Source organism: Pipistrellus kuhlii, unplaced genomic scaffold (assembly GCF_014108245.1).
Source record: "Pipistrellus kuhlii isolate mPipKuh1 unplaced genomic scaffold, mPipKuh1.p scaffold_m20_p_9, whole genome shotgun sequence".
In the NCBI taxonomy this organism is placed as follows: Eukaryota; Metazoa; Chordata; class Mammalia; order Chiroptera; family Vespertilionidae; genus Pipistrellus; species Pipistrellus kuhlii.
Window position 1 is genome coordinate 45688964 of NW_023425595.1, and position 72089 is coordinate 45761052.

General features: G+C 38.9%; 3 protein-coding genes and 1 pseudogene across 3 annotated transcripts; 2 read left to right on the top strand and 2 right to left on the bottom strand.

The window, feature by feature from the left end:
• The first annotated feature begins 744 nt into the window (after positions 1-744).
• Positions 745-5633, top strand: LOC118713754 (annotated as a pseudogene).
• A 20244-nt stretch (positions 5634-25877) lies between these two features.
• On the bottom strand, positions 25878-36588 carry LOC118712539 (putative tripartite motif-containing protein 49B). The gene is made up of 8 exons (XM_045578150.1): positions 36169-36588; positions 35785-35880; positions 33159-33389; positions 32445-32467; positions 31423-31520; positions 29808-29897; positions 28222-28247; positions 25878-25925 (listed from the first exon to the last, which is right to left on the bottom strand). The coding sequence occupies exons 1-8, from the start codon at positions 36586-36588 to the stop codon at positions 25878-25880; spliced, it is 1032 nt and encodes a 343-aa protein (XP_045434106.1).
• A 14322-nt stretch (positions 36589-50910) lies between these two features.
• LOC118713755 (upstream-binding factor 1-like protein 1) lies at positions 50911-56281 on the bottom strand. The gene is made up of 2 exons (XM_036428650.1): positions 56248-56281; positions 50911-52112 (listed from the first exon to the last, which is right to left on the bottom strand). Exons 1-2 carry the CDS (start codon positions 56279-56281, stop codon positions 50911-50913), a joined length of 1236 nt encoding a protein of 411 aa, XP_036284543.1.
• A 7505-nt stretch (positions 56282-63786) lies between these two features.
• On the top strand, positions 63787-69781 carry LOC118713756 (tripartite motif-containing protein 43-like). Its single transcript, XM_036428651.1, has 6 exons — positions 63787-64216; positions 64850-64945; positions 65813-66043; positions 67016-67038; positions 67544-67641; positions 69255-69781. The coding sequence occupies exons 1-6, from the start codon at positions 63806-63808 to the stop codon at positions 69779-69781; spliced, it is 1386 nt and encodes a 461-aa protein (XP_036284544.1). The 5' UTR covers positions 63787-63805.
• Positions 69782-72089: the final 2308 nt, after the last annotated feature.

The window sequence follows — 72089 nt, forward strand, 5'->3', positions numbered from 1 at the left end:
GTGCTGTTACATGGTGCTGTCCCTTACAAGGACTTGTCCAAGAATCACTTGCAGTACTATTCCCTGGATTATGATTATGTCACACAGAATTTTAAAATTCCATAATCTTGGCGATCGCTCATTACTACCTAAATAATAAATAACTAGCCTGGCTGGTGTGACTGAGTGGTTGAGCTTTGACCCATGAACCAATAGGTCAGGGTTTGATTCCAGGTCATGGCACCTGCCTGGCATTAAGGTTTGATCCCTGATAGAGGGCTTATAAGAAGCAGCTGATCAAAGATTCTCTTTTATCATTGATGTGTCTATTTCTCTAGCTCTCTCTTTCTTCCTTGCTCTGAAATTAATAAGAAAACATATTCACAAAAATAAATATAGTAAGTCATCATAGGATATCAAATGAGAAAGGACTCTCAGGTTCAGTTATCTGCTCTTTGTTTTCTTCTTCAGTTGTACAAACATTCCTCTTCCTTATTTGAGCTGTTATGATTTTTTTTTCTGCATGAATTCATCTTTCTACTGACCTATAATCTCCTATTCTTGGAGATTTGTCTTACCATTGAAAACTGGTGTGGGGAAGGGGAATTGAGAAGTTACTATGGTATCTAGCAAAACTTATTTATGATGGTTTAATTACTATATTTATTGATTTATTATTTATTTTATAAATTTATTTTATTGATTTAAAAGAGAGAAAGGAAAAGGGTGAAAGAGCTAGAAACACTTCTATAATAAAAGAGAATCATGGATGGGTTGTGTCCTACAAGCCCCTTACTGAGGACCAAGACAGCATGTCAGGTCTGTGGCCCAACCATGAATCAACTGTGACCATGGGAATCCTGCCCACAGAATATTGATTTTTTCTGAAAAATGAAACTTCTTCCTCTATATGCTTCCATAGATGACATGCAACATGTTGAAAATGTTTGAGATAATTTTCCCAGAATTAATTTTGGGATCATTGCTTAATTTACAATCCTATTCATTGGGTAAGAGGGCATGTACTTCGCCTCTTTCTAGGAAATGTGGGGCTTTGATGGATTTAGCATTTGTTTTTCATAAATTTTAAAAGGTGAGTTTTATTTAGATTTCATGTTTCAATTTTCCAGGAAAGTTAGATTACTTTCATTTCACCTATTTATAAAAATCATACCTAAATTCCCAAACATTTTAACATTTAGGGAAACAAATTACATGGTAGGGGAATCAGTGATTTGTTAAATTGTGATTAGTGCCAACAAAATACAGGTAACATGACACCTCAAACATAATTTTCTACAGCATCTATAAGATGGTGAATATAGTTAATAATACTATATTTGAAAGTTTCATTTACATTCTGTTAGGATGAAAGAGGGCCAAATGATGTTTTTCTGTGTGTTGTAAACCAATCAGCCATCTTACTACTATCTGTAATCTATTTAGGCCAAGCTGGTTACTTCCTTTTGAAGACATAATCCAATGTAAGCAAATGGGTGTGGCCTTACCTGGGTGGGATCATATAAAAGGCACATCTGTGCAGAGGCCACTTCACTTCTTCCCCAGGGTAGACTGACTGAAGTTAGAGCTGCCAGTTGAGCACAGAGATTTCCTATTGGCACCAATAGCGACAGAACTTCCACAGGTGATCATTCTTAGGACACACTGGTGAGTATAGAATTTAGAGTAAATTTCTTTTTGTTTTCCTTTGGAATAAATATCTTCATGCCTTCTTTCTCTTATTACAAATATTTCAATTTACCTGTTGGAGTGCTTTCAAGTTCTCTAAGTAGACAAATAGATTTCCTTGATAATTGAAATGAAATCAATATCTATGATTAGAGCAATTTTAATATATGGATATTTGTTGTGTAAGCTATCTGATTAGTTTTTATTTTAGTTCCATATTGCTACTAGATGTTTTAGTTCTCAAAAAACATTTCTCTAATTTTATGCAATTATGAAAATCATAAACCACCTAAAATATTCAACATAATATATGTACTGTATGTTAGTGTCTTCATACATCTTAACCTAAAAAGTAAATGTGTTCAATTAGTTAGAAAAACCGTGCATAAGTCCTGTTTGCTATATATTTGTTTAAGGCTCATGTGGTCAGTTTCTGATTTTTTTACCTTATCAGGCACATTTTTATATTTAAGTACATTTTTATTGATTTCAGAGAAGAGAGAGGGAGAGAGAAATAGAAAGATCAATGATGAGACAGATACATTTGTTGGCTGCCTCCTGCATGCCCACCACTGGGAATCAAGCCCACAACCCAATCATGTGTTCTGACCTTTTAGTTCCAAGGTTAATGCTCATCCACTGAGCCATGCGGGCCTGGCTAATTAGTGTTCCAAAGGGAAAGGGGGAAATAATCCCAGTGGGGAAAAGAACCAACCAATCAAAACCAGCAAGCGAAAACCAAACCAAATCTATTAGGCCCTTTTGGTCCTGAACCTTATTCCTGTAGGCTTCCTGAGCAGGAATGAGAAATTTAAACAGCCATCCCAGAGATGAGAGGATTTAAAGTTCTAGACCAGAGGGAAAGACTAAAATAGCAACGAAGGGAAGGACCTATATTCAAATACAGTACCATTCAAAATAAAGTCAGTTGTAGGAGCAGGAATGGAAATAGAATCTGGTTAAAAATCTATGCCAAGGATGTGAGAAGTAAATAGATTATTCCTGGAAATTCCAAAGGAAATTAATCTAATCAATGAAGTTACTATCTGTATTCCACACTATAGCAATCTAATTAGGGTGGAGATTCAGGGATCCCTTTATCACTGTGTCTCAAAAGCCGGATTCATTCTGTTTGCAGGCTTTTGAAGTTGGTTGGAAAACTCAGAAGGTTATAGCTGGTTTTGGATACAAGAACCCAGAGAAGTCAAAACTCCTGACCCAACTGTGTGAGTTTTCCTATGAGATCGATTATACAATCTTAAGGTGAGCACACCCTTGTAAGTATATGAGTTCTCACTTCTTTCCTTAATATATATAAATAAATGCATATATAGTAATTTAATTTGTCTGTAGGCTTAAGATTCTCTTAAGAAAACACAATTTGGCCGAAACAGATTTGGCTCAGGGGATCAGGGGTCCTCAAACTTTTTAAAGTGGGGGCCAGATCACGGTCCCTCAGAGAGCTGGAGGGCCGGACTATATGAACTACTAATTCCTACTGTAACACCTCGGCTGCGCTCACTGCCCAAAAAACCTGGCGGGCCGGATCAGACTCCTCTTCGGGCCGCATGTGGCCCGCGGGCCATAGTTTGAAGACGCCTGATAGATCATCTGCCTGCGGACTGAAGAGTCCCGGGTTCGATTCTGGTCAAGAGCATGTACCTTGGTTGTGGGCACATTCCCACTGGATGGTGTGCAAGAGGCAGCTGGTCGATGTTTCTCTCTCAACGATGTTTCTAACTTTCTATCCCTCTCCCTTCCTCTCTGTAAAAAATCAATAGAATATATTTAAAAAAAGAAAGAAAGAAAGAAAAGAAAAAGAAAAAGAAAACACAATTTGGCTAGTTAACAATAATTATGTAATTACTTTTAGTTTATTCTTGAGTTAGAGAATTTTAACCTGTTATTGTTTAGACATTTACACGATTATTTTTTAAGTTATGTTCCTTGAGCATACAAATTGTGATATCTAGAAGAAAAGTTCTATATTTCAGGTATGAAACCTAAAGTTTAATTGTAAAACCTTGTTGTAACACAATAAAAGTGACAGATGCTTAAGGATGAAGAAAAGTTAACTGAATAAAATTGTAAATATTTCATAATTCTTATTCACTCCTTGACATTTGAGAAGAGAACCAATATGATTCATTAGAAATCATTCAATGCTCCTGCACTCCAGATAATCTATAAATTCGCCATTTACTCCAAGTTCAAGGTTCACTCATAGAAAAGGGCTCTAGGGGAATGTAAGTCTCCTCAGCCTGTTTCATTTTATGTAAAGTCTGTACCTTCTGTCACAGACCCCTGAGCTGCACGTAGAAGGTGACCACACTCAAGGCAGTAGAGAGCAACAGTCCTCTGCCTTTTCCACATTTCTCTTTTCATTTTAAATATTTTCTTCTTCCCAGGGCTTTTCTCTTACACTGAGCCTTGAGGAGCCAGTTGTTCCGTTGAACAAAGTCCTGGTGAGATTTGGCAAAAGGCAGGCTAGAATGAAAAGTGATGTGACTATTTTGAAAAGTGCAAATATAGCCTACAGAAGGTAAACATAAATTTAGCTTCCGAGGTAAGCACTTTTTTATTTATTTTGTTAAGGCCATTTAATTGTATGAGGGGCATATCCCAAGTGAGGTTTGATTTTTCTCATTCACTCTCCGATTTCTCCTCAGAGATACAGAACACGCACCGCAAAACTTCCAAGATAGCTCACCTGCTAACTCTTCAGCGTGAAGACTTTTAAGGTTTTGCTGTGGTGTTTGCATAACCCACACCTTGTAAGTGGCCCAAAGTCCTAGAAATGGCATCGAATAAAGGCCGAGACCAATGGCCTGAGGAAGACATTGTGAAGTTACTGGACCGCCTGAAGAAGAATCTGCCATCCAATGACAAACGCACATTCAAAACAACCCAGTCACGTATGGACTGGCGAAAAGTAGCTTTTAAAGGTTATTCTGGAGAAATGTGCAAACTCAAGTGGTTAGACATTTCTAGGAAGATAAGAAAGTATCGGACTTTGACAGAATTAGTCCGGGAAGCTAAGAAACATGTTAAAAATTCCAAAAAAAGCAAAAAACTCAAGAAATATCCAGACATGCCCAAGAAGCCCCTGGGTCCTTACATTCGCTTCTTCATGGAGAATCGGCTTGAGTATTCCCAAATGCACCCCAAACTCAGGAATCATGAACTGACTAAGGTCATGTCTAAGAAATACAAGGAGCTCCCAGAGGCGATGAAGCTGAAATATACTAAAGATTTTCTGAAGGAGAAACAGGAGTTTCAAGAGAAACTGGCTCAGTTCAGGAAAGACCACTCTGAGCCTGAGCAGAACTCTGAGAGCCCAAGCAGAGACCTCAAGAAGTTTCAGAGAAATAGGAAAAAAGTGAAGTCTTCCCCCAAAACCTATTTTTCTAAGTTTAAATTTCGTGGAGAGCCTGAGAAGCCCCCCATGAATGCATACCACAAGTTCCACCAGGATGTGTGGTCCAGTGAGGAGCTGCAAGGCCTGCCCCCGATGCAGCGCATGGTGGAGATTTGCAGACTCTGGCAGCGTGTCCCAGTGGACCAGAGGGAGCATTATAAGCAGCAGACTGAGAAGCTGCAGAAACAGTACAAGGTGGACCTGAAGCACTGGCTCAAAAGTCTGTCTCCTGAAGAGTATGCTGCCTAGAGAGAGAAGCGCTGGGAAGCGTAAGATAAAAATGCGTAGAGGCCCAGACCCCAAGATCATCAAGACAGAAGTGCAGTCTCCATCAGCAAGGACTCTGCAAGAAGGGCTTGCACGGAACCAGGGGCTGGCTCCCAGGATGGCATCTTCAGAGACATATGGGGACCATTCTCGTGCCTCACGGGGTTCTAAAGAAAAGAAGGAGCATGAGGCAAAGGCAGAAAGCAGCTCCTCAGACTCCAGCAGTAGCAATGAAGACGACAGCAGCTGCCAGCTCATCTTCCTCAGGGGACGCCTCTGACTCAGACTCCAACTGAGCTTTGTTCATTCCTAGACGGTGCGACAGAGAACTTCCCAACTGAGGTCTTTGGCATCTGGGTAAACTGAAGGGCTCTTCCCCCTGTCCCTTTTTATTGCTTTGCTTATTCCTTTCTCCCACTCCTCCTCAGTACAGAGTAGCACAGGTTGGGAAGCAGGGAATTGGGACAGTACTCTCAATATCAGGTCCACACACCTGGGAAGAGAGGTTCCTGCTGGGAGAAGAAAAATATGTCGACCCATTACTGGGTCCCCCTACACCATCAGCACCCCTCCCCCTAGGAGCCCTCAGTAATGAATGAACTTGAACAGACAGTGAGGTGATTGTGCAACTGTGAGGAGCACACTACACTAGAATGCATATTACTGAAGGAAGAAGTCTTGCTTTCCTCATTTTCTGTCTTCCAGAGGTCATCTGGGGCGACCATGAGCCTGTGACTCCTATATTCTCTGCAAGAGCTGTAGCTCTGGGCTCTTACACTGCATCTGGTGTGAGAAAGGAGTTGGCCATTCTTAATGTGAGAGTGGGCAGCATCCTGTAGCAGGCAATATTTATACATGCATATTTCATGCTGACATTTCTATGAGACTTTCTTACTAATTTTAAATAAAATTATATTTCCTAAGCTTGCCTTTTCATTTGAAAAAGGGCCTGCATGAAATAAATGTTTTATAACTTGGGATATTGCTGCTCCAAGTAGTGTCTGCATTTGTTCTTGGCAAAACCTAAATTCCTTCCTGTTGCTCCAGGTTCAAGTGAATCTTCTATTTAGCTTTCAGGGTTGATGGATGGGTGAGTGGATGTATGAATGAAGGGATAGATAGATAGATAGATAGATAGATAGATAGATAGACAGATAGATAACAGATAGATACCTGATAGCCCTGGCTGCTCTCCTCAGTTGGAGGTGAGCAGGCTAACAAGGGGGGCAATGGTGGTGAGCTGGATGGCAGAGGTGACAGTTATGAGTGATCAGTGTCTGCACTCCAAAGGGTCTTGAGTTCAATTCCTGATCATGAGAACCTACCTGGGTTGCAGTTTGATCCCTTCCCCAAGATGATGTGTGCTTGAGAGTCACCCAACTGATTTGTCTTTCACATAGTTTTTCTCTCTCAAAAAATCAATGCAAAAAAATATTCTTGAGTGAGGAATAACAACCAAATAAGGTATATGGATAGATACATAGATAGATACATAGAAAGATACAGACAGGTAAATATGCACTATTCTATTTTACTGGTCTGCCTGTGAATTATTGTCACAGTACCACATTGCTTTGATTATTTGGTTTACTGATATGTTTGAAAATCTATTTAACGTGAGATAAATTAGGTTCTTTCTCCCTGTACTAGTATATTTCTGGCTATTTCCATTTTGTGTTCTCATAAATATAAGCATGATAAAAATAATTGTATCATTTTCATATGAAAGCCATTAAGGTTTGAACAGTTAGATAATTACATATCTTAGTGAATTATTATTCAGTATTTTAATAAATAAAGGATACATTCTAGAAAATAATGGCAGCTTTAACATATTTATACCTCTAATTCTTTCTCTTTCTAAAAGTGCTGGAATACTCAGAACAATGTTAAGTAATAGCAGTCATATGTGCCTGTCTTATTTCTGACTTTCAAACTTATATTTAAAGGATTTGCAATTATTGAAATTATGCTGATCAATATTACATTTAAAATAAACTATATAACCTGTTCAGAAAATGCATATGTATCTATATTATAGTTTTCACTGAATAATGTGTATTTCTATTTAACATATCACTTTTATCATGGATCAATAATATTATCCTTATAAACATTTGTATCAGGAATTGGGTTATTGTATGACCTAATATTAAATACTCATCATATTCCAGAAATAAACCTGCTTTTTTATTCCATATTGAAAAGATGACTAAAGGTTAGGCAGACTTTCCAGCCATTCCTTTGCTGGGAATGTGACATTTACACAAAGCTTCTGGGTATATTCACTACATTCACTAACTCTTTTCCATAAAGTAGGTTTGAATTGTTGTCCCCACAGTAATGAAACCTGCCTGGGGGCAGCAGGCTGAGGGAAACTAGAAACATCTTCTATAATAATAAAAGGGGAATATGCTATTTAGACTGCCAGACCTTCCAGATGAATTTCTGGACAAAAAAAATAAAATAAAAATGGCGGGGTTAGGGAAGAGATAGTAAGAGGCAATCAGGCCAGGAAAGGAGGGCAGTTGGGGATGACCAGGCCTGTGTGGGGCACAGTCGGGTTGAATAGCCAGTGGCAGGAGGTGAATGTCCCACATTTGGGCTCGTTTGTAGTGAATTTCTTTCACATCTCATGTGGTTCAGGGTTCAGATTCAGAGTTTGGGCTCTGAAGGAGGCCACACATAAATGAAAGAGATTAGAAAAGATTAATTTGGGGATATTGAGGGCCAGGTGGGAGCCTACCTCTTAAGACTATGGGATCCACACATAGCTTTAGGCAGGCAATTCCAATAATAGCCAATCAGCAAGGATTTACATAAGATTAAAAGGTGGAGGTTGCTTTAGCTATCATTGTCTCAACTAGACAGTGGGAGGTTGGCTCTGACCTTTCAGAGCTTCAAGGTTGACCAGCCTTCTGGGTTCCTTGTCTTCACTTCTCTGCTTGTGAAGTCAATAGGTGGCTTCCAACAGGGGGGTAGCTGGAGGTGAGCAGGATGGCAAGTAGAGGCTGTTAAGGATTAGCAGGCCAACGGGGGGTGGCTGTTGGAGGTGAGCAATCAGGGATGGGGGCAGCTGGGGCAAAAAGGCTGGTTGTGGGGCAGTGGAAGTGAATAGGCCAGCAGGGGGCAGTTAGGGACAAGCAGGCTGGAAAGGGGGACCATTGAGGGTGAATAGGACAGTGGGGGGTGGGGCAGTTAGGGATGAGCATGCCAGCAAGGGGGGCAATTGGGAGTGAGCTGAATCATAGGAGTGGCAGCTGAGAGAGAGCAGGCCTGCAGGAGGGTGCAGTTCGGAGTGATCAGACCAGAAGCAGGTGCAGTTGGGGGCGATCAGGCTTGCAGGCAGAGTGGTTAGGAGCAATCAGGCAGGCAGGCAGGCAGGTGAGCAGTTAGGAGCCAGAGGTTCTGGGTCATGAGAGGGATGTCTTCTAGTTTAGGCATAATCCCTATGTGCCTAAACCAGCAGTTGGATATCCACTGAGTGGTCACAGATTGGAGAGGGTAAGGCCTAGCTAGGGGACACCCCAGCCCCCCCCCCCCCCCCCCATGTACAAATTCCATACACTGGGCCACTATTATTACAATAGACCTGAGGGATTTTTCCCTCTCTCTTTCCTAGAAAATGAAAAGAAAATGTATTTATGGGAAAGGATCCAGGGAAAGAAATCACTTAGAACAGTTCCAGATACCTAGCCTTGGCTCCTTAGTACCTAGTCTTTTTCACTTTCCATAAAATTGGAGAGAAAGTGAATGTTAACTGTCAGGAAACCATCTGAGGGCCATGATGTGCATGGTGTCTGACAGTCCAGAGGAAGGTGGCTATCCCTTGGGCTGTGATGCTTGAACTGAGTCACAAGGAGCTAGCAAGATCAGGAGGGAAAATGGGGTTGTAGAGTGATTTGGCTCATGCACTTATCCACGTATTGATTGGCTCTCATTTATCAGGCATTCCTTTTCTTCAAGGACCATGAACCCTGGTTTCCTGAATGGGTCTCTTACTCTGCTCTGCTGCTTTCCCATGTTCTCATTTTAGTCTGGCATGACCTCATTTTACATCTATATCGCCTCTGAAATTCAGTTCACAACATAAAGATCTCATGGGCATCTTCAGTACAATTTTCCTCTGAAACAGCATTCTCTGTGTCAGAACCAGAAATCATCCCAAATCCAAAACCTGCTCCTTCCTTGATCATCCTCTCCGCATTGATCCCATCCATCACTACTTGCCCCAATACTTTTCGTTGTACCTTCAGTGATGTTCCCTCCTCATCTCCACAAGGCGACCCACCCTCTCCACACACAAGCAGAAATGGAAATGTGAGTCTCAGGAGGGGTTTCATAGGGCCTGCCAAGCTCTAAGAGAAATTTCCTAAGTTATCCTGGCTAGTTAAATTTGCTTTAGGCTTTGCTTGGTGCTAAACACAGAATGAGTTCATAAAGAGTGAATGAAAAAGTATAATTCTACAGTTGATGATTATAAATTTGTAAACAATTAAAAGACAAAAGGGAAGCTGGAACCAGTTTGGCTCAATGGATAGAGCGTCGGCTTGGGGACTGAAGGGTCCCGGGTTCGATTCCGGTCAAGGGCATGTACCTTGGTTATGGGCATATCCCCAGTAGGGGGTGTGCAAGAGGCAGATGATCGATGACTCTCTCTCATTGATGTTTCGAACTCTATCTCTCTCCCTTCCACTCTGTACAAAAAAAAATCAATAAAATACATTTTTTTTAAAAAGGGAAATATTTTTAATTAACCTTAGTCTAGAGCAGTTGTAGGTTAATAGCAAATTGCATGGCAAGTACAAAGTTTTCCCATATACCTACTCTTCCCACTCATGCATAACCTCCCCTATTGTCAACATCTCCCACCAGCATGGCATGTATGTGTGTTACAGCCAGTGAACACACATTGACATAACATTATCACCCAAAGTCCATGTATTCAAGGTTGGTGTAGAAAAATATTTTTTCAAAGTAACCTAGATTTTTATTTCAACTCATTACATTACTGTCACTTATTTTTTCCTTTTATCCAATTTATTGGGGTCACAGTTGTTAATAAAATTATACAGGTTTCAAATGTACAATTCCACAACAAATATTATCTGTATACTGAATTGTATGTTCAGAATTCTATAGGAAAAAATTTTGTGAAAAATATTTTTATTTATCACGTCAAGACTTTGAATGTTGTATCTTATCTATATACATAAAGCAGTCACTAATTTTTTTTTTGTTTCTTCTTATTAAAATTAATATTAAAGCAGATTTTTATTAAAAGAACAGAAGCAATCTAGCACATTATCTAGCTTTCAAAGAAAGACTAATACTCTTATGGTCTGTAGATTTCTTTCTTTTCAGTTTCAGTGGGAGGCTAATTGTAAACACATGCATTTATTCTCAAAATCCCTGGAAATTTTTCAATTTCCTAGGAATGACATGGTATGCTTATTTGGAAAATTCTTTAGCAGATGTGTCATTTGTCTTCCCTTTTGACATTAAATTTACAAAACTAGGTTTAAGACATGTTTCATTCTACTTCAAATCAGCAGATCCCAGAACTCATTTTTTGCCACGAGGTGGCGGTACAGCTTATAACCTAGGCTAGATGGTGAGATTCATATAGTCAATTAGGGCTCTGCTTGTGAATTGACAGAATGCATTTTTTAATTCATTCAGCACCTCCTGTTTGGGAAGCCACATCTCCTTGCATAGGATACAGAGATGAACGATATAGTCTCTAACTTCATTACACTCCCAGTCTAGAGGCAAAGACTGACTAATGTAATCAGTAAGAAGAAGCATTGTTTGGTCACAAAAAATACAAACACTGGAGTTGGACAAATAGACATTAAAAGTCTGAAGTTGCTATTATAGTAAGAATACATTGGTTAAAATCATTTCCTCTTTATCATCTCTTTCCCCATCTACTACTATACATTCATAAACTGGTAATAAAATTACAGTGAGGCCTGATAACAGTAGAGAGTAGCTTCATGTTTGTACAATGCTTGGCTCACAGTAGATTTATAGATAAAATGTTAGGTTGATTCTTTTGGAGCTGCTATAGCAAAATATCATAGACTGGGTAGCCTATAAACAACAGAAATTTAGCTTTCACTCTTCTAGAGGCTGGAAGTCTCATTTCCTGCCTCTGTGTCATGTGTGAAAATTAATATCCTGTTAATTTAAGAATGTTTTTAACCACAATTTGATTATAATTTAATGTATAGGGTATGCTTTTGTAATTAGTTCACTTATTTTGGACAAATTTTACAACATGTGGAAAAAAACACTGTAGTGATTTCACCACTAAAAAATATTACGTCTACAACTCTAGTCTACATACTTAAATCCAAGTGGCACCATTCTTAAACAGTTGTACCAGGAATGATGAGCAAAAGGTCACACTGCATTCCATGCTGCATTAATGGGTTCTATTGTCACTGGCTGGATTTCTAGCAGTTTCAAAGTGGCTGACCCATTTTCCACATGCACGTAGCCATCCCCCATCCGTGAGCATTTGTTTCTCCTGGTGACTGGTGAATACATGCCTTTGAGAGCTATTCACTATAAATTTAAAATTACACTCTCTCACAATATTTTTCTGTCTCTATCTCTCATCCCACCCCCATCTGTCCCTCTTCCACTCTAATAAAATAAGAAAATACTCAAAATCTTCTTTTAAAAATATTAAGAGGCAAAGGAACAGGGATCAAATGGCCCAATATCTCAACAGCAATCCTCCAGGCTGGAAAACAGGCATGAATTCAAATTTCTGAGGGTACAGAATTTTCAAGCAAAAGTCAATGCCTAGCCAAGTTATGAAAGAACTGTGTGTGGCATAGATAATGTTTTCAGACATGCATGGTCTTTGGCTTTCATATGCCTTTTTCACAAAGTTCCGAAAAGAACAAGAGAGAGAAGAAAACAAAACCCAGAAAACAGAAGTTGTAATGGAGGGGATAAATGAAAGTACCCTCAGATTTCTCTGTGAAGGAAAATTTCATAGGCAAGATCTGTGCCCCAGGCAGAGAGAACCACAGAACCCAGAGGAGCCAGGGAACAGGCCCTGAGGGGATAATGAGCTCTGCCACATCACCTGATGTGTTTGAATAGATGAAGAGTGTGAGGTAAATTGCTTATGAGTACCTGAAGGAAATCAATAAAAGTGTTCTAATTCACAAGTATAGTGCATCTATAGACTGATAAAATGGGATGAGGGTTAAGTGTTTGAAGGCTGAGAGAAGAAGCCACATGAGAAAATTCAAAGCCTATCTTCCCTGGTAAGAGGTAAATGGGTAATGCATAAAACTGATCAGGTGAAAGCAGTTTAATCTGCTTAACAGAATCAAAGGTGGGTCAAGCATATAAGTGGAATAGGGAACCCACATTTTTCTTTTCTTTTTGCATGGCACACTTTTCAAATTTTATTGTACTTTTTACATGACCATTGAATGCTGCTGGGCTCTGTGTCCACAGCTTTGGATTGTGGGGCCAGGAAGAGTGAAGCTGTGATGAAAGCCCAAGGAAACCAGCAAATGATGACCTAGTTGCAAAAACACCTTCAGGACTGGAACTGGCCTTGTTTGCTCTCAGCCACTGGTCCTTGACTGACTGTCCATGGGTCACAGGCAGGAGGCCTGGCTGGTGGCTGCAGCTCACATCCACAGTCCAGGGAGAAACAGTGGATCATACAAGCCCAGTGGCACAATTTCAGGTCTTTAAACCACTTCTCTACACCGCCTCCTGCATGTGTCCCTCACGCAAGGGACCTACTGTTTTTCATTATCAATTGTTCCAGTAATATGTGATATTTTATCAAGTATACACCTGTTACTTTCACAAAAGGAAAAGCTATGAAATTGTCCTTATCATGACCAGCATCGACAATAAAACACTAAGACTTGGATTATGCCATTTATTATTTTAACTTTCATGTTTACTGATTGGAGATGTAGTCAAGTAAAAATTCAAATGTTTGCAGGTCTTGATATGAGACTGGTTTTAAATGATGATGGGTTAAGAGGAATCAATGACATTCTCTACTTCAAGTTTAAGGACTGGATGAAAGAAATACCACAAGATGAAATGGGAAATATATTTAAAGGAGTACATCAAGTTAAGTGACAAGGCTCAGAGCACCAGATGCAGGAACTGTCCTCAGTAGAAGCACTAGCTCAACTATACTTTCTCCTTTAAATTCCTCTCCTTCTCTAGAGCTTTAGTCACTTTTCTTGATTAAGAATGATTTATTGCCAGGACCGGTTTGGCTCAGTGGATAGAGCGTCGGCCTGCGGACTGAAAGGTCCTGGGTTCGATTCCGGGCAAGGGCATGTACCTTGGGTACACTGGGGGGTGTGCAGGAGGCAGCTGATCAATGATCTCTCTCATTGATGTTTCTAACTCTCTATCCCTCTCTCTTCATCTCTGTGAAAAATCAATAAAATATATTTAAAAAAAAAAAGAATGATTTATTTACTTAAAACATATACTAAATGATCCTGAAGTACTTATGACAGACTTACCCAATTTTTACTAAACTGCATTTTTGCCTAAAGTAATTTTGAGTCTTTGGAGAATCACCTCAAAATCACTACCAGATCCCAAGATGCTGATCCTGGTACAGGTAGAATTCAGGAGAGGAAACCAGAACAACCCATACCATCCTTCCCAAGTTTCTTCTGCAGAAGCAGGGCCTAGAACAATAGGGCTCTAGATAGGGGTTTCCTCTTGAACTTTGTCTGGTTCTCACTCCAGGGCACATAAATGCCTTCATAACCTGGGAACCTGGCTGGTAAGTATCTGGGAGCTCTCTGGATTGGGCCTCGGAAACATCTATCAACTGCCTCTTGCACACCCCACTGGGAATGTACCCACAACCAAGGTATATGCCCTTGATTGGAATTGAACCTAGGACCACCTGGTGTGCAGGCCGATGCTTTATCCAATGAACCAAACCGCTTTTGGCCAGGGTTCTAAATATTACCGGAAAATGGTGAAGAAATTATCAAAAGAATGTTCTATTTAATAACATAAATGTAACATACTCATACCTCTAGATTCCAGGATTGCCTAACTTGTCCCAAGTCTAATCCCCTCCTCCAGAAAGGTAATCATATGCTGGAGATTAATATGCCCCGATTATAATTTCTTTAAATTAATATGTATAAAATCACATAGTATATACCTTTCAGTGTGTACTTTCTTTTCTTGAAAAGTATGTTAGTGAGCCCGGCTAGAGTGACTTAATAGTTGAGTGTCAACCTCTACAGCAGGAGGTTACAGTACAATTCCCAGTCATGGCACATCCCAAGGTTGCAGGTTTGATCTCCAGTCAGAGGCATGTAGGAGTATGAGGCAGCCAATAAATGATTCTCTCATTATTGATGCTTCAATCACTCTCTCCATCTCCTTTCCTCTATGAAATCAATAACAATATACTTAAAATTAAAGAATTAAAGAAAAAGTATTTGGCAAGGTCTATGCACTCCCTTGTGTGTAGCACTTGCTTTTACTATTTTGTCTCAGGGTATTTCACTCTAGGATTATACCACCACTTGGTCATTCTACTGGAGAAATGTCTAATTGGGCATTCAGCCCATTTTTGTTGGATTGTTTCTCTTCCTTTTGTTGACTTGTATGAGTACTAATTTAAAATATATATTTTATTGATTTTTTACAGAGATGAAGAGAGGGGGATAGAGAGTTAGAAACATCCATGAAAGAGAATCATCCATCAGCTGCCTCTTGCACACCTCCAACTGGGGATGTGCCTGCAACCCAGGTACGTGCCCTTGACTGAAATCGAACCAGGGACCTTTTAGTCCACAGGCTCATTCCACTGAGCCAAACCGATTTTGACTGTATGAGTACTTTTTATAATTTGGATATTAACCCCATATCAGAGGTAACCTTGGCAAATATTTTCTGTCATACAATTGGTTTCATTTTCATTTTGATGGTGAATGTTTTGCTGTGCAGAAGCTTTTTATTTTGACCTAGTTCCATTTGTCTATTTTCTCCTTAGTTTCCATTGTTCAATATTTAAGATTTTGAAACAGCCCAAGTGGCCATCTGTAGGCAAATGGATTTTAAAAAAGCTGTGGGATATTTATACAGTGGAATACTATGTAGCTGTAAAAGGGGATCTCTTAAACTTTGGGGCAGCAGGGATGGAGCAGAAGAATATTATGCTACATGAAATCAGCCTTCTTCTTGTATTTAAATTTATTTTAGACACACCTGTATTATTAAATTTCCTGATGAGATTTTAGAAATAGAGCAAAATACAGAGAACATCTTCTATGACATACATCATGCATGATGATTTTTCCCAAATGAGTAAAGTACAAACTAATACTTAAGTTTTGAATGTTAACATCATCCAATCTAATAATAGTAATATGCAAATGGGGTGTCACTCCAACACATAAGATGGCTGACCTTATGTGGTCAAAGATGGCTACCCCTATGTGGAAACAAGATGGCTGCCACAAGATGGCCAGCATAAGAGAGCTGTTGGAGGAGACCAGGCCTGCAATGTAGGACAATTTGGAGGGAGCCAGGCCTGCAGGGGAGGGCAGTTGGAAGGACCAGCCCTATAGGGGAAGATAGGTGAGGGGAACCAGGCCATCAGGGGAGGGCAGTTGGGGGTGACTGAGCTAGCAGGGGAGGGCAGTTTGTGATGACCAGGCCTGCAGTTGAGGGTAGTTAAGGGCAAATAGGCCTGCAGAGAAGGGTAGTTGGGGGAAACCAGGCCTGCAAGGGAAGGCAGTTGGGATGAGAGGCTGGCCAGGGAGGGCAGTTTCATCATCCTGCAAAATAAATTCTGTTGGCCTTGTGCCTTCCTGTCCTGCTGTTACATAGTACTGCCCCTTATAGGAATTGTCCAATCCTCACTTGCACTATTATTTCCTTTATTACTAATTTTGTCATACAGTATTTTAACACTCTATAAGCCAGGCCCAGCAATCTCATTCCTACTTCAAATAATAAATATAGCAACTAGCCTGGCTGGTGAGGTTGAATTATTGAGTCTCCACCCATGAACCAGATAGACTTGGTTTGAATCTTGGTCAGGGCACATGCCAGAGTTGCAGCTAGATTCCCTTCTGGCCGTGTTCCCCAAACTCATTAGTCAACAGAGTCAAATATCAAAAGTACAGAGATTGAAATTTCTTTTGAGAGCCAATTTTTTAAAAGTAAACTTCTAATGCCAGTTCTTCAAAATAGACTTGCCCAGGCCGTGGTATTTTGTGCAAGAGCCACACTCAAGAGCCAAAGAGCCGCATGTGGCTTTTGAGCCACAGTTTGCTGATCATGGCCTTATGGGGCTTACAGCAGGCAGCCAATTAATCATTATCTGTCATTATTGACCTCTCTCTCTTTTTCTTCTCTTCCTCTCTGAAATCAATTAAAAAACCCACATATTGCTGAAACCAGTTTGGCTCAGTGGATAGAGCTTTGGTCTGCTTACTGAAAGGTCCCAGGTTCAATTCTGGGCAAGGGTATGTACCTTGGTTGCAGGCACATCCCCAGTAGGGGGTGTGCAAGAGGCAGCTGATCTAGGATTCTCTCTCATGGATGTTTCTAACTCTCTATCCTTCTCTCTTCCTCTCTGTAAAAAATTAATAAAATATATTTTTTAAAAAGAAAAAAATATTCATCAAAATAAATAAATATAATAACTAAGTTATTTATAAGTAAGTTTTGCTAGGTACCATAGTAACTTCACAATTTCTCTCCACCGAATCCAATCTTCAAAGGTAAGGCAAAACCCCTGGAATCTGCAGATTATAGGAAAGTGAAAAATATAAATACATGCACACTGAAATAAAAAAAAAAAATTATAAGGGCTTAAAGAAGGAGGAGGGAATCTATGGTGTACAACTGAAGACGAAAACAAAGAACAGATGACTGAAACTGAGAATCCTTTCCCCTCAGCTTTCCGCAGAAAATGGCCCCAGGAAAACAATGACAAAAGAGGATTAAAGAGGCTGGAATCCCTGCTTTGGCTTACAATAAGGCTGACAATAAACAGGAAAGAGCTACTTCTCTGCCATGGGCAAGTTCTAAAACATTGGACTGTCCCTTCTGATGTTGCTCAGCCATTTAGTATTGGCCCTGGAAATAAGAGAGACAAAGAAACATTGATGAGAGACAAACACTGATTGTCTGCCTACTGCACATCTCCCACTGCGGATGGAGCCAACACCCTGGGCAAGTGCCCTCACCAGGCAGCCAAGCAGTGAGCTCTGGGGCACGGGAGATGCCTAACCACTGATCCACACTGGCTGATGGGATCATTTATATTTCCTTAATAAGTAAAATTCTTATACTTCACTGAAGAAATAGTAAAATAAAAGGAAAAAATGGCCTTTGCCTTTATTTTGAACAATTATGTGTCCCCAGAGACTGTAATTTACTTTGGAAGTTAAAGACTATTTTTAAAAATCATAACTGTACAAACTTATTAACATCATCTACTTTAAGTAGATTTTCGTATTTGTTGCAAAAGGTTTACAGTCAAGGTGACCTTCCCCTTTTCTTACAAAATCTCTTTATTCCCACAGCTGTCTTATTTAGTGAGAAATATGTCAGTGGTAGGTGCATCCAGGTTTAAAGAGCAAGTTTTGGCAGAGTCCTGTTAGGAATTATTCATTTAAAAATGTTATTTCTTTGTCATTTTCCCCCATTGAAGTGGGTTTCCATCATGTTACTGTGAGTCTTAAACCAAGTATTTAAAGGAGACCAAAGTGATTTTCAAAGTAGCTGCTTTGGGAGCAGGTAGCAGGCTGGATAGAGGTGGTGTCAAGGGAAAGCTTCACTTAAGGCCGTGGTCTGAAAACTGCAGCTTGTGAACCACATGAGGTTCTTTGGCCCCTTGAGTGTGGCTCTTCCACAAAATAAAACGGCCTGTGTGAGTCTATTTTGTAAAAGTGGTGATAGAAGACGTTTAAGTTTTAAAAATTTGGCTCTCAAAAGAAATTTCAATCATTGTACTGTTGATATTTGGCTCTGTTGATTAATGAGTCTTCAGACCACTGACTTAAGGAATTGTGCAGAGAGCACCCCAGATGGCTAATTTGACTGGTAATTTTTATAACATGTTAACAATATCTGTGATGTCAAGACCACAGCCAAAGTGATGGCAAGACAAAGCAGTGTTTTTTGTTTTTTCTTTTTCTCTTTATTTCAAAGAGGCATGAAGGGGGAGAGAGAAATAGAAACCTCCATGATGAGAGAGAATGATTGATTGGCTGCATCCTGCATAACTCCCACTAGGCATCAAGCCTGCAACCCAAGCATGTGCCTCCACCCAGAATGGAACCATGACCTCCTAATTCATAAGTTGAGGCTCAACCTCTGAGCTATGCTCCAAGCTCCAGAGAAGCAATTTTAGAGTAAGAGTGTACTATCTGTGATCTCAGGGCAAGAGTTTGATTTCTGGTCAGGGCACAGGTTTCAGGTTCCATCCCAGCCCAGGGTAAATGCCTGAGGCAACCTATCAATCTTACCCTCTCACGTAAATATTTCTCTCTCTCTCTCTCTCTCTCTCTCTCTCTCTCTCTCTCTCTCTCTCTCTCTCTCTCTCTCTCCCTCTCCCTCTTTCCCTCTCTCTCTATCCAGAATAAATAAAGATACTATTGGTTGAGGATTAAAAAAAAAAATAGTAGTGGCCAAGATATTTTTACATTAAAATATGAAAACAGCCCTGGCTGTGTGGGCACAGTGATTGGAGCACCAGCCCAGGATGTGATTCCCAGTAAAGGTCAAGCATGTTGATTGAGTGTTTGATGCCTTGCTCTGCTCTGGGCTTGTAAACAAGGCAACAAATCTTTGTCTCTCTCAATTTTATGTTTCTCTCTTTCCATCTCTCTCTTTCTCTCTCTCTCTGCCTATACCCTACCCTCCACTCTTTCAAAATCAATGGAAAAATATCCTCAGGTGAGAATTTAAAAAGTAATAATAATAATATTAATAATAATAATAATAATAATAAAAAAAAAATTATAGCAACAAACAAAGCACTTCCTACATAACAGAACATAGTTAAAATATTTCCAAGTAAACACAGTAAAATACTTCCAAGGTTTTGGACATTTTCTATAGTTTATAATTAATGAAACAATCCATCCTATCTGTTTATAAATTAAAAATAAAATTCTTTTAGCTTACCTGCTTTCACCTATGTAGAAAAGTTTGTGTAATTAAAACTAAGTATACAGCCCAAGCCTTTTTGATGCAGTAGATTGAGCATTGGCTCGCAGACCAATGGGTCCTGCTTTCCCTTCTGGTCAAGGGCATTTACCTCGGTTGCAGGCTTCTCCCAGGCCAGGGCCCTGGTCTCGGGGTGTGCAGGAGGCAACCAACCAATGTGCTTCTCTGACATCGATGTTTCTCTCTGTCTTTTCCTCTCTCTCCAACTCTAAAAGTCAATAGAATAGCCCTAACTGATTTGGCTCAGTGGATAGAGCATCGGCCTCAGGACTGAAGGGTCCCAGGTTTGATTCCATTCAAGGGCATGTACCTTGGTTGCAGGCACATTCCCAGGTGGGGGTGTGCAGTAGGCAGCTGATCAATGGTTCTCTCTCTCTCATCGATGTTTCTAACTCTCTATCCCTCTCCCTTTCTTTCTGTAAAAAATTTAATAAAGATATATTTTTTAAAAAACACACCAATAATACATATTGGGAACTGAGCACACGCATTAAAAAAAAAATTAAATAAATAAAAATTAATGGGTTTGGTTCTTACAAGGGTATTTCTTGGATCACATGATCTCACATATCTAGAGGAAATAATGAACAGCATAACTGATGAACAAAAACAGACCCAGAGAAAGAGAAGCAGCGATCACAGACTCTCCAACCTCAGAGGGAAAGTAAGGGAGGGTGGGGGTAAGGAGGAGAGATCAACCAAAGGACTTGTGTGCATGCATATGGGCCTAGCCAGTGGCCATGGACTACAGGTGTGTGTGGGCATATGTGGGGAGGTGTTTGGGATGGCATAGGGGGATGAGGACATTTATGTGATACCATAATCGATAAAATTTTTAAAAATTTTAAAAAATCAATGGGAAATATCCTCAGGTAAGTATTTTAAAAACTAAAATAAATAAATAAATAACTATGTATGGAAAGTTTGATTTCACAGAAAAGTTTTCTATATGTATTATGGTAATTTTAAATTTATACTGAAGAGGTATAGAGAATGTGTGTATTCACAGTCACCAGGAGTAAACAAATGCACACAGCAGGGATGTGGCTTAGCACCTGTGGGAACATCAGCCAGCCCAACCAATAACAGCTCAGGAAGGGGTGTGATCATGTGCTAATCATTCCTTGAACATTGTTTAGAAGCAGTGACCCCTGGATTTAAATATGCTGACTATAGTTGTCGACATCTAGTATTTACTTATGTCAGCAAAATGTCTAGTGTTTTTTTCCAACATATAGCCTATTCACTAAAATGTTTTAAAAATGACAATAAATTAGTTAAAAATAACAACCTGTTAATTTAATTATAGGCAATTAATTGTTTAAAGCATTTCAAAATTAACAGGCTGTAGCCATAACTAGTTTGGCTCAGTAGATGAAGCATAGGCCTGTGGACTGAAGGGTCCCAGGTTTGATTCTGGACAAGGAAATATTTGTGGGTTGCTGGTCCAGTTTGAGACAAGCAGAAGGCAGCCAGTCTATGATTCTCATCATTGATGTTTCTCTCTCTCTCACTCTCCCTCTCTGAAAATCAATAAAAATATGTAAAAAACTAACAAGGTATTAACTTTCACATATGACATAGAGCCCAGAAACCTAATCTTTTAAATTCTAATTCTATTAAATCAAGGTCCACAAAATCAAGGGTTCACTGTAAAGTGATCTCATTTTACACTTTAAAAAGTTTATGTATTTTACAAAATGGCAGCTGTCACACACAAATAAACCCGGCCTCGGATGCATATGCTGAGTTATGTAAGGGATCTCCTGGAGGTTGGATGGCCTTCCACTGCCCCACTCCAGGGTCTCTTGATACAAAGGGTCCTTATGTGTTGGTTTAATTAAAAGCCTGACCCGCAAGCAGCAGTTATGAAGATAAATAGGTTTGGGCTCTTGAGTTTAAAATCAACCTAAGAGCCGGGACCGGTTTGGCTCAGTGGATAGAGCGTTGGCTTGTGGATTGAAAAGTCCTGGGTTCAATTCCGGGCAAGGGCATGTACTTTGGTTGGGGGCACATCCCCAGTAGGGGGTGTGCAAGAGGCAGCTGATCGATGATTCTCTCTCATCGATGTTTCTAACTCTCTATCCCTCTCTCTTCCTCTCTGTGAAAAATCAATAAAATATATTTTAAAAATAAATAAATAAATAAAATAATAAAATCAACCTAAGAACTTAGTGGTCACAGTTGCAGTCCTAGTCAGGGCACATGTCCTGGATGTAGGTTCAATCCCCAGTGTGGGGCATGCAGGAGGCAGCTGATCAATGATTATCAATCATCTCTGATATTTGTATCCCTCTCCCATTTCCTTCCTCTCTGAAATCAATAAAAATATTTTAGCTGAAACCGGTTTGGCTCAGTGAATAGAGCATCGGTCTGCAGACTGAAAGGTCCCAGGTTCGATTCTGGTCAAGAGCATGTACATTGGTTGTGGGCACATCCCCGGTAGGGGGTGTGCAGGAAGCAGCTAGTCGATGTTTCTCTCTCATCGACGTTTCTAGCTCTCTATCCCTCTCCCTTCCTCTCTGTGGAAAATCAATAAAATATATTTTTAAAAAATATTTTTAAAAAATCAACATAATGGATTTTGCTCCTATCTGCAAAATCCCTTCATCATGGTTCTTAATTAGATTAAGTAACCAAGAAAAGGTGTGGATAAGCTTCAAGATGGCTGCCCCTCAGTCCCATCATGCTCCTTCTGCTGGGCCAGCTTGGCAGTCAGAAAACATCCTTGATTAAATGCCATGATATTTAAGAAAAACAAATTCAGGTCCAGGTTACCATGCTATGGAGTGAATGTCCTACATAGATTTTCATAAACTCAGTGAATTGTTTATTATAGTAATATATTCCTCTGATTGTATTGGTAATAAGTTGAGATTTTTACTTCTAAGATCACTCACAAATTGCGAACCTGACTGACAGAATTGAGATTTTATTTTTAATTTAATATCATTCAGTATTGTGAGTTATGTGGCACTGGTTTGGCTTGTCATGTGCAATTATTTGTTTTAGAATATTAATACAACATATTCATTAAAAACACACAAAATATCATGGAATAAACCAGTAATTACAGAAAATTTTATATCTTCGGTTAATAATATGTGGTATATTTTATAAAATGATACCCCAGATTTCAGAACATTTAAGTTATTTTCTATTTGTTTATTTAGCTACTGAAAATGCTATGGAATTCATATGCTTCTGGAATATCCTTGTTTGTGAAAAATTCTATTGGAAACATTGCAGGAGATGCTGCTGTTGGATTAGATAATATGTGGATACAAGGTTTTGAAGTTACCACTGGGCTGTTCTGATACAGACTGAGATGGTCCTGCACTGGCTGGCTGACTGGGGCCTCTGAGCAGCTTTCCTAAACCACCCACTGAGTGAGAAGTGTGGTGAGGTGGACACAGCTCAGTCCCAAGGAAGGGGAGAGAGGGTTTACAGGGCTCCTGCAGCTCCCCAGGATCAGTAGCCAGAGCAGCTTCATCTATAAAACACCTATCATTCTTAAGGAAACAGTGTCCTTATAAAATAAGGACCATTGGGGTTGCAGCCAGAAGAGCTCAGCATGCAGGACAGCATTGCTACAGTTAGCGATGGTAGAGGGAACAGATCCGCAGCAGCATGGGAAAGGCAGGCACCAGGAGGAGAAAAAGGACCAAAACTCTTGATGGTGGTGGTGGTGGTGATGGTTGGCTTCAGAGGAGGACACACAATAGCTCTACCAGCAGCTCCACAGAGAAATGAAGCTCAGGTCCCTTTGCTGGAATCTGCAGTGGGAGGAGCCAGCATCAAGCATCCTCCTGTCTTGTCTCTAAGTGGCATGAGGCTATGGCTCCTGGCTGCAAAACCACCACAGGAAATTCTCCAGGGGTCAACCCGGGTTTGTGTCTCTTTCTTCTCAGCACTGTCACCTGCTACTGGGTGGTAGCTAAGGGTTTCATTGTCCTAGCCAGAGGTGGACCCGATTATTGAAAAAGGCCTCAACTAACTGAGAGGCTGTCTGTGGATAAGGACATTCATGATGGCTGTGTTTGGTGTTTACAGATAATAGAAAAATCAACTTTCAGTTAAAAACTGATACTGATTGGCACACTTTCAAATATTTTTATTATTTCTATTTTTCACAATAAAATTACTCTTTTTAGAAAACTAATGAGACTGAAAGTACCACACTGCTTTTCCTAGATTACATTAGCCTAAACACATGACCAAAACATGAAATAAACACCACCAGTGATGAGGAAGTTGAGAGCTTTCAGTTTATAGTGTTTATTTGTGTGTGATTTTATGGAAGCACAGATTGTACATTACAAATTAAGAATATAAAAATTTTTGAGGAAAACAAAAAGTTTTTCAGTAATAATAAAAACCACTATTGTATATTAAAGTTAAAATATGGTAAAAGCTTTTTATTTAAAACACCCATGTGTTCTTCACCTGCTAGCATTTCAAATGTGAGGGAAGAACCACAGCATATATTTAATGAAAGGAGTAATGAATAATGATATTTAGTTAAGAAGGTAAAAAATCTTAGTTGCATTAGCACATAATGCAAAATACATTACATATAATTGATTTAATTAAAGGGGGTTCTCTAATGTTATATTTCAGAGGGCTCAATGTTTCAGTTATATAAATATAACCTTATTTTCAATTTGAATATTCATATAACTAACAATTTTGGCAGAATGTCACTAGCTTGAAGAAAAAATAGAATTTATATATATATTTTAAAATGTAATAATTAAGACTAAATATTTGTTGAAGAATTTAATCAACAGTTTAATCATAGCTGTAGAGAGGATGAATTGGATGATAGGTGTAGGGAAATGACACAGGACTTCACAGATTAATAGAGGGAAAGCCAGGGAGGATATGGAGTTATGAAGATTATGCTATAGCATTAAGTACTTCATACATAGACAGTATAGCGTATGAATAAATATATCTCTAGACGGAGATACTAGGGAAGATGAGGAGAGTACTGGTCTGATCATTCTGCTAATTTCCATCTAGTAGAGAGTACGAATAACACTGATATATAACTGTGGTGAGAATTACAAGGAATGCATAGCACAGGTCATTAAGTAATATTGCTTCAAACTATGGATTATTAAAATGAGAGAAGAACACGTAGAATATAGTTAGCTGAAGAAAAATTAGAAAATTAATGCCAGGACCGGTTTGGCTCAATGGATAGAGCGTCGGCCTGTGGACTGAAGGGTCCCGAGTTTGATTTCGGGCAAGGGCATGTACGTTGGTTGCAGGCACATCCCCAGTATGGGGTGTGCAAGAGGCAGCTGATCGATGATTCTCTCTCATCGATGTTTCTAACTCTCTATTCCTCTCTCTTCCTCTCTGTAAAAAATATTAATAAAATATATTTTTAAAAAAAAGAAAAATTAGAAAATTATTTCTAAATTGCCATTGCTGTGCGTGCATGCATGTGTGTGTGTGTGTGTGTGTGTGTGTGCATTTTACATTTTTTCCATTGTGTCTCTACAACCATGTCTGTTTGGGAAGAGAATTAATGATGCTTTCTCTCTTACATTGAATTTTACCTTTCCAGACACCCTTGAGTGTAACTAGAGATGTCTAGTTATACTTCCTTATAACAGTTCACAAATAAATAAATGCATCATGGGTGATGGTTTTCCTAAACTGAGTAAAGCACAAACCAATACATATGTTTTGAAGGTTATCATATTTAATAATACAGTAAATAGATATTCATGATATAAAGGAAATTAAAAACAAAAACATATAACATATTTTTCTTATTTGATAGTGATCAGAAAAATGGCTTCCATAGATATTGGAGTTCCCAGAATATTGAAAAATTCCTAATAATAGAAGTGACTACAGCAAAAGATAGGCCTGAGACAGGAAGAGAAAGAGCAAGAGGAGATTCTACATATAATGGAACTTCGCTCTACGTTTACAAAGGTCACACTTCTATCTTCATAATCCAGGAATACCCCTACTCGACCAATAGGTTTGGGTATATATTGCAGTACAGGTGGGGAGGTGGTGAAGACATTGTGGTGCATATCTGTTTTAGCACAGCCAAGAAAATAAAATGCCTTATAGAAATGTATATTCTCCTGTACCCAATCATCACAGCAGACTCCTACAGCCCAATTCCAAGTATCTCCCACATCTATCTCCCAATAATGTCTCCCAGTGGTAAAAGTCTGAACACCCCAATCAAGAAAACACTCATATTGTGAGGTGATACATGGTTCATCTAGAGGACCACATCCAACATCTAGCTTTATCAAACTTCCATCTAGAAAGACATGTCCGTGAGTTCTTGCATGCCGTAGGATAATAATCTCTGCAAAAAGAAGAAGAAAAAAAAAATCGTGTGGACACATTGCAGATAAAAGTCCTGAGGCAAAATTTGCTCTTTCAAGATATTGCTTTATTATGAGGTCTCAGTAATATGAGCAATGTTGGTTGTCACATTTAATAAAGGACAGAGATAACCTATAATGTATAAAACAAACAGATCCCTAATAGAAATTTGGACATTTTTTGAAATTCAAATATTTAGGGTCAAATATAAGACTCATCTCACCCTGGCCAGTGTGACTCAATGGTCAGAGTGTTGGCTCACCAACTTAGGGTAAAGGGTTTGATTCCAATCCAGGGCACATTCTGGGTTGCAGGTTCCATCCCCTGCACCTGCATCTGCCTGGGTACATGGTGTCGCTCTCTCTCCCCTCCCTCCCTTTCACTGTCTCTAAAAATCAATGTAAAAAAAAAATATATCCTTAGTTCAGTGTTTGAGTCTTGACATATGAAGTAGGAGGTCAAGGTTCCATTGCTGGTCAGGGCACATGTCTGGGTTCTGGGCTTGATCCCCAGTAGGAGTCATGCAGGAGGCAGCTGATCAATAATTCTTTCTCATCATTGATGTTTCTATCTCACTGTTTCTCTCCAAGTCTCTCTTCAATAAATAAACAATAAATAAAAAATAAAAATAAATAAAAAATTGTGTGTTTCATTGGGTGAGGATTAAGAACAAAAAGACTCATGTCTCCAAGTTCACTTTTCATAGCAAAATGGCCAATACTAATATTCTTGGATTTGTTTTCCATTGTAAAAAATTAGAATCAGAAGAACATTTCTTCTAAATAATCACATCATCATTTTGGAAGGGATGTACAGATTTGGCATAAGTCAAACATTTTTCTAGATAAATTAATGAAAATCAAATTTATGTCCATTTTAGTAGTTTTTTAAAATGGTGTTTGAAAATCCCCTCACTAGTCCCTTTGTCCTCTGTCCCAACTCTGGGCTATCAGCATGTTGAGATTTAATATGTACCTCTTGAGATTATGAGTAAACTGAATTTTGGTGTGTTTTTACTTTGTTGTTTATAAAAATAACTAGAGGCCTGGTGTATAAAATTCATGCATGGGGGTGGGGGTGGGGAGGGGGTTGTCCCTCAGCTCAGCCTGCACATTCTCCAATCTGGGACGCCTCGAGAGATCGGGCCTAAATGGGCAGTCAGACATTCCTCTCACAATCCAGGACTGCTGGCTCCCAACCACTTGCCTGCCTGCCTGATCAACCCCTAAAAACTCCACTGCCAGTCTGATTGATGACTAACTGCTACACTGTTGGCCTGATTGCCCCTAACTACTCTTCCCTGCTGGTTTGGTCACCTCTAACTGCCCTCCCCTGCCTACCTGGTAGCCCCTAACTGTCCTTCCCTGCAGGCCTTGTTTTCCCCAACTGCCTTCCCCTTCTGGTCTGGTCACCCATAACTACTCTCCTTTCCTAGCCTGTTTGCCCATAACTTCCCTCCCCTACTGGCCTGGTCATCACTAACCTCCCTCCCTTACAGGCCTGGTCCCCTCCAACTGACCTCCCTGCAGGCCTGGTCACCCTAACTCCCCTCCCCTGCCAGCCATCTTGTGGTGGCCATTTGTGTCCACATGGGGGCAGCAATCTTTGACCACATGGGTTTGGCCATCTTGTGTGTTGGAGTGATGGTCATTTTGCATATTACTCTTTTATTAGATAGGATTCTTCTGTTAAATCTTTTTTTAAAATTTATTGTTTAATGTATTACAAATAGTAGTACATATATCTTTTTGTTCCTCATTGACCTCCCCTCTGCCTCCCCTACCCACCCTCATACTTGCCCTCACCCCCTTCCCCAGTAGCTTATGTCTACTAATTATGATTAAATGCATGTGTGCAAGTCCTTCAGTTGATCCCTTACCCACCCCCCCAACCCTCCCTTACCTTCCCCCTGTAGTTTGGCAGTCTGTTCAATGCTTCTTTGCCTCTATCTATTTTTGTTCAACAGTTTATAATGTTGTTTATATTACACATATGAGTGAGATCATGTGGTGTTTATCTTTCACTGACTGGCTTACTTCACTTAGCATAATGTTCTACAGTTCCATCCATGCTGTTGCAAATGTTAAGAATTCCTTCTTTTTACAGCAGTGTACTGAACAGATACTTGTCAAAAAATGAAACTAGACCATCAACTTACACCATACACAAAAATAAACTCAAAATGGATAAAGGACTTAAATGTAAAGTGGGAAACAAAAAAATTAAGAAGTTATAGGCAACAAAATAGCAGACATTTGTCATAGCAATATCTTTACCAATACAGCTCCTAGGCCAATGGACACTAAAGAGAAAATAAACAATGGGACTACATCAAAATAAAAAGCTTCTGCACAGCAAAAAAAATCATCAACAAAACAACAAGAAAGCCCACTGCATGGGAGAACATATTTTGCCAATGTTATCTCTGACAAGGGTTTAACCTCTAACATTTACAGGGAAATCATACAATTTAACCAAAGGAAGATAAGCAATCCAATCAAGAATGGGCAAAGGACCTAAACGCTTTTCAAAAAAGGATATTCTGAATGCCAAAAGACATGTTAAGACATGCTCAAAGTCACTAATCATCTGAGAGATGCAAATTAAAACATCAATGAGGTACCATCTCACACCTCTCAGAATGGTTATCATCAACAAACCTTCTGTTAACTCTTACATATTAATTTAAATCTTTACATTATATGACCATTGTAAAAAAAAATACAAGGGAACCAAATAAGATCCAGTATGTTATATATCATACAAAAAAACTGCTGTAAACATTTGAAAATTATATATAAAAAATAAGTGTAAGTCCATTAAAGCGCAGGTTCCCATCAAGACATGAAGGGGAATCCAAGATGATGGCATAGGTAAACACACCTAAACTGCAGCTGTGCACAACAATTTCAAAACTACAACTAAAAGACAAAATATCTATCACCCAGAGCCACAAGAAAGCTGGCTGAGTGGAAGTTCTACAACCATGCAGAAAGAGAGGGGAGCATTCAGTGCACAAAAGCTGAAAAACAGAGGTATGGGAGCATGCAATATGGGCTGGCAGTAGATCCCAGCTGGTGGTGGGCATTGCTTTCTTCAACCCGAAGGGGAGACACACAAGACCCAAACTTCTATGGAGAGAAGCTGGACTTTCTGCCATTGGGTTGGAAAGTGAGGGTGGCTGGCTTGCAGAGCTGCATGGAGAAATAATTGTTTCCTGCACTGGGGTGCAAGACTCGGGGACACAGTCAGAGGCGCAGGACAGCTCACTGCTAGCCATTGCTGTTTGCCATGCCCTAGCCTAGTGACTTCCTGAGATTTCTCCCCACACAATCTACAAACACACCCGAGCTCCAAGCAGCAGCTTTTGCATATGAATGGCCTTCACTATTGCTGCTAACTTCCAAGCCAGTTCAGACAGCTCCATAATATACAAATCCCAAGAAGGAAGGAGAGGATTGGAGATCTTGTTATAGCTCCTGCAGGGTGACCTCAGACAGTAGCTGACCTGCACCACATTGGAGATCCAGAAGCCAGTGAACCTACTGGTCAGTGTGAGACACAGATTTCAACTTCTCAAATCCATAATTGACACATTCAAGAGGCATACTCAGTGAGCACCAAAGCCACACTGAAACAAGTCCCGCACCATAAGCTTGTCTCCAGCACAGCAGTTCTTCCATTATAAACACAGCGGGTCCCCATAGCCATTGTCCTGTAGGACAATTCCTCCCAGCATACCAACAACAATCAAGGCTTAACTATTCCAAGACTTTGCCTTCAGCCCACAAAGGGGTGTACCAAGACCGACTACCTCGGGTGATTGGGGAGGCTGAGCTACTGGCCCCTGTGGGTCACCTACCACATAAGGCCACTCCATCAACACAGTGAAGCATCCAAAATGCAGAGATACAGCGACATGTTGTGAAAGGGGGCAATGGAGGAAAGCAAACTACGGGATGACATGGAGTTTAGGACCATATTTATAAGGTTACTCAAGAACCTTCTAAAAACTGCTGAGAAACTTGATGACATCTTCAAGAACCTTAATGAGAATGCCCCCCCCCAAAAAAAAATGGAAAAAGACCAGTCAGAAATTAAGACTACACTGTCTGAAATAAAGAATCTACAGAAACTCAACTGTAAATCAATGTACCCCAAGAATCAAACCAAAGATCTGAAATACGAGAAAACAAAAAATACCCAACCAGAAAAACAAAATGAAAAATGGATCCAAAAATATGAAGATAATGTAAGGAGCCGCTGGACAACTTTAAGCGTACCAACATCCAAATTTTTGGAGTGCTAGAAGAAGAGAGAGAGCAAAATATTGAAAACCTACAAGAAGAAATAATTACAGAAAACTTCCCCCACCTGGTGAAAGAAATAGACTTACAAGGACAAAAAACGCACAGAATTTCAAACAAGAGGAACCCAAAGAGGATCACAACAAGACACATCATAATTAAAACGACAAGGGCAAAAGACAAAGAGAGAATCTTATAAGCAGCAAGAGAAAAACAGTTAGTTACCTACAAGGGAGTACCCACACGAATGTCAGCTGATTTCTCAACAGAAACTATGCAAGCCAGAAAGGAGTGGCAAGAAATATTCAAAGTGATGAACAGAAAGAACCTACAACCAAGATTGCTCTACCCAGCAAAGCTATCATTCAGAATTGAAGGTCAGACAAAGAGCTTCACAGACAAGAAAAAGCTAAAGCAGTTCATTACCACCAAACCAGGATTACATGAAATGTTGAAGGGTATTCTTTAAGAAGAAAAAGAAGAAAAAGGCAAAGATAAAAACCACGAACAAAAAGACAACAAATACATACCTACCAACAAGTAAATCTAAAAATCAAGTGAACAAAAAGTCTGAGGAACAGAATGGACTGGTGAAAATAATGGAATCAGGGACATATTAAGGGAGTGGACTGACAGTTCTCAGGGGGGCAGGGGTCTGAGGGGTTTGGGAAAAGATTGGACAAAATTCTTATACCTCTGGATGAAGACAGTAGTGGGGGGTAAGGGCATGGGGTGGGGTGGGGAATTGGGCAGAGGGGAGCTATGGGGATTTAAAAACAAAAAAAAGGAACACCTGTAATAATCTGAACAATAAAGATTTATTTTTTTTAAAAGAAGAAATGTACAGTTTTGCTCATAAAAATAGATAATTAACCTTAAATCTGAACATTATTCCATTTATTAAGCTGCTCATTTCTGACATAATTCCTTTATGTGTAGGAAACTCACTATTTATGAGTCTGAATCATATTCTTGTTTTTCACTACCTTTCACTCTTGGTATTATAAATTTGACTGTAAAGACATGATCCCTAACGAAATGATTATACAGCCAAATGATCTACTTATGTCTGGAAATAGTGACACACTTAATAATAGAGGGCAGATTACCTGCATGGTCCTAACAACACATGATAGATAATGGGAATATTTCCCATGGGCCTGCACTTACCTTTGAACAATTTGAACCTTGCAATCATCCCTGGGATGGTCACTGCAGTGAGCTCTGCTTTCACAGGCTGGGGCATGTGCTCACACACTGCCTCACTCCTGCAAGAAGGAAGAGGAAGATACTGTTTACAGTCAATAAACAAAACCACTATTTTCATGTATAAGATACTTCAATAGAATTATTTAAATCCATTAATTTGAATAATTAGTAGACTTAAATAAATCCACTTTGCCAAATAATTCTTCTTCATAGTTTCTTAATTTTCAAGTCTAACGGAAAGTCCATTTGAACCAGAATTCATTCTAACCCTTTCTCATCTTGTCCAGGAATTTGTAAAGATCCTGAGTCTCTTATGTCCTTGAGGATATTCAAGAGGGAAATTCTGGATCCCACTGACATGCTCTCCATCTGGAAATGATGGGGTTCTCTGAAAACTAGTTGGCCTATTGCACACTCTCAACATAGAGGCTGTGAAACTTTTCCCAGACAGGGGGATCTGCTTCCCTAGGCAAGTGGTTCTAGGGGCCTCACATCATTCTCTTAGAGAATTTGTTTCATCTGTTTTTCAGGACTGTCAACTTCTATGAATAGAAAAACAAACCACCAGGTCTTTCTCACTGTGGGGAATTTATTTTACCCTAGCACCTCAGAGTCCACTAGCTCTGACTCTAAGGTATTTGACTTTCTCATCACTCTGAAAACTTAGCACCTTTTCCTTTGTATATGTAGGATTTTGAGAACTAAAAAAGATATTGGGAATGAAGGGGTTTCCTTAATTCAGTTTTTTTTTTTTTTGGGGGGGGGTGTTGTTCTTTGCAATTTGTCCATAGAAACTGCTGAATGCAATCACTCAGTATCGCAATGAAAAGAGACATCTACATGCAGTTGGGGAGGGGAATTATAGATACAGAAAAAAAAAAATTCAAACAAGATCCCAGTAAGTTCTGCCTTCCTTTAGCATATCTTGCCTGATGTCTATAAAAACTGAAAGAGCACCAGCTGGTATCAAGGTACAGACTTACCTGTGCAATATGTCTCCAAAATTCTGTGGAGAAAAATAGAAAGTTTAGTGCTTTTTACCAATGACTCTTCCATTAGGTCCAGTGGGAGATTATTTTTTTCATTTAGTTTTTTATCTTATTTTTTGCTCTTTTGCTTATTTATTTTTTGCTCAATCCCTCCAGCACCCTGGTGGGAAATTTTGAGATAGTGCCAGAAGTAATTATTTCCTTACTCCGTTTCTTCCTATGAAACATATCTATTTACTCCCTCTCGTTTACCATATTGCCCTAAACTCATGTTCTGCTGGAGACTGATTCCTAGAGACTTTCCATAGACAGGCAAGGGGGGAAGGGGGCTGGGGAGTCCCTGTGTGCTGCTGTAACCATGATTAAGTATCAGTGTCTTGTCTATTTCTAATTTGGGTGCACCCAAAAATGACAGCAATGTAAGTGTAGATCCCCAAATCTCCCCATATTGCCATGTCTATAATTAGCCTCAATATCAATAACCCCCCTACTATTTTGTGCATTTTCACAAAACCAAAATATATCATTGACTTTTAGAGGGGGGAATCTGGATCTTTAGTTTGTAGGTTTCATTGAGGAGCAATACCCTCCCAACAAAGCAAATGAAAACAGGTTTTTGGAAAGAAATGACATAAAAGAGGAGATGGATTTCTGCTGAAGGAATGCCAGTGCACATGAATGTTCAACACCCCACCTCTGAGCTCTTACCAGGAGCAGCTCTACACCTGGTTTATGGCACATTTCCTTCAGCTCTGTATACATTCCTCTTAAAAGCTCCGTCTTGTGTGCCATCCTGGCTTCACTATCCTTGAGTTGGTAAAAAATCTTCTTGCCTTCCCTTTGCAACATCTCTAAGTAATGTAGCTGTTCCAAATAGTAAGATGGAGGCAAATTATCATATTCAGCTCTGATCCCTTCCCTCTTTGAATTCACATAAATCTGCAATGACATGAAGTTAGTCAAAACATGAACCCTTTCATTCATCTCCTACTGAATCTCATTGCCTTATGAAGATCAATTATATTTAACTTTTACCCCTCAATCTTGTCTAGTCTCAGAGTCCACATTTTCTCATTCCTCTTCCATATATTTTAATTTTTTTTAATATATTTTATTGGTTTTTTAAAGAGAGGAAGAGAGAGGAATAGAGAGTTAGAAACATCGATGAGAGAGAATCATCGATCAGCTGCCTCTTGCACACCCCTCCTGGGGATGTGCCCACAACCAAGATACATGCCCTTTACAGGAATCGAACCCAGGACCTTTCAGTCCGCAGGCCAAAGTTCTATCCACTGAGCCAAACTGGTTTCGCCTTCCATATATTATATTTTTAAACACCAATTATATCCAATTCATTCATAATTTATCCTTTGATAATATAATCATAAAAAAAGACAAATGTGTAATTACTATCTTCCAGGCAATATGTGTGAGAAGGCAACACAGTTCATTTATAATACATTCAGTTTAAATTTATATTAATTGGATTAGGGATTCTCTATTTAGTCTGATTCCTGAAATTTGAAGATTATTTCAGCTTATTTTACATGCTGTGACCTCAGACTGATATGCTTATCCGTTGCATTTCATCCAGCTTAATCCTATCCTGAGGAGGTTTCATTGACAATCTGACTCCCATTATATCTTTGATTTTTAGTTCCTTTCATTCTCTTTATATTTCACTCTGATGCCCCCTCTGATCTGTAAGGCTTTTCAAGTGCTCCCCATATATTCACCTGTGCTATTTTCTCCATCTAGAATACTCTCTCTACATGTTTGCCATCCTCTTCAGAGATCTTTTTCATAAGGTGAAATTTTCAGTGAGGTCTTCTCTGATTATTTATCCTATTTAGAACTCAAACCCTCATCTGCAGTCCCTACTTGCCTGCACTCCTCTTTCTCCTTACTGTTTTATTATTCTACAAAGAACTTATTACTCATTATGTATTATACCTATATACATGTTGACCATTCACCCTTTGATTTAGAGCACATGTGTCAAACACAAGGCCCGCGGGCCAAATCCGTCCCGCCAGGCCTTGCAATGTGGCCCGCACCGCGCTGTCATCACTGCACTCCGCTGCGTTTCCATCACAATGACAGTTTATGACTGTTCAGTAAACCATTCAGCCCGCGATTTAGGCTGGATTTTAGGTTTTGGCCCCTTCTCTGAGTTCGACACCCCTAATAAGTTTTTCAGTGCAAGGGTAGTTTCTACTTTGCTGACTTCTCCATTTTCTATATCAATATTTGATACAGACAAGGTGCTTATGAAATATGTGTTGAGTGAATTCATATTAGTTATCATACCTTCAAGATAACCATCCATATTGAGGAAATCAGTTATTCTTAAATTCTCTTAAAGTGTTCAAAGGTCTCCCTCTATTTAGATACCAGCATCTATATTTGGCATATTTATTTATATCCCTCATATCTTGTCACTTTTCTCCTCAGACATTATATATTACTAGAGGCCCATTGAATTAATGCACGGGTGGAGTTCCTAGGCCTGGCTAGTGATAGGGGCCAATTAGGGGAGCTGGCCAGTAGGTGGGAGGAACTGTGGGAGGTTTGCAACCTCCTTCCCATCAGGGTTGATTATGGGGGTCTGCCTGGATTTGGGGAGGAACCACAGGTTGTTTACCAACTGGAGGTAGGGACCACAGGAGGCTGGCCAGCCACAGGAGGTTGTCTATAGGAGCACAATGACCATCAGCAGGCAGTTCCTACATTAAGCATCTTCCTTTTGGTGGTCAGTGGGCCTGATAGCCATAGGACGACTGGTCATTTAGTTGTTCGGTCGTTCAGTTTCTTATTTGTTTAAAAATATAGATTTAAATTTAATTACTTGGTATAAATTCAGGGTTCCCCTGGATTGGATTAGATATTAGATATTCTCTCTGAAATTTTCCATCTGTTTTCAAATACTACTTTTCCAACAGTATTCACATTAATGTTTATACTGCCTCAGATGCTTCACTTAAATTTTCAATGGCTGCCAAATGTCTCCTAAGCCCAGAATTTACCCCCTCCCTCCACATATGGCACACTGTGAAATGTCCCAGTCTGTTGTGATTCTTGGTGTAGAAGTGATAAATATTGTTAATCCTTGGAACAAATCAGCATGCTTTGTATGACAACTGTCATTTTGTTAGAAACCCTGACTAAGAGCCCAACTATCTGTCTATAGAGGGAAAATACCCTTTTTCTGTTGATCATACTCCCATATTGAATCCCCGAAAATACTATAGTTTCAGAGGAAGTTACTATTTTAAAGTTACTCATCCAACTACCCCAAGTTCATGCTGCAGGTTGGAGAAATGCAAATACCAACCTCCCAAGATCTGACTGTGACAGTTTCTACATTCAGCTTTCTGTTACTTTTACAGTAATTCTCCCATAAAGAGGACATTGTCCTGAGGAGTTTCTCCTGCAAAAGATGCACAAGGGTTAATTAGATCCAATGAAGAGGAGAATGTAACATTTAGCCCTCATAAAAGGAGAGCCCCCAGAGTGATAAATCAGAGCCATTGAAAATCATGGAGTTCCCTTGTTTACATCACATATTTGTGAAAACTGTGAGGCCTTATACTAAGGAAGTCTAGGGCAGAAATTCTGAAAGGAACACCTGGATGGAGTAATCCTATCCTCAAGGAAACAGACCCACAGGAATTTCACAGCCACTTTATAGAAGTGGGTCCTCGGGGGCATCACTTACCCTGAGTTGCTCAACTGCCTCTTCTGCTGAACAGTGTCTGTGAGCCTCATGCTCCTGGGAGGTAGAGCAGTGCAAACAGAGCAGGCTCCTCTGGTCCTCACAGAAGATCTGCTTTGCCTCCATGTGTATCCCACACCTATTGTCCCTAGAGCACAGGAACTGCCTCAGATGGGCTCGTCGGACAACGAGAACCATTTCCTTGAGGATGACATTTGTGCCAAAGTTTCTCAGGAATAAATTCTGTATTTCTTCCTGACATTCAGAACTGTGAGCAAGAACTGTATTGTCTGGCCAGCTGAGGTAGAAACAGGGCCTGCAAATGCTGTGCCCATTGTCTGTGGTGATGGGGTCTAAGAAGTAGTTCCTGCAATCGAGGCAGATGAGTTCATTCTGGAAGATTTGCAAGATGCTGGGATCCATGTTTCTGGGAAGAATTAGAAACAGTTCATTTCTGGGCCTGGTTTGGTGAGAGGATTCTGAACAGTTATATGAGGGTAGTGATCTCCATATGTTTTTCTCTTTGCAATACTCACTAAAGCAAACAAACTATGCCATGACACAGATGAAAATCTGGAGCCCAGAAAGAGTCCTTGGGCTTTACCACAGACAAGGTTCTCAATAGATGGCTCACATAATCCTACACATTCAGTTCCTAGTCCTTCTCCAAATACAAATGTGTGCAAGAATCCATTTCCAGGACATGGGATATAGCATTTTATTATTGGTTTTAATTGTTCTAAATCAATCAGAATTGTCCCCATTCTTGTTTTCAATAACTTGTTAGTTATTGAAATATCACAAGTTATTTGTGATATTTATTCCACAAATCTTTTTAGCCAATTAATAGAAGAAGGAGATGGCCAAAATTGTTCTATGAAATGACTTGAGAGAAAAGCTCAAAAAAACTTACCTCTCTCCTTTAAAACAAAGAAATAAGGAAACCAACAACCACAAATTGAACCAATGGAGATTCATTAGAAAAGAAATTATTAAAGAAATAGGCCTTTTTTGAATTATTGAGGATTAAATTAACTTCTGTTTAAATTCTTAACTGAAATATTTTTAAACTGTACATATATTATTACTATACAACAGTAAAGTGAATGTTCTATAAGTATTATTCTCTATAATGTTCTATAATTCATATTTCTGGTATAGAAATATAGGCTAAAAGTTTAAATAAACATTTTTGTTTTTGTTTTTAACTTTAAAAAGTAGATTAATTTTAAACTAAAATATATTTAATCATCTACAGCTACAAACTTTACTGTCACAGTACTAGAAGTAGACTTTTCATTTTTTTTTCTCTTGGAAGTATCTTTTATTTTGTTTTGTTTCCTTAATCCTCACCCCAGTATATTTTTCCATTGATTTTTAGAGATAGAGAAACATGGATGTTAGAGAAACCCATTGATTGGTTGCCTCATGCGCATGCCCACAACAGTGCGGGTGACTGAGTCATGCCCTTGACCAGAATTAAACCTAGGCCCTTCAGTCCATGGGCCAACATTCTATCCACAAAGCCAAACCTGTTAAGGTGACTTTTCATTTCTGAGTATGATGAAAGTAAAAAGATCAGACTTGTCAATTAAGTTCAGAGTCCAATCAGAGTTTACTGGAACTTTTTCATACTTTAAGTAGATGTACTGTAAAATCAATAAAAAAAATTTTTTTTTAAATAAATAAATAATAAATTAAATAAAAATAAAATAAATGTTTCAGTGAGCCTTCTAATTTCCCTTAGATCTATATCCCTATTTTAAAAAATATATATTATATTGACTTTTTACAGAAAAGAAGGGAGATGGATAGAGAGTTAGAAACATCAATGAGAGAGAGAAACATAGATCAGCTGCCTCCTACACACGCCCTACTGGAGATATACCCACAACCAAGGTACATGCCCTTGACTAGAATAAAATTTTGGACCCTACAATCTGCAAGCTGATGCTCTATCCACTGAGCCAAACCACTGAGGAGCCTAGTCATTTTCTTAGTAACTTAAAGTCAGGTATAAAAGTTAATAATTATAAAAGGACAGCACTTATATTATTCAACAATAAGATATTTATAATACTCTCATTACATATATGCATATGTGTAAATATATGAAGTCCATATGTTCACTACTCAGCCATACCTATAGCACCAAACACTGGATCTTTTAGATACTTTGCTATAAAATTATATGATATTTGGCAACTACCTTCTGAGGCATAACAATACATTAAACAACCACAAGATATACAAAATAGCAGAAGATTATACCTTGATGATTCATAAAAATGAATATAGTAAGAATATGAGTTAAAAATAGTATAATTTAGTAGATTAAAGATAAAATATATAAAAATAAAGATAAAATACCTAAATAGAAGGTATTTCCTTGACTTACCTTCACTCACTCCTAGATTCTGTAAAAAACTAATTTTGTGAAACACACCTCAAGCTGAAGAGCTCACTGGTTGCAGTAGTCTCTGCACAGGGCAATCTGTCTCCTTAAAAAATGAATTTGTATTATGTAGGTCATTTTACTAAATCTTTGAAGATCACTTCTTCTTCTTCTTCTTCTTCTTCTTATTATTATTATTATTATTATTTTGTTAATCCTCACCAAAGGATATTTTTTTTCCATTGAATTTTAGAGAGAGTAGGGAGGGGAAGAGTCTCAGAGAAAGATACATAGATATGAGAGAGACACATTAATTGATTGACTCCTGCATGGACCCAGACTAGGGCCAAACTGCAACTGAAGTAAGCTCCTTGACCATAATAGAACACAAGACACTCTAATCAAATGGTCATTTCTCCAACCACCGAGTAAATATGCTAGGTCCACACCCACCTCCTTAGATTGTAACTCTCAGGTATGTAGCAAGATGACAATAGGAGTTCATTTTCTATTAACAAATCAATTTTGGCCCATTGATTAAATTGATATCCAGCTTAGTTTTTAAAAACAACTCTCTGAATGATACATCTAAAAAAATGCTATCATAGTAGACAGATGCTCAATAATTACCTAAGATTTATTTAATATTATTTACTAACATTTATTGATTTTTTGTGTGTGTAAGTGGCAGGCATTTTTTAAAGGGATCCTCTAATCCACAAGTAGGGAAAGTCCTGCCTGAGGTCCATATAAGGCTGTAAAAGCAAAAATCCCATTCATGTTCTGCAAAGTGGCACAAATACTTTACTAGCAAGTACTGAAGCATTATTCCCTGTGGAAATGCAGAGTTAGTCTCCTTCCAGCCTCTGGTCATAGTATGCCCATCCATTTGTTAGTACATAACCTTGGTTTAAGGACATCTTAGTTATTATATATTATGTATATATTAATATTGAATTCATGGCCAACAGCATTAGAGCTCATTCTTTAAGGATGCTTATCTAACAGATACATTTTCTCCATAAAGCATAGCTGAGTGCTTTGGCACTAAGACTGGGGGCCATTTTAAACAGTAATGTCACCAACAAACAGCACCAAAATGCCAAAAACTTGGCATAATATACCCTGAAAAAGACACTGTATGAGCGTCTCCTAATTCAAATTCTGTTTGAAACTTTCAACTGGCAGAACTAAATTTCTCCTTCTCAGTGCAAGTCCAAGAATGGCTAAGAAAACACCATTAGTATTAGTTATAGCACTACAAAATAAGTTTTAGTAACTAAGCAAATTTGCAACTATAGAACTTGCAAATAAAGAGGAAGGACTGTCAGTATTTTTCTTGGTATGCTATATCTATGAGTTTTTATATGAAAATGAAATAAAAGAAGGAAATTTGAGAAGGGGCCATCTAATATTTTCTGTTTTAAAATACATTTTTTATTGATTTTCAAAAAGAGAGGAAGTCAGGGAGGGAGAGAGAGAAACATTTCCTGGCTGGCTCCTCCACACCCCCTACCTGATATTGAGCCAGAAACCCTGACACATCTGTGAATGAAATCAGAAACCTTTTGGTGCATGGAATGATGCCCAACCAACTGAACCACACTGGGCAGGACCTAATATTTCCCAGATAAGAATTCTTTGCCAATGGACCACAAGTTTTATGGTCAAGACTGTCACAACAGTGAAGAAGGATCTATCTATCAACCCCAGAAGCAAAACAAGTAATATGGATCCATGTATAGATTCATTACAAAGATCTGGCTTACAGGATCATAGGGGCTAGGTAAGCAAGTGTGAGATCTGTGGTGGAGTAAGTCAGGACAAGAAATCACCAGCAGGGTGGAACCTTGGGACAAAGCATTTGTCACTGTCAGTGAGGTGTTTCTGGAGCAATACAGACCGATTTGATGTTTGGAGTGTTGTTCAAGGATTGTCTATGCCTTTCCTTAAAGCACATGTGTTAAACACAAGGCCCGCGGGCCAAATCCGTCCCGCCAGGCCTTGCAATGTGGCCCGCACCGCGCTGTCATCACTGCACTCCGCTGCGTTTCCATCACAATGACAGTTTATGACTGTTCAGTAAACCAATCGGCCCGCGATTTAGGCTGGATTTTAGGTTTTGGCCCCTTCTCTGATTGAGTTCGACACCCCTACCTTAAAGGGCTTTCACTGATGAAGTCATGACTTGAGAATTTCATTAGCTCACAGTCAAAATAAGGAACTTCAGTTACACCTGCTGTCTCCTCACAGCATCAAGTAGTTTAGCCTTTAATTGAATAACTAGGCAAGAAGTATGTGTGTTAAAAAAAAAGGTTGCTGCCCTCATTTTTGTCCTTGTAGTTCTCCCTAACCAAGTTGGCATATCAAAAAGCTATCGTAAGTTGATATGACCTTAAATTTAAGAAATATAAGAATAGGTCTCCTTGTTCCATTCTAGGTTTACTATGGCAAACCATCCACAGAGTAAATGCCCTGGATGTATGTATCTTTTTTAAAACAATACATTGATGATGTTAATTAGTATTTCTGATTACATTAGCAATAAATTAAAATTTTGGCCTCTAAGCTCATTCACTGTGATCTTGATTGATCACAGTGAGAGGTTTTGTTTTTTCGTTTGTGTTATTTTTACTTTCATATCATTCAGTACTATGGATTTTCTATGCATGTTGAAGCAAACATTTGCTTTAGATTAATAAAACCCTTTAGTTAAAATCATACAAGATATTAGACTAAACAAATAACTATAGAATATTGTCAGTTGAATTAAGACTAAATACATGTAGTATATATCATTAACTGGCAACCTATATTTCAGAAGATTCATTTCCTATTTATTTATTTATTAAGCTACTGAAAATACACAAAATGCATCCTTAATGCATATTCTTGTTTGTGGAAAATTCTATTGGAAAGATCACTAAAGGTGATATAGCTGGGTTAAAGGGTATGTGGGAAGGCCACTGGACTATCCTGAATTTAACTTTAAGTCAGAAAACTCTGTTTCTTAAGAAATATTTACTTTACTTCAAAGTGAAATATTGAAACATGTAACTACTTTTTCAAATCATTGAATGCTTATCTCACTAAACATTAAGACACTGCAATGCCTCCTTCACTTTAGAATCCAGAAATGGAACAGGTCCCTTTAACTTCCAGCTCCTCCTCCCCATGACTGTTAACGTTATATTCTCTCATATTTTTTTCGAGTAGGTTGTAATGTGTAACTACATATAGAATCAAATACTTCTAAATGTTTTTAGAATCTACAACTGTATACAAAACCACAAGATATTTGGCCACTTTTCTGAGTCCTAGGAACTACAAAGGATTAATAAAATAAGAGAACTAAAATTAGTAATCATATTAATTTCAAAACACAAAACAAATCATTAATGGAATCATTTTTACTAAGTTAGCAAACAATGTGATTTTGTAGAAACAACCTCAATTTGCTGATAAATTAAACTCACCACTGCTTGCTCAAGAAGTATTAATACAAAGAGGTCCGCTCAGGGATCAAGCTTGCCAAACATGGTTGGAGTAGCTCTCAGAATTCTCCCAGACCAGGTAAGCTCCAAGCACACTCCTTGTGTTCTGGAAAGAGTGAGTTTGGCTCCTTATATGGAGTCCCTGAAGACCTCATTCATTTTTTCCAGGTGATGGAATTTGCGAGGTCTCCATAGAGCTAGTCTCTTCTAAGGGGAGGGAAGATTAGCAACACCTTTGCTAATTTCCCTAAATACACCTCTACTAAACATAACCTCATCATGTCACCAGCTTGCCAACAAACCAACCCTTGCACAATGTCTTTATATCTACGTTTATGGACATCAAAATGTTTTGATTTTAATTTACGATACAAACAGCTTGGATTATTTTACTAATCCATGACTTTAGCAAATGTCCAAAAAATTGGAAATATTTTTCTGTGTTTACTTGGAAATATTTTAACTGTATTCTGTTTTGTAGATAGTGCTTTATTTGTTGGTATAATTTTATTTTTATCATTTTAATTCTATTAATTATTATTTTATTATCTCAATAGATTTTTAGAGAGTATGGTAATAGTGGAAAGATGGGTGGGAAAGAGAGAGAGAGAGAGAGAGAGAGAGAGAGAGAGAGAGAGAGAGAGAGAGAGAGAGAGAGAGAGAAACATCAACCTTAGGGAGACTTATTGATTGGTAGCCTCCCTTACATATGCGATCAGGGCCGGGGATAAATCCTGCAAGGCAGATGTGTGACTGATTGGAAATGGAACTATGGACTGATGCTCTAAATTCTGAGCCAAACTAGCTAGTGATGTTTTTATATTTTAATGTAAGAGTTTAATATAAGAATACCTTGGACACTACTCTTTTATTTTAATCCTCACCCAAGAATATGTTCATTGATTTTAGAGAAAGAAAAAGATAGAGAAGTGAGAGAGAAACATTGATGGGTTGCCTCCCCCAGGCAGAATAGGACTCCCTATTCCTTTTGATCAGAAGTTAGTATTTTCCCTTCTGTGGCTGAGGGATGTGTGTATTTTCATGCTTACTACAGATCTTTCTGAAATACCGGTCATTTATTGTTTAATATTTCATAATCAATAAGAACTGAAATGGCAGACTAGATTTTCCCAGAATTGGTAAAAGAGGCAAGTACCTCTGAGAAATGGGGCTGGTAGCAGGCAAAGAAGAAAAGGTAAGAGAGATTCCCTAAGAATGGCCCAATTCTGTACCATCATTGTGAACAAAAGAATTTTGAGGAAGAATGTTCAGCTGAATGGTGATGCCACCAGCAGGATTAATTGCCTCTTCCTCCTGACAGAAGTGAGCAGGTGCAGCTGCACATGCCTCAGCCTCTGCAGCCAGAACTCACTGCATGTCCTATCACTGGGTTGGTGGGCAGGCTCAACCGCTTCTGAGGTGGTACCCTAGTGCAGAACCACCTGGTGGGGTCGTCCAGTTAGGATATGTTGTGGGTGACCTTTTCCTCTTTCTTAAGCTTTATCTTGCAGAGGAGAATAACCTACTAAGTGACATGCATGGTCCTACCTAGTCATGGGATCTCTATACTGTAGGAAAATGATAGATGTGACTCAGGCCTTATCATATACTTATATATTTGAAAAGTGACTTCTATAATAAGAAAAAAAATATGTGTGCAAAAGTGGCTTTCTGAGTCCTAGAAATACTATTGTACATAAAATTTCAGTTGTTCACTGAGTCAGAAAACTGGATTTCAGTTCAAGATTTTCTTCTTTCTAATAACTGCAGTGAATTGATTTTTTAAATATTTTGTTTAAAATTTTTAGCAATTGGATTTATACTGCATGTTTCAATGGATGTAATCAGAAATAATCATAAATGTGAAAAAAAGCTTAATGCAGAAACAAAGAATTTGTGAATAATAACAATGAAGTAATTTGGTGATGGAAGAAGCCATACATAAGGCAACATGGTGAACCTAAACCTGGAGGGTTAACCTATCCAGTTGATGCTTCTCCTCAAGGAACCTTGATTGCCTAATCCTGTTGGCCCTCAGCACCCAAAAGGGATTCTGTTTCTCTACCCAGATGGTCCAGATTCAGGAAGAGGTGGAGACAAAGAAAGAAAGAGGCTGCCCTTCCCATCTGTGCTGAGCTTCCTTTCTGAGGAGGATCCTTTCAGAGATTAACATTAACAATGACGTCACCTAGATAGTGTTTGATAAACTCATTAGTTAACAGAGCCAAATATCAACAATTAAAAATAGTTTTAAAAAATTTCTTTTGAGAGCCAAATTTTTTAAAACTTAAACTTCTTCTAACGCTAATTCTTCAAAATAGACTCACCCAGGCCAGGGTATTTTGTGGAAGAGCCACACTCAAGAGGTCAAAGAGCCACATGTGGCTTGCAAGCCCCAGTTTGCTGACCATGGGCCTAGCAGGTGCATCAGAATCACCTGCAGGTCTTGTTAGAACACTGGTGGCTGAGCATCACCCACAGAGATTCTTCTTCTTCTTCTTCTTCTCCTTCTTCTTCTTCTTCTTCTTCTTCTTCTTCTTCTTCTTCTTCTTCTTCTTCTTCTTCTTCTTCTTCTCTCTCTCTCTCTCTCTCTCTCTCTCTCTCTCTCTCTCTCTCTCTCTCTCTCTCATGCCCTCACCCCCCTGCTGTCTGTGTCCATAGGTTAGGCTTATATGCACGCATGCAAGTCCTTTGGTTGATCACTCCCCTTTCCCCCCCCCCCCCCCTTCCCCTACGTTCCCTCTGAGGTTTGAGGGTCTGATAGATGCTTCTCTGTCTCTGGATCATTTTTGTTAATCAGTCTATGTTGTTCATTATATTCCACAAATGAGTGAGATAATGTGATATTTATCTTTCTCTGATTGGCTTATTTCTCTTAGTATAATGTTCTACGGTTCCATCCATGCTGTTGGAAATGGGAAGAATTAAAAAATCATTTAATCTCTAGAAATGTTTCTCATTCTGCATGTTTTCCAAATAGGTTAGTGCAATTGATTTCACTCCCTGGGAATTCTCTCTCTCTCTTTCTCTAATTAAGGTATTACATTTGTGTCCTTAACCCCCTACTGCCCCCCATCCCTCCACTTATGCCCTCACCCCCCCCTGTTGCCTGTGTCCATTGGTTAGGTTTATATGCATGCATACAAGTCCTTTGGTTGATCTCTCCCCCTTTACCCCCCCCCTTCCCCTACCTTCCCTCTGTGTTTTGAGCATCTATTGATGTTTATCTGTCTCTGGATCTGTTTTTATTCATCAGTTTATGTTGTTCATTATAATCCACAAATGAGTGAGGTCATGTAATATTTATCTTTCTCTGACTGACTTATTTTGCTTAGCATAATGCCCCATCCATGCTCCTGAAAATGGTATGAGATCCTTCATTTTTACAGAAGCATAGTATTCCATTGGATTTTTATATCTTATTTTGAATTATAAGAATTCTTTGGATGCAAATCCTTTATCATATATATGATATTTCCCCCTGTCTATGGGTAATCTTTTTGTTTTACTAAAACATTTAGGGGGGGAAAACATAACCCTAGGTAGTATGAGAGAAAGGGGGAGAGAAGAGATTCTAGCTTGTCTATCCAAGCATGTCCCCTTCTACACACACAATCATTTGCATTTATACACAGAAGCTCTGCTGTGGCTAAGATTCCATAATCCTTTCCTGGTTGCTGCTGAATGGAGCAGCCAGGGAGTAAGCAACCGGCCAGGACTGTGACCTGATTTGTGGTCCAGAATTACAGCATTGTCATCTGTCACTCATCTCATCTAAAGTTTAGGGTTCACCCAATCCAACCTGAGGATGGACAGAACACCTGGAGATTGCTGAGAAGAGGTTAGGGTTCTGGAACTATCTATGGCTGGACAGTTATTACGGTTGTTATTTGCAAGTAGTATGTAAATAATATTTCAGTTTAAAAATGCTGATCTGGCCCTGACTGGTTTGGCTCAGTGGATAGAGTGTTCACCTGCGGACTGGGGAGTCCCAGGTTCGATTCCAGTCAAGGGCATGTACCTTGGTTGCTGACACATCCCCAGTAAGGGGTGTGCAGAAGGCAGCTGATCAATGTTTCTCTCTCATTGATATTTCTAACTCTCTATCCCTTTCCCTTCCTCTCTGTAAATGAACCAATAAAATATATTTTTTTAAAATGCTGATCTGTATCATTCTATTATTTAATTCTTTTGGAATAAAGTTAACTTCTTTTCTAGATATCTAAGAAGATTGATAATACTTCAAGTTGTTTTTTTCTTTTTACATAAAAACTACACTTCTCAAAAATTGATTAGAATTTATCGGCAAAAGATTGTTGTTTAGTCCCTTAACAATAATTGATTTATGCATTATTTTTTATTTCATAATCTAATTTAGACATATAAATTTCCCTGTACACTATTTTTTGTTACCTTCGTAAAATGTAAATCATATTGTTTAATTTAGCTTTGTTTCTTCTTTTTGGGAAAATATTTGGCTATATATACAAGTCACTCTACTGGAAAATATTAGTATTTAAAGATGGAGTTAGTCTCTGGGTTCCTGCATCTCTGAAACCTTGGATCAAAGGAATGAGCTGTGATCCAGGGCAGGTGTCAACCAAGTTCAAGAGATTACACTGTCCCTGCTTCCAGTATCTACCCACTAGAGGGATCCCTGCTCCAACAAATCTAGTTCAGGGTTTAAATGGGGAACAGAGCCCTCTGCTGTCCTTGGAGCAAACCAGATAAACCCCATTCCCTGAAGCTGTCCTGCAGGGCAGTTACCTGTAGGTGGGCCAGAGGAACAGAAAACCCAACTCTACTAGGGACAACACCTGAGACACTAGCTCCTGGGACTTGTGAGAGGAAACAGCTCCCATTGCCCAAGGACTGGCTCTAGAGGGGCTGAGGAAAACCCTTAGGCTCCACTAGCCCTGGAAAGTTTCAGGAGCAGCCATGGCCCAGGGACAAGGAGAGACTTTAGGGAGTAAATGAGAGGTTGTCCAGGAGCTTATAAAAGGCCAGGTGTAGAAGGGACTGGCGATGCCAAGGAATCCTGAGGCTCCTTAACAGACTGCACTCATTGCCAAAGGTTAAATACAAAAAGAGAATCTTAAAAGCAGCAAGGGAAAAGCAGTTACTTACCTGCCAGGGAGTGCCCACAGGGCTGTAAGCTGATTTCTCAACAGAAAATTTGCAGGCAAAAAAAAAAAATTTTTAATAAAAAATTGCAGGCCTGAAGGGAGTGGCAAGAAATATTCAAAATGAAATGAAAAACAGCTACTTGCTATCAAGAATACTCTACCCAGCAAATCTATCATTTAGAATTTAAGGTCAGATAAACAGCTTCACAGAAAAGAAAAAGCTAAAGGAGTTCATGGCCATGGAATCAGAATTACATAAAATGTTGAAGGGTCTTCGAAGAAGAAGAGGAAGAACAAGAAGAAAAAAGATAAAAAATATGAACAATAAGCACCTCAAGAGTGATATAATTTATTGATGTTTCATATACAAATGAAAATAAAATGGTAACAATTATAATACAATTTCATCTCTGTACATTAATTAGGAAGTTTGGAACTTAAAATTTATAAATAAATATTACTGTATATCAGCTTAAGTACACCATTACCCATACAAATGAATCCCAGTTGTATTCTAAGAGTTGTCCCTATACAGAAAATTTACTTAGTCTGAAAAAAGTATAAAACAACAATAAATACATATCTATCAACAATTAAACCTAAAAAAAAAAGCAACAAGAAATTTAATAAGCAAAATGAAAGCATGGAAACATGAAATAGACTGAAGAATCTCAGAGGGAGGAGGAATCAGAGGTAGGTAGAGATTAAATAGTTCATATGCATTACCTATGGACACAGACAAAAGAGTGATGAATGCCTGAGGCAGGGCAGGAACTGGGTGGAGCTGGACAATGAGGGGGTGGGGAAAGGGGAGACATCTGTAACATTCTCAACAATCCAGATGCTAAAAAAGAGATAGTGCCTCAGAATGGAGGAGGTAAAAGTGTTTGCAGAGAAACTGGATTTGCTTTTGCAGTCTGTGGGGACCACTGGAGGCTCAGGACTATTGGGCCTGACTCAAGGATGCAAGGCTTACAGGGGCAGAGGATCCCCAGGTCCAGACCAGAACTTCAGGGACTTCTGGAGCTCCAGTGGGTCCGCCTGGCTCTGCTGATGCTCTCCTGTGACAGCCCTGAGTGCTTTTCCCTGAGTTGGCTCCTGCTCATCAGTAAGGCCCCAGAGTCCTCCTTAAGTTAGGGGGTCTGAGCAGGCCAGAAGACCCAAGACTGAGTAGCAAGTAGTGGCAGGTGGCATCAGGGTCCTTTCTCCCTGGGCTCTGAACCTGCACAGAGCAGGCTGTCATTTGGAGAGGATGGGACCAGGAAGAGCTAGTTACCTTCTGCCTTTGGTTGAAAGAGTAGCTACAAGCAAAGAAGGGGAGAGTGAGAATGCTGTGAGGGGAAAAAAGGTGGTATCCACATTTGGCAGGAAGGAAGAAATCAACCTAGTTTTTGTTTGTTGTTTTGCTTATGAATCAACTGTGAAAGAGGAATTTATTAAGCACAAAATCCTCTGATTGTAATTTTATTCCAGTTTATCATTTACTATGAGGAAATGGCCAAGTGAACAGATTCTTATTTTAACCAATGCCATCTTATTGTAAAAGAAAATTCAGAATTTTAATCTGTATTTGTCCAATATTTGTACTTCCCTGCCTCTTTCTGATTACCCTTCCTGGTCCTTCCTCTCTGCTAAAACTGAGTGTGGCCAGGATGTAACTTTCATCTCTGTATCCCGTGCAACTAGGACAAGGCTCACAGAGCAGTAGATGCTGAAAATGTATGCTTTAAAAGCATGATTCACCAGCAGAGGTGTGAAAAGTGTAAGTGTTGTTATTATTTTCTCATACTGTAATTGTACAATTTTAAAACACATACTGCAATATTTTACTAAGACATCAAGAAATAAGATAAACTCTCAAGTCCTGACTGCTTCCATATATGATACAAGTGCACCCTAGCTGGGTTGGCTCAGTGGACAGAATGTTGGCCTGTAGACCAAAGGGTCCCAGGTTCCATTCAGGTCACGGGTTCTAGGCTCCTCACTGGCTGGGTCCTGGTTGAGACTCCGGAAGGAGGCAACCAATCGATGTGCTTCTCTCACATAAATGTTTCTCTGTCTTTCTCTCTCTCTTCCAGTCTTTCTTAAAAAAAAAAAAGAAAAAGAAAAAAAAATACAATTGTTTATGCAATGCTAATGTCCACAAGAACATGAATAAAAAGCGAAAACATCCAGGAATGTTTAGAAAAAAAAGTATGAGCTGGCACTGGCTTTAAACAGACTTTAATGTCACTAAATCAAAATAATGAGGCAGTGTGGTACCAGTACATGAATTCTCAGACAGATCAGTGGAATAAAATAGTTATACATATACACACATACACATACAGGTACACAGTGTCATACAGAGAAATTTGCGGTAAAGATCTAGTCAGTTTGGCTCAGTTGATAGAGTGTCAGCCCATGGACTGAAAGATTGCAGGTTTCATTCTGGTCAAGTGCACATACTTGATAATAGGCTTGATCCCTGGCCTCTGAGAGCACACGCCAAGGAGGCAACCAATTCATGTATCTCTTTTACATAAATGTTTCCCTCCCTTCTACTCTCTTTAAAAATCAATGGAAAAATATTCTTGAGTGAGAATTAACAACAACAACAAAAAAAAGGTAAAGGGAGTAAGTGGAGGATGGATGTGATTCATTTTCACATAGAGCATTAGAGAGGGTTTGGGGCAAAAAACAGAGTAAAACCAGACAGTGCCTGGAAAATTGGTGCCAGAGTCAAAGGGGACTGACTTTAATGAGCACCCAATTGAAATGAAAGGGAAAAGTTCACAAAATTTAATTTCCAATTTTTGAAACCAGTAAGAAAAGTCTAAGATATGAATATACATACAGAAATTGTGCTGCCCACAAGCCCCATCCCCTCACAAGACAGGATGACCAATAATTCGGAGAGAAGGGAGACAGATATCAGGGGCTTCACAATTTATTTTCCCAACTTTATAAACCAATATTAATAATAATTTTTCCACAATAGCAACCATTGTAAAACAAACAAACAAACAAACAAAAAACAAAACAACAAAAACTTCTATATTTTTTCTTTTTAAAAATATATTTTTATTGATTTCAGAGAGGGAGGGAGACAGAAACATCAAGGATGAGAGAGAATCCTTGATTGGCTGCCTCCTGCATGCCCCTTACTGGGGATCAAGTCCACAACCAGGCATGTTCCCATGACTGGAATCCAACACAGGACCCTTCAGTCTGCAGGCCAGCACTCTATCCACTGAGCCAACTGGCTAAGGCCCCAAACTTTTTCTTAAAGGCAACTCTTCTTCCTCCAGTCAATCCAATCTTCTCCTCTCCAGTTCCAATGCAAGAGTCCTGATAGACAGTTTCACAGAGAAAAAGCACAGGTCACGGGCTCAGGGGAGTCCCTATTGCCTCAATCGAATAGAAGTGGAGAGTAAAATTTCTCAGCTCAGAAAACTCAGTCCAATCCAGTGTGCCCTCCAGAGCCTGATTATCTCATTATTTATTTCAAGAGCATTAATTCCATGGAATTTCTCTGGAGGGTAGATTTTGGGTATAGAAGAAAGTCAAATGTCCTACACAAGATCTCTTCTAACTAGACCTAATTTCTTTTCTTTAGGGAAGGAGAGGCAGATGAAAATGAAAAGGGACAGAGAGACAAGTCCCTTAATTTGGTGTCAATGCCAAGGACTATGGTTGGGAAGTTCTCTATCTCACCATTTAGAAGTGAACAAAGCTCAGTTGGAGAGAGTCAGAGGCTGGAGTGGCTGTTCTCACATTCTACATCTACATCTTCACTGCTGGGGTCTGAGGAAGCACTGCTGGAGTCTGAGGACGCCCTGCCTTCTGCCTTTCCCCCATCTTCCTTATTTTCATCAGATTCCTGTGAAGTCTCTGATGACTCCATCTCTGGAGCCTGCAGCTCCTGCTCCTCCTGTGCAAGCCCTTCTTGCAGAGTCCTTGCTGATGGAGATTGCACTTCTATCTTGATGATCTTGGGGTCTGGGCCTCTACGCATTTTTATCTTACGCTTCCCAGCGCTTCTCTCTCTAAAGGCAGCGTACTCTTCAGCAGACAGAGTCTTGAGCCATTTATCCAGGTCCACCGTGTACTGTTTCTGCAGCTCCTCAGCCTGCTGCTCATAAAGCTCCCTCTGGTCCATTGGAACACGCTGCCAGAGTCTGCAAATCTCCACCATGCGCTGCCTCGGGTGCAGGCCTTGCAGCTCCTCACTGGACCACACATCCTGGTGGAACTTGTGGTATGCATTCATGGGGGGCTTCTCAGGCTCTCCACAGAATCTTATGTCCCCCCAAAGATCATTTTCCTGCGAAGATTTCAGTTCTTTTTCATCTCCCTTAAACTTCTTGCGGGCTCTACTTCGGCTCCCTTTGGGGACAACAGAGGTCTTGGAGTTCTGCTCAGGCTCAGGGTGGTCTTTCCTGAACTGAGCCAGTTTCTCCTGAAACTCCTGTTTCTCCTTGTGAAAGTCTTCCATATATTTCAGTTTCATCTCCTCTGGGAGCGCCTTGTATTTCTCAGACATGACCTTGGTCAGTTCCTGGTTGTTGAGTTTGGGGTGCATTTGGGAATACTCAGGCCGTTTCTCCTTAAGGAAGCGGAGGTAAGCAGTCAGGGGCTTCTTGGGCATGTCTGGATGTTTCTTGAGTTTTTTGCTTTGGTAAGAATTTTTAACATGTTCCTTAGCTTCCAGCACTAATTCTGTCAGAGTCCTATACTTTCTTATCTTCCTAGAAATCTCTAACCACTTGAGTTTGCACATTTCTCCAGAAAAATCTTTAAAAGCTACTTTTGCCCAGTCCATATATGCCTGGGCTGTTTTGAATGTGTGGTTGTCACTGGGTGGAAGGTTATTCTCCATTCTTTCCAGTAGCTGTGCAATGTCTTCTTCACACCAGTTATCTTGGCTATTAGACAATGCCATCTCTAAATCTTTGGGTCACTTGTATGGTCCTAGCTGTTTAAACACCTCAGCAAGATCTCAAACTTCTTTACTCTCAATCCCCTGGTGAATTATCTCCAAATGTGTGATTTTATGTTTCTATGGAGATAGAAAAGTAACTCTTCAATGCAATAAATGAGATTATTGCATGCCACTTAGGCTATGCTCCTTGTATAATTTAATTTACAAATGAAAACTGGCTCACCCCTGGAAATGAAATTAAGATGAACTTTAAAATGCTTCATTTGCATTATTAAACATCCTCAAGCTCAAAAAAAATAAAAATAAATAAAAAATAAGAGAAAGGCAGAAAGAGAAAAAGAAGAAAAAAATAACAGTTCTTTCAAGTTCCATCCTAGAATGCCTTTCTATTTTTCTTACCACATCTTGTCTTAATTACAAGTGAACCAAACAAATAACCAACAATTTACTCAACAAGCATAGGATAAAAGAAAGGATGGGAGAGGTAAAAATATTAAAATGAAAGAAAAATACCTAAAATGGAAAGGACTTTAAAAAATAACAGTGTTTATGTTCAAGTAACCCTTATTTTTCTTTTATTTTTTAAATATGTTTTTATTGATTTATTAGAGGAAGGGAAAGAGAGAGAGAGAGAAAGAGAGAGAAAGAGAGAGGGAGAGAGAGAGAGACATCAATGATGAGAGAGAATCAGTGATTGGCTGTCTCCTGCATGCCCCCTACTGAGGATTGATCCTGCAACCTGGGCATGTGTCCTTGATAGAAATCAAAACTATGACCCTTCATTTTGCAGGCCAACAATCCATGCACTGAGCCAAAACAGCTAGGGCACCCTTATTTTTCTTAATAGAACCAATGCCCAAATCTAGCAATGCTGGCAATTTATATATGTCAAAAAGAAACCGTAGAGACCTTCCTTTAAGTTAAAAGAAATATAACCAATTTCATTATAAATGGGGAATTCTTACTAGAATTATCTCTAGAATTATCTTTAAAGTCAGAGATAAGAACAAGGATAGTCATTGGCACCACTGTATAATAGTCTTAACTGTCACAATTTATAAAAATGATGGGTGAGGAGATGAGAAAAGAATACAAATGAAATGATTGTAAATAAAAATATAATACTGCTCATGCTATAATATCTGTAGGGGATGACTATATTACAGAAAAAAACAAAAACTATACTAACAAATCTTGGGGACAAAAATCAGGAAAGAGGTAGGAAAAATGTATTTAAGATTAAAAGACATTTTGAAAGTCCTGCCTGGTGTTTTTAGTGGTTAGAGCATCAGCCCACCAATCAAGGGTCTCGAGTTTGATTCCCACTTAAGGACAAATAACTGAGTTTTGGTTATCTCCCCATCCCTGATCAGGAAGCATGAAACAACCAGTCAATGTGTTCCTCTCACATCAAGGTTTCTCTCTCTGCCCTTCTCTTGGCCTCCCTTTTATAGTCTCTGAAAATTAATAGAAAATTTTGTCTTCAAGTTAGGATTTAAAATAAAAAAGACTTTTTGGAAGCTACAAAATCCTGAGTATCCTGGCACCAGTAAAATACATTCCACTTTTGTTTCTTGTTCTTTCAAGATTCAACGGCTCTTTTCAGTCACTTGAACTTACTACACTCCTCACTTCAGGATCCATACCTAAACATACCCTGATTTCTCTCAAGCTGTCTTCAAATGCCACTTCCTTATCCTAGCCTAAGTTTACATTTCACTATACCCCTCCCCTTTTTCCCTTCATAGCATTAACCCAGATTGTAACTAAAATTCCTGTGCTAGTATTGCAGGGCTTTCATGAGAATAAGGATGATATCTGTCTTGATCATGGCTGCTTCTTGGTACCTAGCACACGTTGTAAATAAATAAGCAATGAAATACAGTCAATCCTTGTCTCCCATCTCAAGCAGTTTGTTTCTTAACCAAGTTGTTCATAGAAAAAAATGTCTTGGTTGTGGAACCAAAACTTCTGTTTTCAAAGGGACAAATCTTTCATGCTGATACCCCGAAGTGACAAAGTGTCTGTCAGGCAACAAACAAAGGAGAGAATGCTTTTGTTGTTGACCAAAATCTATAATTAGCACAATTTTAAAACATAAAGAGGCCATCTAGAATGCTAATGTTGGCCTGGCTGGTTTTGCTCAGTGGATAGAGCATCAGCTTTGAGAATGAAGGGTCTGGATTCCATACCAGTTAAGGGCAAATGCCAGGTTTGGGGATCAATCTCTGGAGGGGGCATGCAGGAGGCTGCTAGTCAATGATTCTCTCTTATTGATTTTCCATCTCTCCCTCTCTCTTCCTCTCTGAAATGAATAATTTTTTTTTAAAAAAGAAAGATAAAAGGAAAGAGTGCTAATGTTGCTAAGGGTGTGGAAGTATATAACAATCACAGACAACCAAATAGATATAACAATTGCTGTTGATTGCAAAAAACAAAAAGCACTTGGCTGTTGATAGCATTTCTAGGCAGTGATACAGGAAAAATTAGTCCAGGATGGTTTGATAAATTTAAGAAAAGAAGTGCTTATTATTTTTTTAAATATATATTTTATTGATTTTTTTACAGAGAGGAAGGGAGAGGAATAGAGTTAGAAATATCAATCAGCTGTCTCCTGCACATCTCCCACTGGGGGTGTACCTGCAACCAAGGTACTGCCCTTGACCGAAATTGAACCTGGGATCTTTTATCCCACAGGCCGACGCTCTATTCACTGAGCCAAACCAGTCAGGGCAAGAAGTGCTTATTTATAAGCAGTACATTAGACATGTACTACATGTAAGAAAGGTTACAACAGGGAATCATTTGGGTTCTGAGAAAGATTAATTCAATTTTGGCTCACTGGGAAAAATTCTTCCCAATGGGAAAAAGTGATTTTTTTTTTTAACAAATTGCTTCTCAAACAGCCTTCCAGAATGAATTAAGTTTGAAAATAAAGTTCCACTGTAATGTAAGAATGCTTTCATATGTATCATTCACAGTATTGAATAACATTTACAGAATAAAAGATATGTTTTAAATTACAGTGACAATAATCTCAAATCAAACTGTCATTCTCACCCTGCCTTCATGGCTCAGTGGTTGAGTGTTGATCTATGAACCAGGAGGTCACAGTTTGATGCTAGGCATATGCATAGGTTGCCATTTTGATCCCAGTAGAGGGTATGTGAGAAGTAGATAGTCTATAATCCTTTCCCATCATTGATGTATCTATCTCTCTCTCCCACTCCCTTCTGCTCTGAAATCAGTAAAAGTATATTTTGTAAAAACATATATAGTTCTCTAGTTGTTATGAATTTAGGCTATCTTCAATGTGATTTCAGGGAAGCATATACAGTGTATATACCTTAAACTAACAGTAGTTTAGTCTCATATCTTTCATTTATGTATGACTTCTAATCATTGCCTGTTCTCAATAGATACTGGCTAAATAAAAGTATTATTATTAATCCATGTTTAGATTCTATATTATTAATCCTCGAATAACTGCAGCAATCCTGTAAAAAAGAGAATAAAGTTGGAGGGATCACAATACCAGATATCAAACTATGTTACCAAGCTATTGTTCTCAAAACTGCCTGGTTTGGCACAAAAACAGACATATAGATATATAGGGAACTCATACAACTTAATAAAAGGAAGATAACCCAAACAAAAAAAATTGGCAAAGTACTTAAATAGACACTTTTGAAAATGGACATAGAGAAGGCCAAGAGATATATGAAAAGTCAAAGTCACTAGTCATCTGAGAGATGCAAATCAAAATGACAGTGAGGTACTATCTCACACATGTCAGAATGGCTATCATCAACAAACAAGTGGAGAAAAAGGAACCCTGGTGCACTGCTGGTGGGAATGCAGACTGGTGCAGCCACTGTGGAAAACAGTATGGAGTTTCCTCAAAAAATTATAAATGACACTCCCATTTGACCCAGTAATCCCACTGCTAGGAATATATCTGAAGAAATCAGAAACTCCAATCAGAAAGGACGTATGCACCCCCATGTTCATAGCAGCACAATTTACAATAGCTAAGATTTGGAAACAGCCTAAGTGCCCATCAGCAGATGAGTAGATTACAAAATTGTGGTACATCTACACAATTGAATACTACACTGCTATATATAAAAAAAGAGCACTTACCATTGACAACAGCATGGATTGACTTGGAGAGCATTATGCAATTCAAAATAAGCCAATCAGAGAAAGATAAGTATCACATGATCTCACTCATTTGTGAAATATAATGAACAACATAAACTGATGTACAAAAATATATCCTGAGACAGAATCATCAAACCTCAGATGGAAGGCAGGGGAGGGTGTGTATGGGGTAGGGGGTAGGAGATCAACCAAAGGACTTTTATGCATGCATATGAGCATAACCAATGGACACAGACAGTAGGGGGTGAGGGCATATGCTGGGGGTGGGAGGAGCTGGGGTGATGTCAATGGGAGGAAAGGGAAGCATATGTAACATTTTAAACAATAAATAAATTAAATTTTTTAAAAAAGATTCTCTAGTTCGAAATTTTTCAACATCATAAATATTGAGATACATCAGAAGATGGTGGCATAGGTAATTGCTGGTACTAACCACCTCCCAAACACACCACAATTATAACTAAAATACAAAACAACCATTATTCAAAACAACCAGAAAGCTGGCTAATGGTAAGTCCTACAACTAGAGAAGTAAAGATGAAAGCATGTAAGACTGGTAGGAGGTGCAGAACAGGCTGGTCCAACACCCATTTGTGGCTTGCTTTTAATCGGGAGGGTTATCTCTGTTGCAGAGGCCTCCTTTGAGAAGCAAGGGGTCCCAACCACATACCATACCACTAGCCCAATTAAAAATGAAAGTACCTTATAAAATAGTGATTCCACTTCTGGGAATATATCCAAAGAAATGCAAAAGACTATATGCACCCCTGTGTTCATTGCATGTTATTTACAATAGCCAAGATTTGGAAGCCAGCCCAAGTGTCCATCACTAGATGGGTGGATAAAAATGGTGTGGCTTGCCCTAGCTGGTCTGGCTCAGTGGATAGAGTGTCAGCTTGTGGACTGAAGGGTTCTGGTTTCAATTCTAGTCAAAGGCACGTCCCCGGGTTTCGGGCTTGATCTCCGGCGTGGAACATGAAACAGGCAGTCAATCAATGATTCTCTTTCATCACTGATGTTTCTATCTCTCTCCCTTTCCCTTCCTATCTGAAATCAATAATATATATATATATATATATATATATATATATATATATATATATATATTTTTTTTTTTTTTTTTTTTTTTTTTAAGAAAAGTGTGGCTCAATTGGTTGGGCTTTGTCATGGGTACCAAGGGATTATGGGTTCTATTCCTGTCAGGGCACATGCCTAGCTTTCTGGCTTGATCTCCAGTAGAGGCCATGTAGTGTTCATGTGTCACTCTCATATCTCTCTCTCTCTCTCCTTTTTCCCCCCCTTCTCTCTCTCCTCCATCTTCTTGCTTTAAAAATCAATTTTTAAAAATCTTAAAAAAACAGAAGCTGTGGTACATTTGGATGGACCTGAAGTGTATTATTTTGTGAAATAAGCCAGTCAAAGAAAGACAAATACCACTTGATTTCACTCACATGTGGACTCTAATGAACAATATAAACTAACAAAGTGGAGACAGACTCTTGGATAGAGAAAACAGACTGGCAGCTGTGGGATGGGAGGGGTGTTAGGGTGAGAAGTGTGAAGGTATTAAGCAAAGAAACAAAAGAAAGACTGGGGACTCAGAGGACAATATGGTGATTGCCAGAGTGAAGGGGGCTGGAGGTGGGTGGAGTTATAAGAAAGTAAAGGGGGGATAAATGGTAATGGAAGGAGACAAGATTTGGGGTGCTTAACACACAACACAATATGCATACAATGTATTAGAGAATCACATACCTGAAACCTACATAATTTTATTAGTTAATGTCACCCAAATAAATTCAATTAAAAAAAAAGAAAACAAAAATTAAGCATAACATTGAATAAGGAATAATATAAAAGAAAGATACAAGCAAATTAGTTACATCCCAGCCACTCATTTCCTAGCAAAATATACACATTTTGATATATACGGAATTACAGATAGGCATTTAAAGAGGATGTCAGAGAAAAACAATAGCCTCTGTGGTATGCTCTTACCTGGTATTGGAAAAATGATGTTATTACAGATTTATTGAAAAAGGGTGGTCAGATTCCTGGGATCCTTTGCTGAGGTGATGTTTCCTTCTCCACTGTAGCTCTCTTGGAACTGTGTTAATATCCCAACCATAAAATTTTTGTGATCCTCTTTTTTGATTCTAGAAGGCTGCTTCCTTTTCCTAAATGTGTTTTCTCTTCTTAAGAGGATTAGGCTGACACACCCAGTGTTGGTGGTGGGTGTTTCCCAGAGCTCTTGGTGAATAACTGTAGGTGAGCTGAGTGTGAAATGGTAGAGAACCAAGAAACAGTGAATGAATAATCTTTTTCCTAAGGCCGTCCTAAAGGAAACTATTGACCATTGCTACCGATCTTTCTACATCACAAGCACATGCCCTTCCTTTCCAGCTTTCTCTAGACTTTCTGCGTATCTTTTCATAAAGGTATTTCCTAATTTTCTTAACTATACACAAACAAACAAACAAACAAACAAAACAACGATGACTTTAAGGTCCCTCTTTAAAACAAGGGCATACTTACATATTTCAGAGCCACCCAAAGGTTACAAGGTTTAGAAGTCTCAAAGACCAATCTGTATCACGTGACTGGAGTGATGTGCCAAAGTTGTTAAAGTATTGCCTTCAAAATGACAAAAGCTGCCCTAGCTGGTTTGGGTCAGTGAATAGAGCTTCTTCCTGAGGTTTGATTTCAGCCAAAGGCACCTACCTTGGTTGCAGGCTCCTCCCCAGCCCTGGTCCTGGTCTGGGCTCCTGCAGGAGGCAACCAATAGATGTGTTTCTCTCACATCAATATTTCTCTCATTCTTTCTCATTTTCACTCTCTCTAAGAAATCAATTGAAAAATATGCTCAGGTGAGGATTAAAAAAATAATAATAACAGCCTCCCATGTAAGACTCAGTGGTTAGGCTGTAAGTCCTCAAAGTGTCTACAGTTCCCAGTTCAATTCCTGGCCAAGGGCACATACCTGGGTTCCAGATTCAATCCCTGGCATGGTCCCTCTGGGAATGTGCAGGAGGCAGCAGATCTCCAAAGATGTCTCTAGCTCTCTTCTTGCCTTCCTCTCTCCTTCTCCTCCGCCCTTCTTCCCTCCCTATCCCCAGCTCTTCCTCCCTCCCTAACCACAGCCCTTCCTCCATCCCTATCCCCAGCCCTCCCACTCTCTCTAAAAATCAATGGGGGAAAAAACACAACAAAAGAAAAAAAATCTTGGGTGAGGATTAAAAACAACCAAAAGACAAAATCCAGTTAATCTATCAAAGCAAGCACTCTTCCATAACAGATTAAGATAAAAAAATAATAATAAAAAAATAAAAATAAAAACAAAAAACAAAAACCTCAGGGAACATAATTTCACGTTTTCAAAGACATTTGTTAGAATCGCTGATTAATAAACAATCTTTTCTATCGTTTGATAAGTTATAAATAAAAGTCAGGCCCAGCTGAAACGGGTTTGGCTCAGTGGATAGAGCATCAGCCTGCGGACTGAAGGGTCCTGGGTTTGATTCTGGTCAAGGGCATGTATCTTGGTTGCGGGCAAATCCACAGTAGGGGATGTGCAGGAGGCAGCTAATTGATGACTCTCTCTTATGCTCTTATGGATGTTTCTAACTCTCTCTCTCTCTTGCTCTCTCTCTCTCTCTCTCTCTCTCTCTCTCTCTCTCTCCCTCTCTGTAAAAAATCAATAAAATATATTTTAAAAATAAAAAAATAAAAGTCATGCCCATCATGTATGGTTCAGTGGTTGAGTGTTGTCCCAGGGGGTCCCTAGTTTGACTCCTATGTTGCAGGTTTAATGCCCAGTATGGCACACATAGGAGGCAGACAACTGATGTTTCTCATCAATGTTTCTATATCTCTCTCCCTCTCCCTTCCTCTCTGAAATCAATAAAAACTTAGTTAAATTTAAAAAGTAAAATTAAATTAAACCCATGATATATAGAAATTTAGATAGAAACACAACCTTTGAGAGCTGGTTTGTTGTAAAACCAGTGATTTCTTGATTAGATTATGTTTATAAAGGTATATTTAGGGAGATTTAAAAGGGTGTGAAATTAATTCTATTTAAAGACCTCTGAAATATAATCCTTAGGAAAAATGGGTATGGCCTTTAGAGACTCTATAGCATCAGCCCTCAGACTCTGTACTTCAATTCTGCTCAAGAGCATGTGCCTCAGCTGCAGGCTCAGTCCTCCAGACCTGAATATCTCACTGTGATGTTTTTCTCCCTCCCTACCTCTCCCAGATTCTTTTCATTCTCTCTAAAAGTCAATGGGGAAAATGTCCTCAGGTAGGATGAACAAAACGTCTGAAATATAATCCTTATAAGAAATAGGTGTGACCTGTAGAGACACAATATAAAGACACTCAGGGAGCCCAACACTGAGTCTTCTCCAGAACAGAGTGTCTTGAGAACTCACCTGGTGGGAAGACTTCTGGAAGAGACTGCCACCACACAGAAAGTCTTGATCCCTGAGCTGACCTCTTCCTATTTTTCCTGCTACGGAAAGCCCTGGAGACCCTGGATCTGCTCCTTAGGCCATATTGGGGTTTCTATAACTTTCCTAAAGAACAACAAAAGGATTCCTAATTTCAATTAATCACCAAACTGAGTTTGTTTCTATCAAGTAATGTTTTTTGCCATCTTAGTGAAAATTATTTCATGTATGTTTGGCATCTTGTTTTGGTAAGTGTATTGGAATGAATATTAACTTTTGTTATCTTATATTCCTTACTTGTTCCTATGGTTCGTAAGGATTTAGAAAGTAGTGCCCTGGTATCTTGTGGATTAATACATGGCATAGATTTAAAACATGTTTTAGGGATATTTGATTCTATATGCATTACACATTACAGTCTCCTCTGTATACAGTGAGAGGTATAAGTTACAATACATATAACTAGATAACACACTCAGTGATGTAAGGAGATTATTGTTTTAAAGTTAAATGTCTGAAGAAACATGAGTTTTCTGACTTACATTTTAAAGAATGTAGGTCATGATTGGGCCTGCAGAAAGTGACACTGAGCATATAAGAAATATGAGGAGTTTGGGGGAATCTATTTAACTAATAAGGACATGAGGACCCAGTTTTAAGTGAAATGCATTTTTAAAAGCATGCTTTATTGTTTGGTGCTGATTATTATTATTATTATTATTAATATTTTTTATTGATTTTTTACAGAGAGGATGGGAGAGGGATAGAAAGTCAGAAACATCAATGAGAGAGAAACATCGATCAGCCGCCTCTTGCACCAGGGATGTGCCCGCAACCAAGGTACATGCCCTTGACCGGAATCAAACCCGGGACCCTTGAGTCCTCAGGCCAACGCTCTATCCACTGAGCCACACCGGTTTCGGCGGTGCTGATTATTATTATTTTAAATATGTTTTTATTGATTTTAAATAGGGAGAGAGAGTGAGAGAGAGATAGAAACATCAATGATGAGAGGGAATTATTGATGGGCTGCCTCCTGCACACCCTCTACTGGGGATCAAGTCCATACCTGAGCATGTGCCCTTGACTAGAATTGAACCTGTGACCCTTCAGTCAGCAGGCCAACGCTCTTATCTACTGATCCAACCAAGCTAGGGCAGTGCTGATTATTAGTAGTAGCAGGGGAAATGGCAAAGGTGTTAGCCTCCATTCAGCAACCTCGGTTCTTGAGTTCTGGCTAAGAGAAGAATTCGGAGGCAAGACTTAAACTATAAGAGAAAGTTTATTTAGAAAGTCACAGTGGTAGACAAAATGAGCCATAAAAGAATTGTGCTCAGAAAACATGTTGCTGCAAAAAAAAGAAAAGAAAAGAAGTGTCCTTTGACATTAGTGGGGAGAGAGAAAGAGAGAGGCACCTTGGGAAAGAGGGGTAGAGGTTTGGGCTTACTCCAGAGGGGGAAGTGAAGAGGGGGTTATAGAGAGGGAAAGAAAAAGAAAGAGCAGTCTCTGGGGAAAGAAGGGGGTGGAAAAAGGCCATGCTGTGCTCATAAAGAGATCTATACTGGGTCCTCCATCTTGAGGGTTTTTATTATATTTTTAATATTTTTTGCTAATCCTCCCTAAAAAGGATATCTTTTTCACTTGTTCTATTTATTTATTTATTTATTTATTTGTTTATTTATTTATTTATTTGGGGCCTGATGCACGGAACTGCCTGCAGTACTACGCCTTCCTTCCCCCAGCATCCAGGACCCAGGTATTTCTCTGGTTGCTGGCAGGCACCTGAGACCTGGGCTTCCCTCTCAGCCCAGCTTCATCCAGAAAGAGAGCAGGATGTTTGGAAGAATGTCCAGTTTAATTAGCATACTAGGCATTAATTATTGTAGATTTTTATATAGAGTGGAAGTAAGGGGAGCGATGGAGAGAGAGAAACATCAATGGGAAAGAGACACATAAAGAGACACAGCTGAAACCAAGATGTCATCTCTAGGGCTTAATGCTTAAGGGAGCGGTGGAACAAGGGCTTGTAGTTTCTGCCCCATTGCTGGGCACCCAGGGTTCTCACCCTGGTGACCCTATGTAACTGGTCCATGGGTCCCGCTCTTTTCATGCCTATCCACCTACTACAATTATGATTACATCCATAATCTTATCACACATACTGCTTGATAATCATTATTGAAGACTTCAAATAAAACAAGTATCTCTTTAATTTTTGTTTCTTAGATTAATAGTTATGGCTAATAAAGAGAAGAGGGTTAATAAAGAATTATCATGTGAGTAGAGTCTGTGAAATTCTGATGATTTTGACAATGTTTAGTTTCCTCTTCATTACTCTTAAGGTATTCACATATTGTTTTGTATAAATCAAAAGAGTTTCCAGACCAGTGTGGTTCAGTTGGTTAAATAGAGCAACATCCCACACACTAGGTAATCTCTAATTTCATTCCTGGCCAGGACATATACCCAGGTTGTGGACTCAAACCACATTGGGACATGTTCAGGAGGCAACCAGTCAATGTTTCTCCCTCATCAATGCTTCTCTCTCTCTCATTCTCTCTCTGAAACCATTTTTTAAGCACATGTCACAAAAGAAAATATATTAATTGGATTCCATCAAATGTTTTGGGATGTGGACTCTGATTGAGATGAAAAATCACATCCAAAATGCCTGACAATTACAAAATAATGAAAATTTAAGTAAAATACCTTGAGCTAAATCAATGACTGTCATTGAGTGTTAGATAAAATATTAGAGCATGCAGGACCCAGAACCTGGAATTGGAAATTATTCAAGATACCTGAAACTGAAACTATTTGGAGAAAATAAGAACTCAGCAAATTGAGGTTCTTTCTTAAGCAGAAGAAAAGGGTGCAGGAGGTGGATAGTAATAGTTAGAAATCCAAGAATAGTTTCTACAGGTTGTTGGAGCCTTCCTGTGTCTGCTTTCTGTTTGTGTCACGTGCCTATCAAGCTTTACTCTGCTCTGGACACAGTTATTAAGTCACAACCTGAGTCACATTTTGCTTAGATCTTTGTATCCCCGGGGCAGAAGAACAACTCCTGATTTTCTTCTCTCAGAAAAATGGACTCGGACATCCCAGAAAACTTCCAGAAAGAACTCACCTGTGCCATCTGCCTGAATTACTTTACAGACCCAGTCACTGTGGGCTGTGGGCACAGCTTCTGTTGTTCCTGTCTCTATGTATCCTGGGATAAAGAAGAAAGCCGTCCCTGTTGTCCTGTGTGCAGGGAACCATCGGAGCAGAACAACTTCAAAACCAATGTTATCCTGAAAAATCTGGTGTCCATGGCCAGAAAAGCCAGTTTGCAGCAATTCCTGAGCTCTGAGGATAACAGATGCGGGCTGCACCAGGAGACAAGGCAGATCTTCTGTGAAGACGACAGGAGCCTGCTCTGTTTGCACTGCTCCAGCTCTCAGGAACATGAGGCCCACAGACACTGCTCCGTGGGAGAGGCTGCTGAGGAACACAGGGTGAGTGGTGCCCCTCAGTGCTCTTTGAATGCTGGCGGAGAGTACAGCAAAGAGATGAGGATTCTATCTTCTCCTTTTTAATGTGTTGATACATACTTAAGAACTATTAATGAAGCTGTGAGGAAATGCACTGGTTTACCTGTCTTCATGGACATTGCATTTAATGGGAGAGTAATTAATTAAGGGTCATCATTACTTTGATGATGCAGCATTGTACTCAAAGCACTGGAAAACTTTCATGAAAGATTCGGTGGTGTGAAAAGTACAAATATAGGAAGGATTTCCAATGGAGACTATATTTGCTAACACTGATAAAGATGTCGGAGAAAATACAGTGGAATTTGGAGCAGAAAAGTATCACTAGCTTCAAATTCTGACCAACTGAGAAGTAGTTGTGCTAACTAAAATCTTGATCAGTTTCTCTAGAGAAATTTTTATGTTATATTGGGTGTTTTAAAACCTAAAATGTATCATTAGTGAGGGCAAATAGGTTAAAATCATGATCCTTTTCTAAAGTACTTTTGTCTAATATCCCTTGATTAATGCCTTCATTTAGTATCTGAAACCTAAATCTATTTGCTTCTCTGGTGCTAAAATTTATTTTATTTTATTTTATTTTATTTTATTTTACAGAGGAAGCTCTCAAACCACATGAGATCTTTATGGGAAAAGATTCAAGAAATTAAAAAAACTCTCAGTAAAGACGGCAGAATACCTGTCTTTTGGATGGTAAGTATGAGACTGCATTTCCCTGTGAATCAGGCTGACATAGACCTGACAGGAAAAGACCTGAGAACAGTGATTTAAAGTGTGTGCCTACATGGTGAGAATTGAGAGTGCAAGAGCTAGACAATGATATTAAGTAGAAGAAAATATAACATGTTAAATTTAAAGAAAAATGAGGAAAAGAAGTAAAGAATAGAAGGAACAAAGACTGGAGAGAAAGTGTGAATCCATACCTTTTGGGAGAAAGTGCACAATGGAAGGATTAAGTTCTTTAGGAAGTTAAGGAGCCTGTGGTCTTAGATGGAGGACAGTAGCCCATCCATAGAGAAAAGGGCGACAAAGAAAAGGTCCCGGAGGATGGATGTCAGTGTGAGGGCAGGTGGTGAGGATTTCAGGGAGGTCTTTTCTAATGGCTTCAAATCCACGGGGAAAGAAGAGGGTGGGGAAAGGCAATGATGTGCTCCATAAAGAGCTCTCCTGAGTTCTCATGCAGAAGAGTAGGAAGGTTTTGTCACCAGAGATGAATTTAGTGATGCAGAGCCAGAATGCTGCATGTTGTCACCATAAACGTCCATAGCTGGCTTGCAGTCTTGAGAAAAGGAATGTAAAAGAAATTCTTAATGAGAAGCTTTTCTCCAGTTCCTTCAGGCACTCATGAAGTGGAAGGAGGTGTTTTGAGGAAAGTATAGGATTAAGGCTGTTTGCATAGCTTATAAGAATATAACATAAATGAAGGAAAGAGGAATGACCTGAATTTAGGGTGTTGAAACTTACTGGTAGAGAACAGCATCAGTGAATGAGATGCTGTTTACGTGGTGGAGGGTAAGGTCAGCCCTTGTAATGTGATCTAGGAGATCTATCTCTCTGCAGGCTTATCTCTACGGTCGCCAAGATGAAACCAGGGCTTTTTATGAGGCACTCCAACTGGTTCTACAAGAAGAAGACAAAAAAAATTTAGAGAGACTTATTGAGGAAGGGTCAAAGTTGTCTGAGCAACTGAAGAAATATCAAGCCGAAATGATTGAAAAGAGCATAAACCTAAGAGCAATGTATGATGAGCTCATGGGCATGTGTCTGAAACCAGATGAAGAGATGCTCAAGGTAGGAACTGAGCATGTGCCTGGGAATTTTTTATATGATTAGAAGACTTTGCTTTCCCTCATTTATTTGGTATCAAAGATTGATGTCTTCATCTCCTGAATCTATGGTAGAGAGGGTCTCCCCATTGGAAATGATATAGATAAGCTGTTATTCTCCCCCACCTAATTATAAACAATGAAGTTTTATGGCACTGTGATTTTGAAAATTCCCTATGGAACATATTCCTTCTTTAAAAATCTCCTTTTATTTCTTGCTTTACTAAACAGAAGATGAAAAACTTACCCAAGTACTTTTAATTTTGATCTGCAAGTGGGCAATATAGAGACATTTGGCCAAACCTCCTATATATTTCCTCCTATTGTGATACCATTACCATTGGTTTCCCTTGCCATTAATTTGGGGCATGTTCGACTTTGAGAGCAAGCCTTAGGAAAGACCCTAATGCAGCAAGCTGAGAATAAGAGTAATGTAGTCACTATTCTTGTGTTCTCTTTTTTCATACTGTTCTGAATTCATCAAGAACACAAAAATCGACCAAAAGCATAGTTGCCAGAATTTGGGGGGGGTGGGGGGGGGACTGAAGGGGGATGGGAAGAAAGTACAAAATATTGCAATAGGTTCCCAAGGCGACAATTAATTACTAGGATTAGTGGGAGTGATCACTCTATAAGATACAAAAATATTGACTTGCTATATTGTATCAATATAACTGAAATTAATATAATCTATATAACCTATATAAGAATACCAACTGTGTTTAAATAAAATGATTTTAAGTATTTGAAAAAGAATTTAGATTCTGACAACATGTTGTGTCAGTATGATCTTTAGGGAAGAAAAGAAAAATGAATTTATAAGACAGTTTGCAGGTGGTGCGATTAGTATTTTTCTGAACTCCCCCAAACCCAAAGTCTGGTTGGTAAAATAACCTATTTCTGAAGAATTCTAAGCTTCTCTTTTCTTTCTTTACAGGAACTAGAAGACAAACTAAGAAGGTGATTTTGGGTTTCAATGTTAACTGGGGCTCATTAGGGATGTGAAAGAGATTACAACTACGTCTCAAATAGTGAAGACATAATTTCTCAGATTATTCTCAATTATTTGTGTGTGCATCTACTTATAAATGTTTTGCAGAATAGGACTTCCTGTTACTTTTGACCAGAAGTTAGTATTTTCCCTTTAGTAGCTGAGGGAGTATGTGTCATTAGACTCAATGAGGACTTTTCATAAAGACTGGTCATTTATGGTTTAATATTTCAAAGTCAATAGGAACTGAAATTGCAAAGTCTAGATTTAGTCTAGATTTTCCCAGAATTAGGTAAGACAGACAAGCACCTCTGAGAAATGGGACTTGTAGCTGGCAAAGAAAAAAGAAAAGTTAGAGAGATTCCCTAAGAATGTCACAATTTTATATCATAATTGTGAACAAAAGGATTTTGATGAATGTTCAGCTGAATGGTGATGCCACCAGCAGGATTAACTGCCTCTTCCTCCTGACAGGAGTGAGCAGGTGCAGCTGGACATGCCTCAGCCTCTGCAGCCAGAACTCACTGCACATCCCATCACTGGACTGATGGACAGTCTCAACCAATTCCGAGGTGAATGTTACCCAATGGGGGACCACCTGGCGGGGTCCTTCAGTTGGGAAATGCTGTGGATGACCTTTTTCTCTTTCTGAAACTTTACCTTGCACAAGAAAATAGTCTTCAAAGTGGCATGTATAGTCCTATGTAGTTATGGGGTCACTATAATATAGGAAAATGATAGGTGTGACTCAGGCCTTATCAATAACTTGTAAATTTTATGTTATTTATATGATGATAAAAAAATACATGCACCAAAAGCATCCCACGGAACCTTATAAATATATCATATAAAATGTCAATTGTTGATTGACCCATAGAAAACTGGGTATCAGTTCAAGGTATTCCAAATAACTGCAGTGAATTAGATTTCTAAAATATTTCCTTAAATAATTACAGTAATTAGATATATAATGTGGGTTTCAATTGATATAATGTGAATTAATAACCATTGTGTAAAAAGCTAGTTGTACACTGAAACCTGTTTGGCTCAGTGGTAGAGCATCATTCTGTGGACTGAGGGGTCCCAGGTTCGATTCCGGTCAGGGGCATGTGCATTGGTTGCGGGCAAGTCCTCAGTGGGTGGTGTGAGGGAGGCAGCTGGTTGATGTTTCTCTCTCATCGATGTTTCTATCTCTCTGTCTCTCTCCCTTCCGCTCTGTAAAAAATCAATAAAATATATATATTTTTAAAAAGCTAGTTGTACAAAGCAAGAATTTATGAATATGACAATAAAAGAATTTGGTGGCCAATGAGCCTATATATATAGCTCAACATTAAACCTTTACCTGGGAGTTTAATCTATGAGAAAGAAAGATTAAGCTTTTAGGTGGAACCAGTTATTAAAGGCATCCTATTCTTCGTAGGAAATCATACCTAAAATGGCCTTTATCTTTCTTCTTTAATGTCAACTTGCTTACTTACCTGGAGTATCATCAGCTGGGGTAGCACCATATTCTGAGCAAGTCATCTCCATTTATTTAAAATAAAATTATTTTTCTCCTCAAGAAGGAGTGGGAGAGGCAAGATTTATTGTTATGGACTTGGTAGCACTGCCCACGTGTTCAGTTTATAAAAAGTAACCAGAAGTAGACATGACCTTCTTCACTATTATGATAGCCTATTTCTAGAAGGTTTTGGATATTTGTTGTTGTTTTTTGTTGTTGTTGTTGTTGTTGTTTTTTTTTTTTTTTTTTTAGGAGATATGTTGGCATCATTTGAATCCAATATTTTCCATTCAAACTTAGTATTAATTTTTTTTTCCAGTGAGACACTAAGGTGTCCCATTCTCTCATGGACAATTTTATTTTCAACATTGATTTGTTGTTGTTTTCTTAATCCTCACCCAAGGATATTCTTTTCATAGATTTTTAGAGGAGCATGGAAGAGAGGGAGGAGGGAGAGAGAGAGAGAGACCAAGAAAAACAGACAGTAGAGACACATATGGAATGATTGTCTCCCACATGCACCCCCACAATGGCAGAAATGAACCTGCAACCAGAGTACATGCCCATGGTCAGGAATCAAACGCTACAAAATTTAGTCCATGGGCTGATGTTCTTATCACTGAGAAAAACTGCCGAGGGCTTAACATTGATTTTGACTGGAATATTCTTCTTTCTTCACAGTTCAAGTTTCCTTCACTGGTGAAATAACCCCTGAGAATATAAGGTTGTTTGATGACGTGAGAAGTCTGAGGTTTATGGGTGATGGTCTACATGTGTCTCTGGATCCTGGAACATCTAACTCTTTTGCTGCATGGGGAAACCGTGTCTTCAAGTCTGGCAAGCATTATTGGGAGGTGTATGTGGACAAGTCTTGGGACTGGGCTGTAGGGGTACGTAAGGAACCCTGGATGGAGCCAAATGGCACATTGACTGAATGTGAGGACACCTTTCTTCTTATACATGTGAAGGAGGATAATCATACGGCTCTCTGGAGCACTGCCCCGATGGCTCGTCAATACATACAGAAACCTCTGTCCAGGGTCGGTGTGTTCCTTGATGTTGACAATAGAACTGTAAGTTTTGTGGATGTTGCGAGGTGTTCTCTCATTAAGCATTCCCTCATTAGGCGTTCCCCATTTCAGGATTATGTAGGTGACCTGTGTAATAACAGTTTCAGACCTTACATTTCACTGGCAACTCATGAGTAGGGCTAAGTTATGAACCTGCTTATGTGCCTGGGATCTCTGATGGGAGGAAGCCCTTTTTAGTTGAAGCCTATTAATGATACATTATTGTCTTTTATTCTTCTTCTACTTTAATGTAAACTCTTTGTATTCAGAATAAAGATAAGGTGAAATGTAAAATTGTGTTAATTTTCTTTTTTTGTCATTAAAATCATGCTTTATGTTTTTTATCTATAACATATGTACTGTGGTATTTTGCCTCTTTTATGAGCTTGCTGGAGTCACCAAAATATTCATCATTATGCAATTACTGTTCTTTCTTGGTTTGAATCTAGGAATGCAGGATTTTTACATACTGGATATACCTGGTTATCTACATGCCATGTCAGTCTGCAACTTTTTCTCCTTGGTCTGGTCACTCCTGCAAGTTTACTTACCCTCAGGGGGGAAAATGAGCTGACAAGGAAGTTTTTGCTGACTAGGATAGGCCTTCATTTTAGTGAACCTAGAATAGCTTGAATAACTTGTCCTTTTTATCCCCCTCAAGGATAGAATGCATTGGTTAGGTTAGGGCATCAGGGGCAATTAGCAAATCTTTGGAAGGATACATTAATAAATTACCTTACTTGAAAGGAGTTTTGCTATAAATTTTCAAGATTTAAAAGTTGATCTGAAAAACTGATTTTAAAACAGAGCTTAAACCCCATTGATTTTTCCCTTCTGTGATAAAATTGTATTTGTGTGTGTGAGACAGCCACTATAGAATCTCTATTATGATGTGTGTGTATGTGTGTGTGTGTGTGTGTGTGTTACAATCTGGGCACTCATACATCACTGTTAATTCAGTTAGCATCATCACCTGGGCCATGAGTGGTGGAATGGAAGACAGAAGATCAAAATGCACACATAAGCTCCCTCCTATCACTCCCCATGAATCGGTTGTTGTTTGAATTGTTCTTGTCCCACAAAAAATAGCAAATTCACTGCATTTCCTGAATATATTGTTAGAAATTAATCAACAATGATTAGCTAAATCAAGGAAATTTTTTTAGACTAAAAAAAAAAAAGACTCAAATTTAGCAGACAAAGAGCTTACATTTATGAAACTCATGCCATGTGATTTTCCTATAAATGTGCTTTCTGTATTTTACATATGGAGCCTTAATCTAATATTTCTGATAAAGAAACTAAGTCAGATGGTGCTGCTAGTGAGTAGTGATTTGAATTAAGGTAATAAGTAATCTCTAATGTCTGTGCTCCTACCATTGCTCTTTGTTGCATCTCAAAAATACACATTCCTAAGGAGAAATAATGCAGAAAATGAACCAACCTTCCAATGACTGTTGATTAGAGTCAAAATATCTAATGCAAAGAAAGAGTTTATTCTAGGACCTAATATAGAATAGATCCTAAATAAATATGTACTGCCAATATTTAAAGTTTTTTATTCTTTTTATAAAAATACATTTTTATTGATTTCAGAAAGGAAAGGAGAAGGAAAGAGAGATAGAACCATCATTGATTGGCTGCCTTCTGCATGTCCTATACTGGGGATCGAGCCCTAGCCCAGTGCCCTGACCCGGAATGAAAATGTGACCTGCTAGTTCATAGGTTGACACTCAAGAACTGAGCCACACCAGCTGGGCAGGAGGTATATTGCTTTTTAAAAAATATATATTTTATTGCCAAAACTGGTTTGGCTCAGTGGATAGAGTGTTGGCCTGTGGATTGAACAGTCCCATGTTCAGTTCAGGTTAAGGACATGTACCTTGGTTGGGGGCACATCCCCAGCAGAGGGTATGCAGGAGGTAGCTGATGGATGTTCCTCTCTCATCAATGTTTCTAGCTCTCTATCCCTCTCCTTTCCTCTCTGTAAAAAAATCAATAAAATATATTAAAAATATATATTTATATACATATTTTATATATATAAACGTATATATTTATATATATAAATTATATATATATATATATATATATATATATATATAATTGATTTTTTACAGAGATCTATAAAACCTAAAAGTTGGAAAAATCACAAGTAAATGATCTGAAAACAGCATACTGGGAAAAATATTTCCAATATTTATAAGAAAGTGTTTCCATAATTATCTTAAAGGCACTGCCAAAACCGGTTTGGCTCAGTAGTAGAGCGTCGGTCTGTGGACTGAAAGGTCCCAGGTTCCATTTCGGTCAAGAGCATGTACATTGGTTATGGGCACATCCCGGGTAGGGGTTTTGGAAGAGGCAGCTGGTCGATGTTTCTCTCTCATCGACATTTCTAGCTCTCTATCTCTCTCCCTTCCTCTCTGTAAAAAATCAATAAAATATA

Bases quoted from the DNA above. Each gene is read 5' to 3' on its own strand.
- LOC118712539 (XM_045578150.1), bottom strand. From the start codon at position 36,588: ATGGATCCCAGCATCTTGCAAATCTTCCAGAATGAACTCATCTGCCTC. The intron at 31,521-32,444 runs GTAAGTCTGTAC...TCCTTCTTGCAG, and splicing joins TTTGGAGACATATTGCACAG to GAGTGAGGCAGTGTGTGAGC. The intron at 25,926-28,221 runs GTAAAGATATTG...TTCTTTTTGCAG, and splicing joins TTGGCCTAGGAGCTGTATTG to AGATTATTATCCTACGGCAT.
- LOC118713755 (XM_036428650.1), bottom strand. From the start codon at position 56,281: ATGCTCTCCAAGTCAATCCATGCTGTTGTCAATG. The intron at 52,113-56,247 runs GTAAGTGCTCTT...AGTGACCCAAAG, and splicing joins AATCCATGCTGTTGTCAATG to ATTTAGAGATGGCATTGTCT.
- LOC118713756 (XM_036428651.1), top strand. From the start codon at position 63,806: ATGGACTCGGACATCCCAGAAAACTTCCAGAAAGAACTCACCTGTGCC. The intron at 64,217-64,849 runs GTGAGTGGTGCC...TTTATTTTACAG, and splicing joins AGGCTGCTGAGGAACACAGG to AGGAAGCTCTCAAACCACAT. The intron at 67,039-67,543 runs GTGATTTTGGGT...TCCTCCTGACAG, and splicing joins CTAGAAGACAAACTAAGAAG to GAGTGAGCAGGTGCAGCTGG.